Here is a 72,089-nt window from a genome sequence, read left to right on the forward strand (position 1 = left end):
AGGATTGGGAATTAAGATTATTAAGAATTAAATTTATTTATGAGGTGAACAATTGAATATGTAATTTATTGACAGAAATCTTGAGTTTGATTGGAAATTGAAAGCCTTAATGATGTAAGAAGCCAAAATTGATGATATAAATAAGTTTAATTTGATATTTGGAGCTTCTTAAAAAATTGATTAAAAATCTGGAATGGAATGTCCATTCTAATTTTGCATTCTCTTTCCCTTTGTTTGGTATGCCTTAACAAAATGTGGGAATACCTGTTTTTTCTTCCAACCTAAGGAATAGCCATTTCATTCCATCATGGAATTACCATAATTATTTTTTTGTTGGCACTTTAAAAAAATTATTATTTAACTACTACCAACATTCTGTTCTCCTACCACCGTATCGCCGCTGCCATCTTATTGTTACCACAATCATCACTACCACCACCACCACGGTCACCGCCACAACCACCACACCACCATGCTACCATTACTATACCACCGATGTCGCCACTACTACTACCACCACTACAGTTGGCCGCCACAACCACCGTCGCCATCATCGTCACCGCAACCACAACACCACCTTACTACCATCACTAAGGCGCCAACAATCTACTACCGCTATCCTACTATCATTTCTATCACCACTACAGATGCCGTCACTATCGCCGCCGCTGATACCACCACCACTACTATGACTCACACCATCACTTTCACAACTATTAATATTATCATGATCTATATAAAATTTTAATTTATTTGTTACTAGCTTATTACAAAAATAAATAAATAAATATTTATTCCATTTCATGAGTTTAATAGGTATAACTAAACATGAGAATGAGAATTATCATCTTATTCATATGGCATTCCATGTTGGCAACCAAACAATCGAATGAGAATGGACATTCCATTCTATTCAACTTTATATTCCATTCCCACTTCATTTCATTCAATCGTACCAAACATGCTAAATTCTTAAATAGAATAGAGAAACCTCAAATACAGAGGGTCTTGGACTAAACTTGGGAATGCAAGCTCATTTATATTGCTCGAGATATAAATGGATGTGCAGATCAAATAGCTAAGGAGGTCATTCATGGAGACGAGCAGTTGAAAATAGTTAAGGTGCCGTCATATCGTCTGAAACAGTTCCTTGTTCAAGAGCCTCCTGATTGGAGAGTTTTTTATTTGTTCCTTGGCTTAGGCCTCTATCTTACATAAGTAGAAATATATATTATATAAATTCTTAAAGTAGGAAAAAAGAAATCTAAAAAAAAAAGGGAAAAATAATAGACTTGTTCACACTACAACATTACGTTGATACCATCCCTGAGATCGGAGCTCAAATAAATACTAGTCTTGCTATTACTGTGAAAAGCAAAATGAGCCCTATTTTGTCAAAAGTTCCAAATTTCTCAACATGAATATAATATAATTCTTTCTTCTTCTTTTTTTTTTTTTTTTTACTTATTTTTAGCAGCTCTATTTTTAAAAGAAGACCCATTTTGAAAAAAGGTTTCTATTAGCAATTTTATTTTTTTAGAAGGTTTACTTAAAAAAGGCTGCCATCCCACCCAAAAAAGGACATAGTAATAATTTTTTAATGATTGTTGTTTTCTAAAAATTTTAATTTATTTTTTATGACAAGTAATCTCGCCATGGCAAGACCATTGTACGGGGAGCAAATATTCCGGCGAGCTCGTACTCCTTTCTTCCAAGCTCCGTTTACGTCCGATCACCTGCGAGCAAATAACTGTGAGCTGCCCGGCGGTGTGTGGCCGGAAAAACCCTCCGACGATCAAGTTAGCACACACCTTAGGATAGGGAGAGAGAGAGGAGTGTTAGAGTGTAGGAGTTTTCTTACAAAGTGTTCATCCTTTTTGCGTATGGGGGGCGCAGACATGCTTATATACCTTCTACGCCCCAAATCTACTCCCAGTGACCTCTCAACACGTGGCACTGCTATCCCATCTGTCAGCATAAACCTTGCTGAGCACCACCTAACCCAACTGTCTGCCCATTCTCCTAGGAGCTCGGCAGCCGGGCAGTACCATCTCGGCCATCGTCTGCCATGTTGCGCTTCATGCCCAAGTACTCCAACAGCTAAGCTTAGATGAGGACCGGACTCGGCGGCATCTCGGCAAAGTCGAGCTCGGGACAACTCACACTTGTCTACAGTCGACCTACATACCGAGCAAGCAGGTACCTCGGTCCAACCTTGCCTTTCCTGGTGCTGGACCTTTCACCTGACCAGCTTCATAACCACGGATCCTTGCAGCTCGGTCAATCCACGCACTACCTTAACCGAGCAACTTCCTTCAAAGCCGGGCCACACAACTTGGCACAACACCTGTTCGGCCCAAATCTGTCTGGCCCAACTCTGTCCGGCCCAAATCTATCCGGCACAACTCTGTCCGGCCAAAATCTGTCCGGCCCAATCCAAATCATAAATTTCTCTCTCAATTGCCCCTTAATTCCGTCCGCTCAAGTGTGACTGGGATTACCTATCTGACCGGGGTAACTCTTCCTCGGTTCTTAGTCTGCAAGACGGTGACCGTACTAAGAAGGCGAGCAAGGTACGCTCCACGACTTCCTTCTTGGCGAGCAAGATCAGCTCGGCCAAGGAACTCCAAAGAAGGCGAGCAAGGTCCGCTTCGTGACTTCCTTCTTGGCGAGCAACATCAGCTCGGCAAGGAACTCCAAGGAAGGCGAGCAAGGTCCGCTCCGCGACTTCCTTCTTGGCGAGCAACATCAGCTCGGCAAGGAACTCCAAGGAAGGCGAGCAAGGTCCGCTCCGCGACTTCTTTCTCGGCGAGCAACATCAACTCGGCAAGGAACTTCCAAGGTCGGCGAGCAAGGTCCGCTCCGCGACTTGCTTCTTGGCGAGCAACATCAGCTCGGCAAGGAACTCCAAGGAATGCGAGCAAGGTCCGCTCCGCGACTTCCTTCTTGGCGAGCAACATCAGCTCGGCAAGGAACTCCAAGGAAGGCGAGCAAGGTCCGCTCCGCGACTTTCTTCTTGGCGAGCAACATCAGCTCGGCAAGGAACTTTCAAGGTCGGCGAGCAAGGTCCGCTCCGCGACTTCCTTCTTGGTGAGCAACATTAGCTCGGCAAGGAACTCCAAGGAAGGCAAGCAAGGTCCGCTCCGCGACTTCCTTCTCGGCGAGCAACATCAGCTCGGCAAAGAACTCTAAAGAAGGCGAGCAAGGTCCGCTCCGCGACTTCCTTCTTGGCGAGCAACATCAGCTCGGCAAGGAACTCCAAGGAAGGCGTGCAAGGTCCGCTCCGCGACTTCCTTCTCGGCGAGCAACATCAGCTCGGCAAGGAACTCCAAGGAAGGCGAGCAAGATCCGCTCCGCGACTTCCTTCTCGGCGAGCAACATCAGCTCGGCAAGGAACTCTAAAGAAGGCGAGCAAGGTCCGCTCCGCGACGTCCTTCATGGCGAGCAACATCAGCTCGGCAAGGAACTCCAAGGAAGGCGTGCAAGGTCCGCTTCGCGACTTCCTTCTCGGCGAGCAACATCAGCTCGGCTGAAACTTCAGAGTTAAACAAATTATCAACTCGCCAGCCGGAGTAAAACATCTCGGCTAGAACCTCGCAGTTGAGCAAATCATCAACTCTTCAGCCGGAGTAAAACATCTCGGCTGAAACCTCACAGTTGAGCAAATCATCAACTCTTCAGCCGGAGTAAAACATCTCGGCTGGAACCTCGGAGTTGAGCAAATCATCAACTCTTCAGCCGGAGTAAATCATCTCGGCTGGAACCTCGGAGTTGAACAAATCATCAACTCACCAGCCGGAATAAATCATCTCAGCTGGAACCTCACAGTTGAGCAAATCATCAACTCTTCAGCCGGAGTAAAACATCTCGGCTGGAACCTCGCAGTTGAGCAAATCATCAACCCGTCAGCCGGAGTAAATCATCAACTCTTCATCCGAAGTAAAACATCTCGGCTGGAACCTCGGAGTTGAACAAATCATCAACTCACCAACCGGAATAAATCATCTCGACTGGAACCTCGCAATTGAGCAAATCATCAACTCTTCAGCCGGAGTAAAACATCTCGGCTGGAACCTCGCAGTTGAGCAAATCATCAACCCGTCAGCCGGAGTAAATCATCAACTCTTCAGCCAGAGTAAAACATCTCGGCTGGAACCTCGGAGTTGAGCAAATCATCAACTCTTCAGCCGGAGTAAAACATCTCGGCTGGAACCTCGGAGTTGAGCAAATCATCAACTCTTCAGCCGGAGTAAATCATCTCGGCTGGAACCTCGGAGTTGAACAAATCATCAACTCACCAGCCGGAATAAATCATCTCGGCTGGAACCTCGCAGTTGAGCAAATCATCAACTCTTCAGCCGGAGTAAAACATCTCGGCTGGAACCTCGCAGTTGAGCAAATCATCAACCCGTCAGCCGGAGTAAATCATCAACTTTTCAGCCGGAGTAAAACATCTCGGCTAGAACCTCGGAGTTGAGCAAATCATCAACTCTTCAGCCGGAGTAAAACATCTCGGCTGGAACAGAAGAGTAGGCCCCTCATCCACTATTATTTCGGACACAACAAAGCTCTTCAGCAAAAGTAATTCACTTCTATTACATTGAGAAAAAGAGTATTTGCATTCAGAAGTGTAGGGGAAACAAGTCCCTCAAAAAATTACATAAGGCCGCATTCCATGGCCGGGGTACGCCTTTGCCATCCAAATCCTCTAAGTGGTATGCCCTCTTGCCCGGTTATCTTGTAAGGCTCTTCCTAGTTTGCCCCTAGCTTGCCTTCACCCGGCACTAGTGCGTTGCCCATGACCTTCCTTTAAAACCCAGTCGCCCACTTGCCCGTTGCCATCGAGGTTGTCTCCGCGGTGGACGTCGTTGCATCATCCTCTACTCGGATGTGCTCATTGATGCGCTGCATTAGGTGCCACATGGATGTCTGCAGGCTCATTGTAAGTGAATCCGTCAGCCTATGTCCGAGCGGGAGACCGCGCTTATATTGGGTAATTGCCAAGTTGACCGGGCAATCTAGGATCTCATTGAAGGTATCCCAGTACCTGGAGTTGTACGCCTTGAGAGTGTCGCTCGGTTTCATCCTGACACTGAGAAGGTGGTCAACTTCCTTTGGCATTTTGGTGTTGGTTTTGAAACGCGTCACAAAGGCTTCCGCCAACCGCTGCCACCTTTCTATGCTCCCCTCTGGCAACCTCTCAAACCATTTCAAGCCCAGCTCGCCCAAACTTGACGGGAAGATGAGGCACATGAGAGCGTCATTTCGCCTACGTCCGGCCATGACCTGTCGGAAGTGGCTTACATGCATATACGGATCGGTCTTTCCGTCATAAAGCGTGAACTTTGGCTGGTGGAAGCCCGCGGGAAGCGGTGTTGTTTCTATCTCCAGGGAGAAAGGGGTAGCGCTCAGTCTCGCCAAGTCTATATCTACACGGAGTGGTGCCGCTAGGCGGGGTGGGGGCATTCCGACCTCCTCGCTAGCATGAACCCTGTAGGATAGCCGCTGGAACGCCGGTACCCTTTGAGCCTCCCGCCGGCGAGCCCGTTCCTTCAAGACTGCCCGCAAGTCCTCTGAACGAGCGGAATAGGAATAGCTCGACGTCGTCACCGGACGTGAGGCCTGGTAAGTGCTATCTTGCGCGCTGGACTTCTCTGAACGGTGGGATGGGGTGCACTCTCTGTGGTCTACCACTCTATCTACACCCTTCCCCTTGACATGCCGCTTCAACTCCTCCATCTACGCCGCCATTCGCCGGATGACAGCGTCTTGGTCCCTCAACTTGTGTTCCAGACGTCGGGCATGTGATTCTCTCTGCCGCCGATGACCGCCTGGACTTCGTTAATGACCATAACTTCTTCTGCGCGTCTCCTGACTGTCCTCCAGTGAACCTATCCAAGTTTGCCATTGAAAGGATGGCAGGATGTCCTTCTCTCCGTCGGGTGAACTCCGGGGTAGCTCCATCGATGGCGGACAACGGAATCTCGTCGTTGTTCGCCATGGACGGCGATCAGATGAGCCTGGAAGACAAGGTTTTATCTGTCAAGCTTCCCACAGACGGCGCCAATTGTACGGGGAGCAAATATTCCGGCGAGCCCGTACTCCTTTCTTCTAAGCTCCGTTTACGTCCGATCACCTGCGAGCAAATAACTGTGAGCTGTCCGGCGGTGTGTGGCCGGAAAAACCCTCCGACGATCAAGTTAGCACACACCTTAGGATAGGGAGAGAGAGAGGAGTGTTAGAGTGTAGGAGTTTTCTTACAAAGTGTTCATCCTTTTTGCGTATGGGGGGCGCAGACGTGCTTATATACCTTCTGCGCCCCAAATCTACTCCCAGTGACCTCTCAACACGTGGCACTGCTATCCCATCTGTCAACATAAACCTTGCTGAGCACCACCTAACCCAACTGTCTGCCCATTCTCCTAGGAGCTCGGCAGCCGGGCAGTACCATCTCGGCCATCGTCTGCCATGTTGCGCTTCATGCCCAAGTACTCCAACAGCTAAGCTTAGATGAGGACCGGACTCGGTGGCATCTCGGCAAAGCTGAGCTCGGGACAACTCACGCTTGTCTGCGGTCGACCTACCTGCCGAGCAAACAGGTACCTCGGTCCAACCTTGCCTTTCCTGGCGCTGGACCTTTTACCTGACCGGCTTCGTAACCACGGATCCTTGCAGCTCGGTCAATCCATGCACTACCTTAACCGAGCCGCTTCCTTCAAGGCCGGGCCACACAACTTGGCCCAACACCTGTTCGGCCCAAATCTGTTTGGCACAACTCTGTCCGGCCCAAATCTGTCCGGCACAACTCTGTCCGGCCCAAATCTGTCCGGCCCAATTCCACGGCCCAATCCAGATCATAAATTTCCCTCTCAACCATGGTGAATCTAGAGTAAATCTTAAATATGCAAACAATATATATTGGTTAAGTCCCTAATGAGAATTGAACCCAAATTGTCTAGATTTAGGATCAGGAGTCACTGCTATGCGGTTTGCACATTAGTGACTATTGTGCGGCTCATGAGAATTATTTCGGATTTTATTTTCATCATCCGAACCTTTCAATTTTTAAAGAACATCGAGTAGAACATACTTGTCAAAAATCAAGTTGATCGAATATCAGTAGACTCTTTATCAATTCACATTTGTATTCATTTTAATGTTTTAAATCACAATTGTCATTTATTTTTGTATATACAAATGTGAGTGGATGGAAGGGTTAACGATATTTGATTAATTTGATTGTTTGCAGGTATGTTTTACTCAATGTATTTAAAATGTGAACGGCTCGGATCATCAAAATGAGCTCCAAAATGAGTCGATTTGATGTACAACAGTGGCTGCTATGCAAGGCGCACAGCAACCACCCCAAGTCCCTAGATTTACAGCTCATCCCAATCCAACTCCTTCACAGCTATGCTACCTGAAAAATCTAGAAATCCCCTAGATGTTGATTTGTGATTATGTATCAATTTTAAGCAGAATATAACAATCCCAATCAAACAATCAAGACAAAGAGACATAACGATTTTACGTGAAAAAAACCACAATTGGACACCTCCAACTGTGATAAAAAAACCATGGGCAACAGCCACAAAACAATCCACTAAGAAGATTTAAAGGAATTACACAGGTATACTCTCAATTACCTAGCGAATCCACGCCTAATTGAACCAACCTCTATGTGCCTCTTCCAACCCGTCTTCACCTCAGAATTGTCTTTACGATGAGCCACCCCGGAATCCACCAAAGCTTCAGGCTCGAATTCTTCAGAATCCACCGAAGAACAACTCTCTCTTTTGTAGAACTTGTAAACCAAACAAAACCTTTGATGTATACTCTTTAGAACATGAGTTGAATACACAATCAAAACATCAAAGAAAACTCACAAAGTATCCCCAGATATAAACCCTAGAATCCAAAAAGAAGATCTGGAGTAGTGATCCTAAAATCTGACCCAACACGCGAATTTATAGAATCTGTCCCGCGATCTCCGCTCGAGCGCCCAACATCCCGCTCGAGCGGCTTCAGCAAAATATGCGCGTGATAAAACAGAGGTCCGCTCGAGCGCTAGAGAACCCGCTCGAGTGCAAAATTACACATCTCAGTACTTTTACAGGCGACCAAAATTGCTGGAACCAGGAATTTTCCGCTCGAGCGCGGGTATGTCCGCTCGAGCGAACAGACAACTTGGAATGCATTTTTGCATTTTGCTTCGGGGGCGCTGCCCCTCGACCCCGCCGTGGCGCTGCCCCGGACCCGCCAAGGGGCGCTGCCCCCTCGACCCCCGCGAGCTGACCGGGCAGCTCGATCCCCGTCATAATCAGCGAAGTGGCAATCTTGAAAGCTTTGTCATCACAAACTTCTCTGAAAGGCACAATTCGGGTTGGATTCACATCTAAACACTCATAGCCTCACTGAAATAAAAGTGCGAAAATAAATACAACTGAAAGGAGTTTTGTCAAACGGGATTACCAAAAATAAAACCTAACACTACCTATGGACGTCAATAAATTTTATTTTTATTTATCGCAATCCAAAATGTTTCGCTTTAGACCTAAACGTTCAAGCATCAAGTCCAAACATCAGACTTTATAAGAAATGTGTCATCTACCAAATTAATCTTTGGTTTCAAAAACATGTGTTGTTTTTCTATTTTTTTTTATGTGGTTTGAAAATTTATATTTACTTAGATGGTGACTCCCAATTACTTAATTATAGTGGGTTGTGGCAAGGAGTTCAAATTTACGGATTTTGTTTTATGGTGCTTAAACATAAAAATGACTGATTTAGGGGTGTAGGGGCGGTCACATTTTTTAAATTTTAAAAAAATCTCATATTATATTGATAATTAGTAAGATAATTTTCATGGTTTTTTTTTTCAAAAATTTTAAGAGACACATTTTGCTTCTTTAAGAAGAATTAGCAAAGGTTATTTGTTCTCTCACCCAATAAATAAATAAATAAATAAATAAGGAAATAAAAAATAGCAATATGCATATGAACAGTTCATCCTGTAACCGAGGTAATGCATTGAGAAGAAACTTATAAAGATGCAATAAATATATTAAATAAAATTTCAATTTCAAAATAAATTTTCTGTTAAAATACTAAATAGCAGTTCGTGAAACACAAGATCAAATGTTTTAATTGAGAGTCCCTTAAATTAAAAGTACTATATAAGAGTCTCTCCTACTTCCCATACTAGCCAAGAGGGAAGAACAAAAAAAAACAAATCCAGAAATAGAGAATTGAAAATGGCATCGTTTTTTGGTAGTTGTTCCATGCTAGTTTCTCTTGTATTCATGTTCATGTTGATTGGTCCCTCCTTTGCTAAACAACATACTAAGCTCAAGCAAATATGTTCTAAGACTATTGATCAGCATGAGTGCATAAAGCTTATGAAATCTGATTGGCGTGCTTCAGTTGCTGATATTCGTGGCCTAACTGAGATTGCAATTGACTTAGCATCCTCTAAGGCTAGGGACATTCTTGGGGTTCTTAATTCTCGTTATGATAACAGATATGATGCATGGAAGGACAGATACAACTCATTCACAGACCGATATGGCTCGTGTTACAAAAATTATCAGGATGCCATTAGAGACCTTGAGCAAACCAAGAAACTCTTCTATGATGGTGACTATAAGCGCATAGCAGTTAAAGTAAATGATGTTAAGGAAGAAGTTCGTGATTGCAAAAATCAATTTGAAAATTCAGTAAATTACTCATCTGACCGCAGAAGATGGAATAAGGAATTTGAAATTCTTTGCGATGTAATCAAGGTTTCTTCTAAGTCATTATATGACGATTCATATTCTTCATTTACCCGGCTTCCATGAATCCAAGACTTGGCAATCCTAAAAGGAATCGAGTATGAACTTGGAGCTTGAAATCATGGCTGTAGGTGAAATGTTTTGCACCTTTAGCAGTGGAGGTTTTTTTTTTTTTTTTTCATTTGAGTTTGAAATGGATTTGAGAAGATTGAATCATATGGTACTAGTATTGAACTCAATTAATTAGGGTGTTGGCTATCATGATGAACTAATGAATCAAAGTTTTTATAAATATTAAATTATTAGATAACATTTTTTAATTAAAAGTTTAATTTAAAGACATTGCAAATATATAATTAGGTATACAAAATCACTCATGTAGTAGAACTTAAATTATATACGTGTTGAAAAATAACCTACTTAATGTTAGAGTGGGTTTCTTAAAATATAAAAAATTAATATTGTAACATGCTAAAATTCAATTTTGCTATGATTGAAATAGCATAATCTATTAGAGATGGTCTAATTTACCAATTTTCACACCGTATTAGGATTAAAAATTAAAGTGGAAATTTGATGAGAGAAAGAAAATGAAAGAGAAAAAAAAAAAATAAGCTTCTATTTTATTTCTTTTTTCTTTTTTCTTTTTTTTTTCTCCATAAATATTTTTTAAATCTTTAATTCAAACCTAACCTAATTTTGATTACTTTAGACCAGTATAGAAAGTGAGTTATAGCTCTCGTAAAAAAAAAAAAAAATTTGAAAAAGTGGGTTATAAAATTTGTTTTCTCTCTATTTCACTCCCCTCTAAACATATAATTAAGTAGAGAAGCTTATTACACTCCACCACTGTAACTATTGCCACCATCATCGTTGCTTTTACTTTTAAAAAAAAAAAAATGAATTTTTAATATGATAGACATATAGATTGGTATCTAAAAAATTAAAAAAAAAATACGTAAAATATTAAAAAAATTTACTAATTTACTAAAAAAAAAATTCAAAAATAAAAAACTCGATTTTCAAAAAATTAGAAAAAATTAGGTGATTATTTTCCCTAGGGTTCCCTTTGATTAGAAAGAAAATTTGGTTGAAAGTGAAAGTGAGAAAAAATGAAATTAAAAAAAAATAGAAAAGAAAATATATTTTCTTATAAATATTTGACTAAGATGAAAATTTTGTAAGAATAATATAGAAAAATTTAAGAGTTCAGTTATAGATAACTTACACATTCAATTTTTCTTAGGTTTTTTTTACAAGAAATTAAAAATTAATTATAATGTTAATATGAATTATATAAAAAATTAATCTTCTTTTATTTTTCACCACTTTCAAACTAAAGAAATTCATAATTGTATTTTATTTTTTTTCTCTTTCCCTTACTTTCTACCTATTTCATTCTATCATGTGTCAATAATTTTTTTTTTTCGGAAGTTTAAATTGAACGAGTAAAAATCCTAAACGATGAAGGAAAAGTTATAAGCTCATAAATTATAATTTTTTTATTTCATTCTATTATGTGCCAATAAACTCATAAAAAAAAATTTCCTATTGTGGTAAAAGAAAAGTTATGTTGTGCACTACTAAACGATGCATAATATATACACCTTATTACAAAATATGTAATTTTATTACAAAAATACATAATATCAATCATAAAATATGTAATCTGATCATAAATTGATAAATTTTTACAACTTAAACCATAAAATTTTGAACATTTTATTATATCAATTTGTGATAAGATTATGCATTTTATAATTAATGATACATAATTTTATGATAAAATTATAATTTTTTTATAATAGCATGAATATGGTATGCACCCGAAGGATCTCCCGTAACCAAAAAACCAAAAAGTTTGTGACATCACTCTCATTATTTTTTGTACGAAAAAATTGGTCATAAATCCAATTTATAGAAGGTATAAAACATTAGATCCAGTGAATATTTTTTATTAGTGAGAGGTTCATTCTTTGTGAAATAGTTTGGTAAGAAATCATTTTATTTGTTTTGAAAGAAATTTTGTTTCCAATTTTACCTCTTAATTTATTTGTTGACTTTTGTTGACTATTTGTTCAAATTTTTTCTTATCTGTTCAAAATTTTTCCTATCCATTCAAATTTGTTCCCTATCTGTTCAATTTGTCCCCTATCTGTTCAATTTTTTTAACTATCTGTTCAATTTTCCCTACTATTCAATTTTTTACTATTTGTTGAATTTTACTACTTGATCTGATGAATTTTTACAACTATCTTGTAACGCCCTCAAAAAAGTACATAAATCAATCATTCACAAGATCTATAGACATAATAGAAATGTTATATTTTCATTCATCAAAGTTAAATATTGCAAGAGATATTACATGCATTACACTTTCACAAATGATCATCCTGAAGCTATAGCATGTAACTCTGAAGGTTAACAACAGAATAAGTACCCTACGGGGTTACATCTTTCTAAGATTTTACTTGGTTACAACAAAAGAAGAGTCCTAACTCTATTCATATAAAGCCCTTGGCTTGAATAAACATTCAGCACAAAAACAAAATCACAAAAGTGGAGCCTTCAGCCCCTAAGCCTCCCAAGCTATGCCTTTGGAGGCAGCATGTCACCTGTACTTGAAAATGGTTTCCCAAGTAGGGTGAGTCAAAGCCCAGTAGAGATATACTAAACAATATATGAGAATTAACTAAAATATCAGCATCAGATAAATGTACAACATTCTTAACCAATACATATTCTTTTCAAGGTCATTCAACATAGATAGCCAATATCTCAATTCATTTCTATTCTTCCATTCCGGGTAAATCAATTAACCAAATTCATTATTATCAAAGCAACCAATAGAAGATTACAACTCAGTGATTCACAATTCATTACATCCATCAATCCAACACTTCTATTTCTTGCCATTTTGCGGAACCACGTCCGAGGGAATCGGCACCCATAAATATATAAGATTTCGGGATTTTCACCCTGGACATTCCGACCAACTTAATTATCAATAGAGTCCATCCCCTATCTCATTCCAAACAATGGAGTACATCCCCTATCTCCTCACAAACAAAGATATATATACAACGTATTTAAACACTTTATCATATACACTGACCAATCAAAACACATATTTAATGGTTTAATCAAACCGTCATATTCAATGACATAATTCAATTGATTAGTTTCAATCATCCTAATCCTCATACAGTTTCTACAACAATCATAGCTATCCTCCACCGATAGTCCAAAATAGATATATCTAAACAAATAAAAAAATCTATCAATAGATAATTTATCAAATTCCATAGGTGTGTGATTTATCAAACCAAACTACACCATTCAATCACATTTTCCCCAATTTCATAATTCCCAAACTAATTTTATTATTTACATAAATAGTTATTTCAACTCAACTTAGGGAAAAATTTTCCCTTTTTCCAAAATATCAACCCATAGGTCCAAATCTCACCAGTTCAACAATAAAGAACCTCATACACAAACCCCCAAGGTTACTTTGTAAATCAACATGAAAAATCCCCTTTAGTTTAGAACCCAAACCTTAACTTTTACCAAAATCTTCCCAAACCTCACAATTTATACAAAATGACAAATATCTAGGTTAAAGCTCATATTAAAGAGTAGAATATCCCTACCTCAAGCTTAGATAAGAGAGAAGAGAGAAAGGTCAAAATTTGATGGTGACAAAACCATGTTTTGCCCTGATCAAAACGAAGCTCTTCACAAGCTCTACACTTTATCTCAAATGAGCAAGGTGAAAAGATCAATCTAGGTGAGTAGATCTAGAGATTTAAGTGAAAAAGTTTGGGTTTTAGAGAGAAAAGAGAGAGATCACGGTTTAAGAGGAAAAAGGGAAGGAAAATCATGGGAGAAAAAAATGGTTTGGGCCTATTTATAGAAGTGAGGAAAAGCCCTAAGGTCAAATAAAATAATAGGCCCAAAAACCCCCTTAGATAGGGTCCATTCGGACCTCAAAAATCTAAAAAAAAACACACAGGGGTCGACCCTTCAGGCATGGGGATCGACCCTTTAGGTAGAAAAGATAATCTGCATAAGCAAGGGGGGTCGACCCTTAAACAGGATAGGGTCGACCCTATTTTCCAGCAACTAACACATAGACATAAGAGGGTTGACCCCCTCAAGTTTGGTGTCTACCCTATTTTCCAGCAACTAACACACAAACATAAGAGGGTCGACCCTCTCCAATTTGGTGTCTACCCTATTTTCCAGTAACACTTCCCGAAACTTCACCAATAGGTAAGGGTCGACCCTTAGAAAGGCTGGTGTCGACCTTAGAATAGAATTTCTAAGTCTCCAAGGAACTTTTGATAAGAATAAGTGTGAACAACCAAACCCAACAAGTTTAAATCAGATTATACTCCTCTAAAACTAACGTACAACAACACCAAAGATTTTCAAAACAAAAATAAAGGATTCGAATACACTTCCCCAAAAGCTTTGAAAGATACAAGTGCTACATATCTATTCAAAAAAATTTCTATACAAATTTTCTACCTAAACTTTTTAACTATTAATTTCTTTTTATTTTTTTTATTTTTTTTTTCGTTTGTCTGCTGAAATTCTTATTTATCCAATTTTTTAAATATTTTTTCTTATTTTTTTTTTATTTTTTTACTGTATGTTCAATTTATCAAACATATTTTTTTTTATTTCAACATATCTATTCAATTTTTTGAATATATCAGAACATTTTATCTATTAAAATATCAGATCAATTTTAAACAAATCAGAGCCACATGAGGTCCCTTATATGTTTAAATCTAACTGTTATAATCCCTATCTGGTGCAATTTGTTTGTCATTATCATCAACAACAACAATAATAATAATAATCAACAACTAAAAAAAATTGGTATCTGTTCACCAGATCTACCATAACAACAACAACAATAATAATCAACAAAAAAAGAAAAAAAAAAAAAAAAGAGATCTAGAAGAGAAAGAGAGAGAGAGAGAGAGAGAGAGAGAGAGAGAGAGAGAGAAGAGATCATTGTGACGACCCTAGAACGTATAATATCTAGTATTTAATTAATTAAGGAGATTTGAATTTTAATTACCCATTATTCTTGATTTAATTTGGGGTTTATAAGAATTATTCAATCTAATTTGTATATGATTTGGTTGATGATTTATTTTGGAATTAAAAATTGTGTTAGGTTTTTATTCTTGGCAACCCCGTTTGACAAAACTCCTTTAAGTTGTATTTGTTTTTGCACTTTTTATTTCAGTGAGGCTATGAGTGTTTAGATGAGAATCCAACCCGAATTGTGCCTTGCAGAGAAGTTTGTGATGTTAATATTTTCAAGATTGCCACTTCGCTGATTATGACGGGGATCGAGCTGCCCGGTCAGCTCACGGGGGTCCAGGGGGCAGCACCCTCGAAGCAAAATATAAAAATGCATTCAAAGTTGCCTGTCTGCTCGAGCGGAGAATGCTGGATTTCAGAAGTTTGTTCGCCTGCAAAAATACTGGATGTTGTTTTTTCCCGCTCAAGCGAAACTTTCCGCGCTCGAGCGTAGGTCTGCTCGAGCGGCCAATCCAACGCTCGAGCGAAGATCGCGAGATAGTTTTCTATAAATACGTGTTTCAATCCAAATCTAGGATTACTTCTCCAGATCTTCTTTTTGGGTTCTAGGGTTCATATTTGGGAATATTTTGCTAGCTTTCTTTGATGTTTTGATTGAGTATTCAACTCATGGTTTAAAGAGTATACATCAAAGGATTATTTGTTTGTTCTACACAAAAGAAAGAGTTGTTCTTCGGTGGATTTTGAAGGATTCGAGCCTAAAGCTTTGGTGGATTCCGGAGTGGCTCATCGTCAAGACAATTCCGAGGTGAAGACGGGGTTGGAAGAGGCACATAGAGGTTGGTTCAATTCGGGCGTGGATTCTCTAGGTAATTGAGAGTATACCTGTGTAACTCCTTTATATCTTCTTAGTGGATTGTTTTGTGGTTGTTGCCGTGATTTTTTATCACAATTGGAGGTGTCCAATTGTGGTTTTTCCACGTAAAATTGTTGTGTCGATCTGTCTTGATTGTTTGATTGGGATTGTTATATACTGCTTAAAATTGATACATAATCACAAATCAACATCTAGGGAATTTCTAGATTTTTCAAATTGAAACTCTAAATGGCGTAAGAAAGTATAATTTGTGAATTGAATTATTTTAATTCGAGTATCAGACCATATAGGAGTTTAATAGATACTCTATTCAGATTTATAAAATTGAGATTTGATTAATTATGTCTGAATTGGAGTTAATTAAGTTATGAGGATTGAGAATTAAGATTATTAAGAATTAAATTTATTTATGAGATGTTCAATTGAATATGTAATTTATTGACAGAAATCTTGAGTTGATCTGAAATTGAAGGCCTTAATGATATGAGAAGCCAAAATTGATGATGAAAATAAGTTTAATTTCATATTTGGAGCCTTCTGAAAGTTTGATTAAAAATCTAGAATAGAATGCCCATTCTAGCTTTGCATTCTCTTTCCCTTGTTTGGTATGCCTTAACAAAATGTGGGAATACTTGTTTTTTCTTCCAACCTAAGGAATAATCATTCCATTTCATCATGGAATTACCATAATTATTTTTTTGTCGGCACTTAAAAAAAATTATTATTTAGGTACTACCAACATTCTGTTCTCCTACCACCGTATCGCCATTGCCACTGCCATTATATTGCTACCATAACCATCACTACCACCACCACCACCACCACCATAGTCATAGCCACAACCACCACACCACCATATTACCATTACTATACTACCGATGTCGCCACTACTACTATCACCACTACAGTTGGCCGCTACAACCGTCGTCACCGTCACCGTCACCACTACCGCCACTACCACCACCATCGCAACGACAACACCACCTTACTACCATCACTAAGGCCACAACAATCTACTACCGCTATCCTACTATCATTTCTATCACCACTACAGATGCCATCACTATTGCCATCGCTGCTACCACCACCACTACTATAACTCACACCATCACTTTCACAACTATTAATATTATCATGATCTATATAAAATTTTAATTTATTTGTTACTAGCTTATTACAAAAATAAATAAATAAATATTTATTCCATTTCATGAGTTTAATAGGTATAACCAACACATGAGAATGAGAATTATCATCTTATTCATATGTCATTCCATATTGGCAACCAACCAATCTAATGAGAATGGACATTCCATTCCATTCAACCTTATATTCCATTTTTACTTTTATTCCATTCCCACTTCATTTCATTCTATCGTACCAAACATGCTAATTCTTAAAGTAGAAAAGAGAAACCTCAAATACGGAGGGTCTTGGACAGAACTTATGCAAGCTCATTTATATTGCTCGAGATATAAATGGATGTGCAGATCAAATAGCTAAGTAGGTCATTCAATGAGACGCGCAGCTAAAAATAGTTAAGGTGTCGTCATCTCATTTGAAACAACTCCTTGTTCAAGAGCCTCCAGATTGGAGAGTTTTTTAGTTCTTCCTTAGCTTAGGCCTCTATCTTACATAAGAAGAAATATATATATATATATATATTATATAAATTCTTAAAGTAGAAAACAAAATCTAAAAAAAAGGGGAAAAATAATAGACTTGTCCTATTCACACTACAACATTATGTTGATACCATCCCTGAGATCAGAGCTCAAATAAATACTAGACTTGCTATTACTGTGAAAAGCAAAATGAGCCCTATTTTGTCCAAAGTTCCAAATTTCTCAACATGAACATAATATAATTCTTTCTTATTCTTCTTTTTTTTTTTTCTTTTTTGTTAGCAGCTCTATTTTTAAAAGTAGTCCCATTTTGAAAAAAGGTTCCAAACTCTCAAAATATTAGCATAATATAATTCTTTTCTATTAGCAATTTTATTTTTTTAGAAGGTTTACTTAAAAAAGGCTCCCATCCCACCCAAAAAAGGACATAGTAATAATTTTTTAATGATTGTTGTTTTGTAAAAATTTTAATTTATTTTTTACGACAAGTAATCTCGCCAGGGCAAGACCACGGTGAATCTAAAGTAAATCTTAAATACCTATAATCACTCGCAAACAATATATACTGGTTAAGTCCCTAATGAGAATTGAATCCAAATTGTCCAGATTTAGGATCAGGAGTCACTGCTGTGCGGTTTGTAGGGGTGAGCATGGTCCGGATTGGACCGGATTGGGATAAAACTAAGACCAATCCGTTATCTACAGTTCTTGAAAAATTGGAACCAATCCAATCCGTTTAAATCATGGAACCAATCCGAACCAATCCATTTAAATACGGATTGGATCGGTTTAGGACCACGAATTCACATAATTAAATAACAAAAAAATATATATAACACTTTAATTTCATAAAAATATAAACATAGCGCTATATTAGTTCCACAATAGCAACATATATTTCTATAATAGTGACATATTGTTCTAGAATTTAAACAACCATAAGAAAACTAGTTTCACCATAAATATTTAGACCATTACAAATTAAAATTAAAAACTAACAAACAAAAGTAATAAAAGAAGATGTTATACGGTTTTAGGTTTGAGTTTAGATTTTATATAGAATAAGAGAATATACTATGGGGGAGGATATATAATAAAAATATATACTATTTGTATACAGTCCGGATCGGTTCAAATCCGAAACCATGGGGTTCAATCCGGAACCAATCCGTGTACTACGGATTTTTAAATCTTCAATCCGGAACCGAACCGCGGATTCAAAAAATCAATCCAAACCTATCGGATTGGACTGGACTGGATCGGATTACGGATTTCACGGATTCCTTGCTCACCCCTAGCGGTTTGCACATCAGTGACTATTGTGCGGCTCATGGGAATTATTTCGGATTTTATTTTTATCATTTGAACCGTACAATTTTTATAGAACATTGAGTAGAACATACCTGTCAAAAATAAAGTTGATCGGATATTGATAGCCCTTCATCAATTCACATTTGTATTTATTTTAATACTTTAAATCACAATTGTTATTTATTTTTATATATACAAATGTGAGTGAATGAAAAGGTTAACAATATCCGATTAATTTGATTGTTTGGAGGTATGTTCTACTCGATGTACTTTAAAATGTGAACGATTCGGATCATCAAAATAAGCCCCAAAATGAGCCCATTTGACTGCACAACAATGGCTGCTATGCAAGGGGCACAGCAGCCACCGCAAGTCCCTAGATTTATAGTTCATCCCAATCCAACTCCTTCACAACTATGCTACCTATGGAAGTCAATAAATTTTATTTTTATGTATCGCAATCCAAAATATTTCGCTTTAGACCTAAATGTTCAAGCATCAAGTTCAAACATCAGACTTTATAAGAAATGTGTCATCTACCAAATTAATCTTTGGTTGAAAAAACATGTGTTTTTCTATTTTTTTTATATGCACTACTACAAAAATAGTTACAGATCACACTTTGAAAAAAATATATATCTCACCTTTATTGGAAGTGTGATAAAAAAAAATTAGATTGATATTTTTATCACTTAATTTGATTGAGTGTGATAATATTTATTTTTTATTTCACTTTTCAATTAAGTATGATTATATATATATATATATATATATATATTTTAATCACACTTTCTAATTAAAATGTAATTATATATACACTACTACTTTTCAATCACACTTTTTAAATAAGTGTGATTATAAATATATTTTTTAATCACACATTTTAATTAAAGTGTGATCATTGATATATTTTTTAATCACACATTCTAATTAAAGTGTAATTATATATACACTACTACTTTTTAATCACACTTTTTAAATGAGTGTGATTATATATATATTTTTTAATCACACATTCTAATTAAAATGTGATTATTTATATATTTTTTAATCACACGTTCTAATTAAAGTGTGATTATATATATATTACTACTTTTTAATCACACTCCCTAAATAGGTGTGATTGTATAAAATATTTCAATTTGATTTTTATATAAAATATACAATTCCCAAATTCACGCCTCTATTCTACACCTATGAAGGACAGAGGACGACTCTTTCTATTCCCAACAAGATTGAATTTTACAAACACACGGGTCTCTTCTCCTCACTACAACAAAATTGGGTTTTCACGGATTCACATTAACGACATATAGTAAATGCAAGCCGTGGTAAAAGAAAATATCTCACTTTTAATGTAAGTGTGATAAAAAAAAATTGATTGATATTTTAATCACACTTGATTTGATTGAGTGTGATAACATTTTTTTTAATGTCACTTTTTAATTAAGTATGATTATATATCTATTTTTTAATCATACCTTTTAATTATCATGTGATTATATTTATTTTTATATCACTTCCAATTAAGTGTCATTATATATAATATTTATTTTTAATCATACTTTTTAAATCAGTGTGATTATATATATTTTAATCGCATTCCCTAAATAGGTGTGATTGTATAAAATATATCGATTTCATTTTATTTTAATCACACTTTTTAGATAAGTGTGATTATATATATATTTTAATCACACTCTCTAAATAGGTGTGATTGTATAAAATATTTCAATTTCATTTTTATATAAAATCCGATTCCCAAGTTGGCGCCTATTCTGTACCACTATTGAGAGCAAATGACTCTCGCCTTTCCCAACAAGATTGAATCTCTTCTCCTTGCTAAAACGAAGCCCTTCATTTTCTTCATCACAGCTCCGAACCACCATTGAAGTTACTCACTCAAACCACCATTGAAGTTTGTCTTTTGACATAAAAAATCTCTTGAAATTTCTGGTGAGTCCTCTATTTTTTATGCCCCTTTTGTGTGTATTTCTATTGGTATAGTAGAATCACAAATTTTGCAAATTTTTCTTCACTGTATGTGTATTTATCCTCTTGTGGTATTGGATATGGATGTGTATTGTATTTGATTGGCCTTTTAACTTCTTGGGTGTATATTCTGTCATTGTATTTGTATGTATGCTAAGGATGTGCATTTGGTTGGCCTTCTATCTATTTTGGAATTTTCTTTTCTGTTCTGCAAGATGGTATTTTGTTCCCATCGGTTCTTAATTATAGAAACTTGCTATGCTTGGATCATTTGAAAGTTGTTATCCTTTCCTTCTTGAACCATACGAATGATGATTGTCACTCTCTGCAACCAGTGGTTGAGTGCCAAAATAGTGAAACTCATTACTCTATTGGCCTCTGTTAAGTGTCATTATATATATTTATTTTATAAATTTTCCTTTTCACCAAAGTAAAATTAAAATAAAAAAGGTTTGTTGTATCAACTTATCCATGTCATTTGTATCAGTGGGTGTCCTGTGTCCAAACACATGCAGCATTGCATTTAACATTGAAGTTCCAGATTAGCTGGTCAGACTAGTGAACCAGAAATTCCCATTCAAATTGGATGTGTTTTACATGGCTAAAAAGGGTAGACAGAGTCATGTTTTTCTTTCTCTATTTTTTTCTAGTTTGGAAGGTAATAAGTTCTGAATGTTAATTTTTGCAAACACGACCAATATCACTACTCCTAGTACTAGCAGAACAGGGCTTAGTTGAGTTAAGTAAGTTATGCTACTACTATTTTTATTCATCAGCACTAAAAATGTAAAAAAGACAACCATTCATAAAGGCCATGACAGAAAATAAATAAATAAATAAATAAATAAAAACTTAGGAAACTCATAAAAATAAGAGTATGGTACAATAAATGCATCTTCCAATGTGATCTTAAGCTAGATATTGCACAAGATAGGGAGCTCACTTTGTATAAATAGAATGCAATTCCCAGAAACACAACATAGGGAGCTCACTTGTCAAAGTGAGAATTGCATTATGGACCAAAGCATCATACACAGGATTGCCCTTCTCAATGAATGACATTATGTAAAATATTGATGTATATTATTGATTGATTTATTGATTGATGATTTATATTACAATGATTCATGATTCCTATATATAGAAGAGGGTGAGTGTGTAGTAGGTGAGGAGTAGGTGGAGAGTAGGTGAAGTAGGTGAGTGTGTAGTAGGTGGTAGTGGTAGGTGTGTAGTAGGTGAATTTTAACAGCCCCCCGCAAACTCAAGGGGGATAGGAACGAACCAACTTGAGTTTGGAGAGAGTTACAAAACAAGAAAATACATAAAAATAAAAGAGGATAGGTGACACTGTATGGGCGTGTCAGACCATTGGTGAAGACACTGGATGGTGGTGTCATAACGTTGTAGAGGACATTGTATGGGGGTGTCATAACGTTGTAGAGGACACTGTATGGGGGTGTCATAACGGTGTAGAGGACACTGGATGGCAGTGTCAGACCGATGTAGAAGACAGTTTATGGGGTCATGTCAGATCGTTGTAGCAGACAATGTTGTGACAGTTGTTGTGACAGTTTACGGAGTCTTGCTGGACCCTTGTAGAAACTAACCAGAATCAATGTCGGGACAGTTTACAGAGTCTTGTCGGACCCATGAAGGAGCTAACCGGAATCAATGTCGGGACAGTTTACAGAGTCTTGTCAGACCCATGAAGGAGCTAACCGGAATCAATGTCGGGACAGTTTACAGAGTCTTGTCGGACCCCTAAAAAGTCGCACCCTCAAAAGGTGTGCCCAATCTTTCAAAAGGCGTACCATCAAAAGGCGTGCCCAATCCATAAAAAGGCGTGCCAGATATGATGACGAGGCACGTGAGTGCCTTGGCTGGCGCGCCCGTTTGTCGTCTGGCGTCAAGTGGCGCGCGATACGCGTGGCTGCCTCGGCTATTTAACCAAGACGGAGGCTGAGGCTGAGGCAGAAGCTGAGACAGAAAAACGGAGAGAAACCTCTGAAAAGTTCTTCGTTTTGCTGAGAAAGATACTCTGTAACACTCTGTTGCCCAGAAAAATGGCTTCTTCGTCCCGTAGTCTGCTCACTCTCTTTCCAGACCTCAACGAGTCCACAAGAGAAATAACTGGTGCGGTGGCCCCTGAACCTCAACCAAGCGCCCCAGGGTTTGCTCCGTTGAACTTTCCGATGCGGTCTGTGGAGCAAAAAATGGCAGGGCAAACAGATATTGAAGCCAATCAATAGACACTGAAGTCATGTGTGGAGACCATGACTGCGGTCACAAACTTGTCGCACCGGCTGCAGAGTAGGACAAATGAGGTGCAGCATTTAAACGCCCAACTGGCTCTGCTCCAACGCATGTATAAGGATGCGCGAGCAGAGATAAGTGTGCTAGAGGCGGAAAACAAGGAGCTGAAGCGGAAGGCCACTGTGATGTTTCGATTTGGAGGTCCGCTATATGCTGCAGTGGAGGAGCAGGGAGGAGGCAACGTGCTTGGTGGTCTAGGAAACACAGAGGCAACACCGTCAAGGGCCGTCCAAGACGGAGGCAAGAAGAAGAGACCGGCAGCAGAGTAGAGAAGAAAAAATGCCACTGTTGTGGTTGGTTGTTGTGGTGTGTTTTTTTTTTTTTTTTTTTGTGTAAAATTATGCTCGGGGTGATCCCTGAGATGAATAAAATATTGGTTGTTGTGCAAATTTGAAATGTTTGAGGTTTTTTTTTTGTTTTTTTTTTGGTGGGAAGAATAATAAGAATAATAAAAAAATAATAATAAGAAAAAGGTATTAATGGAAAAGCATGCGCTGGTGGGTGGAATAAAAAAAAATGGGTGGAATAAGGAATCATAAAGTGCATGTGGGGCGGTGGGTTGGAAATTATTTAAAAAAAAAAAAAAGGAGAGAGAAAGTTGGGGACAAAAGTGGATGTAAATAGTAAAAGAAAAAGAAAGGAAAGAAGCAAAAGGCAGCAATGGAGTATCTGGAGAAGAGAGAATGCGAGTATGATCTCAAGACTTCTGTAGACTTTTACAAGGAAGGGAGAGAGAGACAATGCCCGAGAGAGAGAGAGAGAGATGGGTTGAGAGAGAGAGAGATTCGGACGGCGCCACCATGGAGGAGCACGATCACAGGTTCTCGATCTTCAAGTCTAACCTACACCGGGCTCACCGCCACCAGCAGCTCGACCCCACGGCGGTCCACGGCGTCACTCAGTTCTCCGATCTGTCTCCGGCGGAGTTTCGCCAACAACACCTCGGCTTGAGGAGGCGCCTCAAGCTTCCATCCGACGCTAACAAGGCTCCGATCCTTCCGACAAATGATCTCCCGACAGATTTCGATTGGAGAGATCACGGAGCCGTCGTGCCCGTAAAGAATCAGGGTTCTTGTGGATCATGCTGGTCGTTTAGTGCCACTGGGGCCTTGGAGGGTGCGAATTTCCTTGCAACAAGGAAGCTTGTGAGCCTTAGCGAGCAACAACTTGTGGATTGTGACCATGAGTGTGATCCAGAGGAAGCTGATTCTTGCGACTCTGGTTGCAATGGTGGGCTGATGAATAGTGCCTTTGAGTACACACTCAAAGCTGGTGGACTTATGCGAGAAGAGGACTCTCCTTACACCGGTACTGATCGTGGAACCTGCAAATTTGACAAGACCAAGATTGCTGCTTCAGTAGCTAACTTTAGTGTCATGGATACAAAGATCTGAACACACAGAGGATCTTGTTGGAAGATACAGCGGAGTGAAGGTATGTGTAGAGGTCCGGCGGGCGGCCAAGGCGAGACTGCCGCCCGCCGGTGAAGTAGAATGACTAGGTTGTTAACCTCGCTCTGATACCATGTAAAATATTGATGTATATTATTGATTGATTTATTGATTGATGATTTATATTACAATGATTCATGATTCCTATATATAGAAGAGGGTGAGTGTGTAGTAGGTGAGGAGTAGGTGGAGAGTAGATGAAGTAGGTGAGTGTGTAGTAGGTGGTAGTGGTAGGTGTGTAGTAGGTGAATTTTAACAATCTATAATTTATATCAGGTCAGTTTCTGTTCCAGGTGACTCTCAATTCTGGTTTGGTCCTGATGCAAGGGTTCTTTTTCTTTCTCTTTTCCTTTTTTTGATCTGTGTTGGAGTTTAAGTTGTTGGAGTTGGTAGTTGATTGAGGTGGTTGAGTTGTCAGTTTTGGTTACTGGTTTGGCTCTATGGCTGCTGCTGCTATTTATCAATTTGATTCTGTGGTTGTTGCTGCTACTATTTTTGGAAGTTTTAGTTTGCTTTCTTGTTTCTTTGGGGTATCAATTCAGAACAAAAATCAATCACACATCTTATAACTAACAAAACCAAAATTGCTATATGTACAACAACCTAGCCAAAACTATAAAATGCCATAACTACAGAAAACCTTCAGCAAGTAGCAAAGAAAGCACCATAAGCAAGACATCAAATGAATATATATATATATTTACACCTTCAAATCATTGATCCCCTCTCTTATGAATTGGTAAGTAGCTTAGACATTTTGTGTGGGTTTCTGTGACTTCTTTGAAACTATTGCATTCACACTCAAAGCGTTATTGCGCATCTCATGCAATTCTATCTTCCCTCCTATCGTTCTCTTCTTCCAACAACTTTTCATTTCCTCCCTGCACTTTTTTCAAAAGGATATCTGCTTCACAGCATGCCTCATCCATTGCTTTTCTCCTAAATCTTACTTCTATGACCCTCGTTCTAGCAATGAGGATTTAATGAGAGAGAATATTCATGTTTTAGGAGTGTGCAACCTTTACTTGAGCCTATGCAGGGAACATTGTTCATGCAACTTGCACAAGACCTCAACAACTGAATCTTTGTTATGAACTTCAGCATTGTGCATCATCACTGGTACAAACATGTGGCCCTCTGCATGCTAGTACTCATTTGGTTGCTATGTCAACGATGCAAAGCCTGCTACAAGAAAGGCATACCAGTTTTTGACACAGAAAACCATCAGCATATTGTAAAGTTCTATCCTATATATCATTGGAATGCTTGTTATTACCTCATAATATTTTGTTAGTGTGTTTTACGTGGGTCTATCGTTATTTAGAGGAGTTATTATTTTTATGGAGATTTTAACCTTGGCAAATGGTGTTTCGCCAAGTACTATACTTCCTTTTGAGATTGGTTGTGGAGATGTGTTGATGCAACTCCAAGTAATCATTGAGTTGTGGGTTTTAGGTTATCATGGTTGTCTACCTGTAGAACTACTGTGCATCAATTTTTTTTATTTTTTATATATTGTGTGACTAAAGACACTAGTGGTGCATTGATGGTTGGATTCAATTTGGTTCCCCTATAAACCAAATCATGACAGCAAAAAAGAAAATGGCATTGGGTTCCCTAAAACAGAACCAAAATGAATCCAGACATTTTTGGTTGTGCAATATATGAGAATGAAGGATATATTTTGTGTCTGACAAGCGAAACACTGTCATAAACTAAACCTACAGTTCCGGGAAAGTGGTTTTGACATCGTTGTCAACCTTCTCTTGTTTAGATTTTCACTCCTTACAGCTCCAATACCAAAAACTACAAATGCAAAGTGAGTAGTTAAAACCAAAACATTATGTATTTCAATCAAGAATTAGAGTAGAAATAAGTGGAAAGAAATCAAAAGGAAAGACAAAAGTGAAATTTCTTCTTCTTTTTTTTTTCCCCTCTTAAATCTTTTGATAAAAACAAAATCTCAGAGATTTTTTTTGCAAAATCAGTTTGTATGCATATGCAAAACAAGTAGATAGTCTTCATTGAATGAGAAGGAATATTGATACACAAATAGAATACTAATCAACAATTTGCCTGCTAATTTGGCTCCTAGACTAGTATATCTAGTGTGTATGGTCTAATATAATCTGTGGAATGCTACTGGTGTGTTTGGTGTGTATCTGATAGATCTGCTAGAATCTGAGGGCTGTTATGTGGTGAATATCTGATGGGGTCTGGTCTGTAGTGGTTGCTGGTTTAGTATTTTGGGTGGATTTAAAGTGACCTGGGCTGCTATTAGCATAAGTTTTCCCTGCTGTTTTGGTATTTTTGTTGCTATCTGTTGCTATCTGCTGTCTTTGTGTATCTGCTGTATTTTGTTGCTATCTGCTGTCTTTGTGTATCTGTTGTAGTATTTTAAGCTCTGTTGCAGTTTGTATATGTTGGTCTCTTACCAACAGGTGCTTGGGTTGATGCTACCATGTGATTGTGCAAGTTGCTTAGAGCCAACCACGTTGGGATTGGGTTGTCTCGTTACCCCCCCCCCCTTTGTTGATGTTTTTTTTCCTTACATGTAAGGTCTCTATCATCAATAAAGTTTTCTTCGTTGTTGATCCCAAAAAAAAAAAAGATAAAATATAAGGGTGGAAATTTTCGATATGTTTTGACAACACAACTCGAACCATACCCGAAGTTTTATAATTATTTCAAGATAATTATAATGATTTTTTTTTTAAATTATTTCTGTCAATTTGATTATGTGGCTACTATTGCTACTATGTTTGGGAGTTTTAGTTTGCTTTCTTGTTTCTTTGGGCTTGTTAGAACATGGGACACAACCTGCCAATAGACCGAAGACATAAACAATCATCAAAATATATTATGTCTTATATATAACATACAAAGCTGTTATCTTGATATATAACCATCTGTGTATGTAGGTCATAGGCAAAACACCAAATACACTGTGTACATGCTTTGACTGGAGTAAGTTACACCAAAATTTATTGGTGCCTTGACTAGTCTAATCTCAAGTTGCTGTATTAAGGGATGAAAATGGAAATCAGATATGAAAATGTACATATTGTATGCTGGCTAATGATACTAGTGAAAAAGTGGGGGAAGCTGGTCAATACCCAAACACACCAGACACTACCCAAGCACATTGCGGCTACTGCTACTACTGTTGCTGTCCAGAACCAAGCACACTGCTGCTGCTGCTCTCCAGAACAATGCTGCAGTTGGTAACTCAGACACCTTCTAACCTTAGTGGTTACACCTAGTAAACAAACCACACCAGCAACAAAAACACAACAACACCCTTCACCTCGGCAGGTGCAGCATCTGATTCAAATTGATCACAAAATCATGAACTGAGTACTACACACCTGTAATACTACTCTTTGCCCAAAAAGCTATCATTGACTTCACAATATCCACCAAATCAGCAAAATTGGGATGACCCCCATTGAACACCATTTCATTCCTCAACTTCCAAACTAACCACAACATCACTAGTGGCACCATATTCCAAATTTTTCTCTCCTTCATCTTAAGCTTCACCCCATCCCACCATTGTAGCAAGGCTTCAATGGAACTAGGGACTACCCAACAACTACATGAATATCCTAATAAACCAAACACGAGGATTAATAGATCCAATATTACAAATTGGGTAATCTGAAAAAGACCTTTTAGTTAAATATCTAATAAACTCACATGGTATAATTAACACAGTACAATATAAGTTACTCCAACTTGATTAGTGTTCATCAAAAATACTTTCAATATCAATTGGTAACAAGTTAAATTCAATCCATTACTCAACGTAAGCATTATTAAAAATAAAAAGTACTCAACTAAAACCTGTTAGCTATCATCTTAAAATGTGTTTAATAAACTTGTACACTACACTACAAAGAAATCAATCAACCAAATTTAAACAAACTCTACAGCCCTACCTCCCTACCTATAATCTAAAATTTAAGATGGCAAGCACACAAAGATTGCAAAAAAGGTTTCATTTTTCAAGGTTAATTAAGAATTCTCATGGATGATGTGCGATCTTCCTGAACTGAATTTGCTGCTTACTCTTTCCCTTACACTGCTGGCCTCATCTTCACTTGCTCTGAGAACAAAATCTGTGAGCTTCTCTTTTAATGTAAGAAATGTTGATTTCGGGGGATTGTGGATCGATGAATACTGATGTGCCTTAAGTTTTGGATTACCAAATCATTTGGTTCCACCTTTTCTAAGAAAATAAAATCTTTAAACATTTACTTCGTCGATTCATTGTTTTCCTTTTATGATCTCTTGGTTTGCTCTCGTTAAATATGTGTTTATTTCTTCAATTGAAACTATAGTTTCTGGTTTACTTTCCGATTGTTTACTAGCTTAATTCAATCTATTAATATAGAGATCATGTCTTGCGTATAAAAAAACATAGCCACAAATTTATTATGTGAAAAATATCTAACCATTTAGATTTATTGAACTTTATGAAAATTCTTTAAACCTTGTTTGTTCTATTCCATAACTGCGAAAAATATCTAACCATTCAGATTTATTAAACTTTTTGAAGATTCTTAAAACCCTGTTTGTTTTATTCCATAACTCAATATGCTGGTTTCTTTTCTTTACAATTAATGTTGAAAACTTTAAGAAGTTAGCTTCTACGGCGTCGTTGTTTAATTTATTATTAATTTATTCTAGATGTAACTTGCAAAATTTATAATTAAATGTAGGCATACTCTACAATTTAGCTCAAACATATGAATAATTGCTCAATCAAAACTTGACAATGCCTATCTGAAGAACAAGAAGGTATGCTACATAAATAGAGCGCATCACTTTGCCTTACCAATACCTACACAAATAATCGGTTGATATTTCCCAGCTCATAAGTGTGAACAAAATTGCCAATAGCGTGCATAGTATTCAAGACTAACAAGTGAACAAAAGCAACAATTACTGCAACAACAAAGGGAAAATTATCAGAGAGCAAAAGAACAACAGCTATGTAATACAATCTCAAACAATGATAAAGGTATAGAATATGTTGTCGGACGCAATAGGATAGACAAACCTACAAACCTATTGTCTGGGCAATAGGATAGACAAACCTACAAACCTATTGTTGGTAACCTAGACACCTTCTAACCTCAGCGGTTACACCCAGTAAACAAACCACACCAGTAACACAATAGCAACAAAATCACAGTAACACCCTTCACCTCAGCGGTTGCAGCACCTGATTCAAATTGATCACAAAATCATGAACTGAATACTGCACACCTGCAATACTGCTCTTTGCCCAAAAAGCTATCCTTGACTTCACAATATCCACCAAATCAACAAAATTGGGATGACCCCCATTGAACACCATTTCATTCTTCAACTTCTAAACTAACCACAGCATCACTAGGGGCACCATATTCCAAAATTTTCTCTCATTCATCTTGAGCTTCACCCCATCCCACCACTATAGCAAGGCTTCAATGGAACCAGGGACTACCAATGGGCAATGGAGTAAAACATGGCTAACAAATTCTACTTCAATTCTAACCTTCACTACTTCACCCAACTTAACACAAGAAAGTTGCCCATTATTAAGTACACAATCTTTCCTCACTAAGATCTTGTATTTTTTTTTAAAAAAAAAAATTTGTTGCAAGTTTGTTTGAGACATTTAATTTTCTATCAAAGAAATTGTGCCAATGACATTCCTTTAAGGTTATCAACTGTGTAGCCTCTATCCTTGCAAGTTTATTGTTTTATATTCTAATTTCTTTGTTCATATAGGTTTTCAAAAATGCATTTCAAATGGACAAATCTGGGATGTTCAAGGATAGAAGATCAAAAGACTATGAGAATGGAGTTGAACAATTTCTTAATTTTGCTATGATCCATGCAAGTGTTCTTCAATCCATACATTGTCCTTGTAGAGTCTGTGGAAACTTGAGAAGCCAACCTATTTGAGAGATTAGAAATCATCTCTTTTTCAAAGGTATTGATCAAAGTTATACCACATGGATATGGCATAGAGAAGCAGTCACTAGTGGGGCATCACCATGTTTAAATGAACAAGATTTTTCCCAACAACAATTTGACATGTCTCCCATAGACAATGTAGCTGAAACAATAGAAATGGTTCAAGATGCATATGATCATTACACGGCTGATCCTGAAGTGTTTAAGAAATTACTTGAGGATGCGAAAAAACCATTGTATCCGAGTTGCACAAAGTTTACCAAGTTATCTGCATTGGTTAAACTGTATAACTTCAAAACTACACATAGCCTATCTCACGCTGGGTTTTCAGATCTACTGCCGTTGTTGGGTGATATGCTGCCATTGAACAATGAAATACCATCATCCATGTATAAGGATGGGAAGACGTTTGCTGCATTGGGAATGGGATATGAGAAAATACATGCATCTCCATATGATTGCATACTTTATAGAAAGGAGTACAAATATGCAACTTTATGTCCTGAATGTGGTACATCAAGATGAAAGTTGAAGAAGAATTCCACTGAAATAAGAAAAGATGTGCCTGCAAAAGTTTTATGGTATTTTCCACCTATCCCAAGGTTTCGAAGGATGTTCCAATCAGCAAAAATAGCGAAGGATTTGACATGGCATGCTCACGAAAGAGATTATGATGGCACAATGTGTCACCCTGCGGATTCTCCATCATGGAAGTTAGTAGACCACAAGTGGCCAGATTTCGTTACAGAGCCAAGAAACCTTCGATTAACTATTTCTATAGATGGAATAAATCCACACAATTCCCTTAGTAGTAGGTATAGTTGTTGGCCAGTTATAATGATTACCTATAATCTTCCACCGTGGTTATGTATGAAGAGGAAATTTATGATGTTATCATTGTTAATATCAGGTCCACAACAACCTGGTAATGACATTGATGTTTACATGGAACCACTAATTAATGATTTGAAAATGTTGTGGGAGGTAGGTGTTGAAACTTATGACGCATATAAAGAAGAACACTTCAGGCTAAACGCTATGTTGTTGTAGACAATTAACGACTTTCCAGCATTAGGCAATTTAAGCGGTTGTACTGGAAAGGGATATTATGCATATCCAATTTGTAGTGAAGGAACATGTTCTCACAGATTAAAATATGGTAAGAAGAACACATATGTTGGCCACAAAAAATTTCTTCCATGCTACCATCCATATCGGAGGCAAAAAAAGGCTTTTAATGGTGAGCAAGAGTTTGGATTAGCTCCAATACCATTAACTGGGGAGGAGATATTAAATAAGGTTGAAGGGCTTGTAACCATATGGGGAAAGAAAAATAAAAAAGCATTAGATGTTGGTGGTACAAAATGTTGGAAGAAGAAATCATTATTCTTTGATCTTGAATATTGGAAGTACTTACATGTTCGACATAATTTGGATGTTATGCATATTGAGAAGAATGTGCGTGAGAGCCTCATTGGTACGTTACTTAATATTCCAAAAAAAACAAAGGATGGAATAAATTCTCGCCTTGATCTTGTAGAAATGGGTTTGCGTGAAAAATTGGCACCACAAATTGGGAAGAAACGAACATACTTGCCTCCAGCATGTTACACATTGTCTAAGGAGCAAAAAAGAAGAGTATGTACAACATTATTGGAATTGAAAGTTCCAGAAGGATACTCTTCAAATTTGGGAAGTCGTGTATCAATACAAGATTTGAAACTTTATGGTCTAAAATCACATGATTGCCATGTATTGATGCAACAGTTACTACATGTGGCAATACGATCTATGTTACCTAAGCATGTGAGACATGCTATTATCAAGTTATGTTTCTTTTTCAATTTTGTAGCAAAGTGGTCGATGTGGAAAAATTAGATGAGATTCAAAAAGATCCTGTGGCCACATTATGTTTGCTTGAAAAGTACTTGCCACCTTCGTTCGTTGATATCATGGTGCATTTGACAGTGCATCTTGTTAGAGAAGTTCAACTTTGTGGACCAATTCACTTTAGATGGATATACCAATTTGAGAGGTTCATGAAGATCTTAAAGGGTTATGTTCGTAATTGTAATTGTCCTGAAAGTTGCATTGTTGAAAGTTATATTGTAGAAGAAGTTGTTGAGTTTTGTGCAGAGTACTTATCTGGATTGGATGCAATTAAGATTCCTTCTAATACGAACATGATAGTTGATGATGATATAGAAATTGGAAGGCCTTTATCAAGTGGTTATGTTGTTACTGTTGATCGTAATGAATGGGAGCAAGCACATCGTTGTTAGAAAATACAAGTGACATTCAACCATACATTGAGTAAGAATATTTCATGTACATTTTTTTTACAATTGTATTCTCACAAGTTATTTATCTCATAATATATTGCTTTATTAATGATTTGATAGAGAGCATATGGCTTGGTTGAAGCTAAAATATCATCGTCAATCACAAAGTCAAAAATGGCTACAAATTGAGCATAATAAAACATTTATGTATTGGCTTCGTGAAAAGGTATTGGGGTAATTCAATATTTATCTTTTTCTATTACCGAATATTGTTAAGAAAAAATTAGCTAACTATTCAACCATATACAGGTCTCAAAGAAATTAAATGGCCAAAATAATATCTCAAATAACCTGAAGTGGATAGCATAAGGACCTCGATTGGATGTTACAAAATTCCCTGGCTATATCATCAATGGTTGTCATTATCACACAAAAGATCGGGATAACTCACGAGTCAGCCAAAATAGTGGAGTTAGTTTAGTGGCAACAACAATGCAAGTGACAGGTTACAAGGATAAGAACCCAGTGTTTACGGATATGAGTTACTATGGAGTTATTACTGAGATACGACAACTTGACTACAATATGTTCAAGATTCCAGTATTTAAGTGTGATTGGGTTGACAACACAAAGGGAATTATAGTGGATGAGTTGGGTTTCACATTAGTTGAGTTAGGGAGGATAGGCCATAAAGACGATCCCTTCATTTTGGCTTCCCAAGCTAAGCAAGTTTTTATGTACAAGATCAACTTGATCTGAGATGGTCAGTTGTGCTAGAACCTCCTCAAAAACAATATTCTTGTGAAAAGGATGATGAGTTCAATGATTTTTGTATAGAGCATCATGGCTTTACAAAAGTTTTTCCAGAAGTTGAATCATTAGATATGGTTGATGATTCTTTGTCATCTTACATGCGAGGAGATTGTAAGGGAACTTGGCTCGGTAATCCATGATGGAAAAAAAATATTTCTTTGTAAGAATGTATGTCTAAGTGTTGTATTTTCATGTTAAAATGTTTAACTTATATTCATTTTCTTTATGTCTTTATATTTAATTGTCTAACCGTTTGACCTTTTTTCTTAAATTTCTTTTTATTTTATTCATAGGATGGGTATTTCTCATGTCTTGCCTACTGATGGAGAGGATGCATGGTTACCAGCAATATAACCAAAATCTAATAAAAGAAAAGGCAGAGGTTCGACAACATTACCAGATGTCATAAAGGATAGGAGTTCTGGTGCACGAAAAACCATTGACTATAACGAGAATGGTCAATTGATTGGAAACAATTCAATCAAATGTTCAAGCTATCATGGGGTGTTGGCTCACACAATGGTTCCAATATGCTATAAAGAATGGCTTGAGGTGCCCGGTGAACTGAAAGAAAAATTATGGAGTTGTGTGGAGGTAATTAAGACACTTAAACTTGTATTTAAGTGCAATCAAAATTTGAATTTTATAACATTATATTTTTTCACTACTCAGTTAACATACAAAGTGGATGAAAGAAGTAAGAAAAAAGTGTTATCTTCAATTTGTTCAAAATGGAGGGCATTCAAGAAAGAACTTACCAAGTACATACGTGAAAATAAGTCCAATCCTGAGATCATATCAAACCTACCAGCAATTTATGGATTCGTTGAACAAAGACATTGGGACTCATTTCTTGAAGGGCGACTATCAGAAGAGTTTGAGGTAAAAATAATCGAACTTTAGTTATTTAAAATGTCAGTATTAAATGCTAGATCCATCAAACTTTGTATAGTTCTGTAATAACAGTGGCATGCCCCTTGTAATCTTGTAAATTTTCTGTTTTATTTTATAACTTTCACCCAAAAAAAAATATTAAATGCTATACATTTGGATTAACTTTGTGTGTTACATTTTTAAAGATTTTGAGCCAGGATCATAAATAGATACAAAGTCAAAATAAGTATAACCATAGAATCAGTCAAAGGGGCTATGCTCGCTTTCAAGAAGACTATGTAAGTGGTTATAAATTTTATAATTTAATAACAATTTTAATATGATTATTTTAAAAAATTGATGTATGTTTGATAGATAGAAATGTATGACCGGATCTACTGAAGATTTGGACAAAAGCATTCTATGGAAAAAAGCTCGTCAAAATAAAAATGGAGAATATGATGACAAGACAATTATGGAACAAGTTGCTAGAATTGTAAGATATTTGTGTGTACTGTTTGCATTTATTTTGTACTACCTCAACTGTTTATCTTTCTTATATAGTAATGTAATATTGTAGGATGAGTTGACCAAACGAAAAAGTGATGGGAGTTTAAAGACTGAAGGATGCAATGACATTCTTACTATGGCATTGGGTACTCCTAAATCTTCTAGTCGAGTAAGGGGTGTAGGAAATTCTGTCACACCTAGCACCTACTTTCACTTGCCTAGACGTGGGAATCAGTCACATTAGGAGAAGAAATGTAATGATCTTGAGGCAGTGGTGGTACAATTACAAGCTAGGCTTAGTGCAGTGGAACAACAAATACCACATACACCAGAATCTGAACATGTTAGTTCAAACACCTTGAGAAGTGGTTATGAAGGAAATTTTCAGCGTGATTTTCTCTCAACAGAAAACATAGTGAGAACTAAGAATGACATTCCACCCCAAGCTCTTACCCAGAAGATTATAAAGGTGTGTAGCATTTAGAACACCTAAAGTTATATTTTCTAATACTGTTAGTGATTTTATTAGTGCTTTTGTTGTTATCTGTGTGTTTATTATAGAGCAAATGTTCAAACACGTTGAAAAGTGGTGGTAGAGGCAATTTTCAACATGATTCTATCTTCGCAGAAAATAGAGTGAGAACTAAGGACGACATTCCACCTTAAGATCCTAAACAAAATAAAAGAAAGGTGTGTAGTTTTTATATATTGATGTTATAATTTCTAATGCCGTTAGTGATATTCTTAGAAGTTCCATTGTTAACTTTGTGTGTTATAGGGCAAACCGTGTAAACTCGCGGTAGGTTCCATTGAAAATATTGTTGCTCATGGTACGGTGTATGAGAGAATTGAACCCAATGAAGCCATTCATACCGTGCCATTAGGAGAATCCAATGTATGTGTGTCTATTGAAGTTGTTATTCAAAAAGATGCCCCTCTTCCTATACCTATCCCAGATGAGATGCTTATTGTTGGAGAAGCATTGGGATTTTTTGTTGCTTGGCGCAAAAATCTTGTATTGGTTGGTGATGAGGTAAAATATTCAAACTTAGAAACTTTATTACAGTTTCTTAAAATTAAAGTTTGACTTCTATTTGTTTATTTTGAATATTTTGAACTTAGGGAGCTTCAATTAATATTGAATGTGGAAAATATTAAGAGTCCATTCAATCTTTTGTTTCATTAGTTGAGCATATCAAGTATGATGAAGCCATAGACATTCCATTAGAAAAAGACATATTTGGGGAGGAGATCAATATCCAACTTCAAAGAGTAGACATAGAGTACATATGTCATGTAAAAGAATTATCTGTTACATGTATCATATTATACATAAGGTAAGGAAAATTTGCTACATCAATAGTTATTTCTGCAGATTTTATGAATTACGAATTTAATTAAAATTTGTTTATTTTATTAGTCATCTCCATCAGGTGTTGAAGGCTTCCAATTGGAGGAAACAATTTGTATTTGTTAACCCTTGTGTCATTAGTGGAAAACCTATAGCTGGGAAGAAATCAAAATCAGTGTTGCTTGCAAGAAGATTAGAGGAGGCTATGCTAGAACAATTGATTTTAATTCCTTATAATATTGGGTAATTATCTAAAACTATTTATTTCATGTGTTCAAATGATAATAAACTTATCAAGCTTATACTTGTGACTTGTTCAATTGTAGGTACCATTGGATATTGTTAGTCATTGATCTAACATTGATGATTGTGTACTTGCTTGATCCGATTAATTCTAAACAAAAATGTCTAAGACCCCCTTTTTTTCCCATCCCCTCTGACCCCCTCTCTTTCTCATTGGTTGGATTTTCTTTTTCTTTTTTTTTTGTTTCCCTTGTCCTCCAATCACCATCTACCACATGTGTGTGAAGGTGGCGGGGGTGGTGATTGAAGGGGGTCTCCATCACTCCTCTAATTCTAAAATAAACACAAGCTTTGAAATTGTAATAAACACGTAAGTTTGGTTGGTTCGTACATTTTTAAGCAATTTGAGTTACCCTAAAAATATTTTGACTTTTGGAATTTTTTTTGTAAAGTGCTTTGAAAATTTATGAAACTACCCAAAGGAGGAGGAGGACCAATCCAATTTGGAAAGTAATTCAGGTAATCAATATCATTTTCTCTAATTTTATCATACTTATATTTATGCTAATGATTGTTCAGCTTGATCATAACACTTTTTATGTAGTTTCTAATAATAATAAAAATGCTTTCATGTAGTCCCCGCAACAACCTACAAACGTGGAATGTGGGTTTTATGTAATGCGGTATATGAAAGACCTCATTAGAGATCAAAGCATCCTAAGAAAAAAAAATGTGAGATAAATTATAAACTTTTATTACTATTATATTCATGATACTTGTGCATCTTCTTCATTATCTAATTGTTTGTAAATAACCTCTTGCAGTTCAATGGAAAAAGGACTTACACGAAAACCGAACTTGATGAAGTGAGTTGAATGGATTAATTTCGTACTAAAGAATATGAGTTGAAATCCAATATAAGTATGATATAACTTTTGTTCTTTAAATTGCTAATAAATAATTTCTTTAGAATATCTGGTCATACATTGAAGATTTTCATTTTGGATTTATTGATTCTATGTATATGTCATATTTATATATGGTAATCCAAAAATTTTATACTAGTAACTGTACGAGCACGAAATAATCTTCTCGTATAATCTTGTTGATCAAGTTTTCATTCCTCCAAACATTGTCGCTTTGCCACCTGAAAACACAAACGTGAGCTAACCGGCGGGTGTGTGCCGGAAACCCCTCTGATGCCTAAGTCAGCAACTAGACAATAGACAATAAGCTCTGTGTATTCTAGAGTAAGAATTGAGATACCTGTACATAGGTCTGGTCATGAGCTTTTATAGACTTGGCCTGGCCTAATCCTAGTAGGATTCCAACTCTCCTCATAAGAGTCCTTCTAGGAATCACACACCTTACTCACTACCAACCAAATGAGATGATTTGCACAATCCTAGTAGGACTTTACTCTCTTTAGCAGAGTCCTCCTAGGAGTCACACTCCTACTCACTACCAACCAAGTGAGATGGTTTTACATAATCCTAGTAAGACTCTACTCTCTTTAGTAGAGTTCTCCTAGGAGTCTCAAGCCCATGGATAATGATTATTCCTAAAACACCCTCATCACTGCAAGCCAAGTGAGATGGTTGAACCCTTACCTCGGCTGACATTGCGGTCAACTGTGCTCACACATCTCAATGATACTTTAAGCACCACTGTCCGTCTTAACTCTGAGATAACGCCCTGCAGAGCTATCATTTAGTTCGGTTCTCCCTCCACTGATACCTCGGTCCAGGATAGCTAGGTCAGGTCACTGGTAGCCCATCTCTGACCGACCCAATGTTTAGATGATCAAGGACCGTGCTACATAAATAATTACCTCGGCCCATAGTTCGGCCCAAACCCGAAATATGAGGGGCTTGTTTGGTTTGTTTTTGGGAGAGTTGTTTTTGAAAAAAAAAATTGGAAAGAGAGTTTAGAAATTTTTTTGGTTTGTTTGGTTGTATATTTTGGAAGAATTGTTTTTTTGGGAGTTTGGGATGATTTGATATTTTGGGAGAATTTGAGTAGTTGTGTGTGAGAGAAAAAGTGATTGTGAAGGAGAGAGGAGAGAGAAAAAGTGATTGATTGATGTGTAAGAGAGAGAAAGTGATTTTGAAATTTTTTTGAGAAAAACTCAAATCAAACAATTTTTTAGAAATTTTTTTCTAAAACTCAACTCTCAAATGCAAACCAAACATACCCATGATGTCTTCTTGGTCTAAGACCGAGCTACACCAGCCCTTATCTCGGCCCATTACGCGGTCCAACTCCCAAAGAAGACTCTTCCTAGCTCGGCCTAATTTGTTTACAAATTACCCTCTCAATTGCCCCTTAATTCCATCTGCGTAGCATGATTGGGATTATTTTTCCTCCAGTCGAGCTAAGAACGCCCCACTCTGCCGAGCTAAAAAGTTGTTCGGTTTCATAGCTCGTTCGGCCCCAATAAGCCTTGTCAGTTGCTCAACATGTTCTTCTACTAATCTGGCACGACATCATTCTCAAAATACGTGGAGTGCCCCTATTATCCTCATTCTCTTGTTACAACCGTTATGTACCTTTTGTAATCATCTTCCAATTAATGAAAAATTTCAATCTCTTTGCTTGGTTACTGTGTTTCTTTTTCAATGTTTTGCATCATTTTGACCGCATGCCTAGCCAAACTAATTAACTTGGCCTTATCTGATCCTGCCAACCTTCTTTGGCCGAGATACGCATCTCGGCTGAAGAATCCAAAAAACTTGTTGGTCAAACCTGCCAACCTGCTTTGGCCGAGGTAACTGTCATCTCGGTCAAAGAGTTCAAAAAAATTTTGTTGGTCAAACCTGCTAGCCTCCTTTGCCCCCTAGTTGTACAAGAAGTCTAAAAATTGTTGTTGGTCAAACCTGCCAACCGCCTTTAGCCTAGATCCTGATCTCGGCTGAAAGGTGCAAAAAAGTTTTGTTGGTCATACCTGCCGACTTCCTACAGCCTAGATCCTTATCTCGACTTAGGAGAGCTAAATGTTGGTTATTCCTACCAACCTTTTTCAGTCTAGATCCTTATCTCGGCTGAAGAGAGCTAAATGTTGGCCATACTTGCCAACTTCCTGTAGCCTAGATCCTTATCTCGGCTTAGGAAAAAAAGTGTTCGTCAAACCTACCAACCTTTTTTGTTGCCCCCCAGTCGGGCAAAGACTTATTTAGAAAGAGTTGGTCAAACCCGCCAACCCACTTTGCCCCCAGTTGGGCAAAGACTTTTGCGCGGTCAGTCCTACTTGTCAATCGTGTTAACTCTCGCCAAAGGCTTTTTGTCTGGTATCACTGTTGTGCCAGACTCTTCCTTGGTACGTGCGCCATCTTCCTCTACCCAAATGTGTTGATGCACTCTCTTCATCAAGGCTTCCATAGTAAGAGGTGGCGTCATTGTCATTGAATCCCTCAACTTATTGCCAGCCGACAAAGCTCGTTTGTACTGTGTGATAGCTAGGTTTGTAGGGAAATCTCCAATCTTATTAAAAATCTCCCAATACCGGTTATTATAAGACCTCAATGTTTCTTTCTCGCCCATGTCTATGGAGAGAAGTTGGTCAATCTCCACTGGTGTCTTGGTGTTTGTTCTGAATCTGGTCACAAATGCCTCTGCTAGTTGCGCCCACGAAGCTATGTTACCTTCTGGCAACCTTTCAAACCACGTTAAACCCAGGTCACTATGGCTCGAAGGAAACATGATACACATTAGAGCCTCGTTTTGCCGATACACAGCCATAACCTGGTAAAAGTGGCTCAAGTGTATGTAGGGGTCCAACTTCCCCTCATAAGTAGTGAATTTGGGCTAGTGGAAGCCTGAGGGTAATGGTGCGTTCTCTATTGTCGAAATGAACGGTGAGCTCTACAACCTTGCTAACGCTTTGTCTGTTGGTTCATAAGCAAGGCGTGGCTTTGGAATTCCAACCTCGACACTCCCATGTTTTCTAGGAGCCAATCGTTGTAGTGCGGAGACTCTGCGGGGGTAGCGAACCTGAGTGTCTTCTCTCATTCGAGCCCTTTCAGTCCTCATTCTCTCAGGCTTGGAGTAGCATGTCCTGGAAGTCTTTGATTGTGTATCGCCCGACTTGAGGTTTCTACTTTCAGTTTGTGATGGTGTGATTTGTCTGCCACGATCTTCTGAGTGGCAAGAGTGTGTGTTGCCTTTGCACCTCTCTTTTGCTGCCACCCCTTTGCCTTTTATCTGGCTCTTCATAGACTCTATGTCAGCCGCCATTCTTCTTATTACTTCGTCTTGCTCCCTTACGCGATCTTCTAGAACTTGGGGATCCATCTTCCGCCTCTGTCTTTCAGGACTTTGAAAGCGACGGGGGCTGCCAGCCCGCCTCCCCCTTGCATCCCTTCGGGGGTTCTGCTGCTGGGCTTCTAAATCTGCCATGTGAAGGATAGAAGGCAATCCTTCGTGCCTCCCACCCCCCTCCGGGGTTTGCCCATCAATGGCAGAGTGTGGTAAGTCTTCATTGTGCGCCAATTGTTTCCAGTTTGGAGAGGAAAACTAGATCAAGAGGTTTTGTTCTTTTTAGAATTCCCACAGACAGCGCCAATTGTGCGAGCACGAAATAATCTTCTCGTATAATCCTGTTGATCAAGTTTTCATTCCTCCAAACATTGTCGCTTTGCCACCTGAAAACACAAACGTGAGCTAACCGGTGGATGTGTGCCGGAAACCCCTCTGATGCCTAAATCAGCAACTAGACAATAGACAATAAGCTCTGTGTATTTTAGAGTAAGAATTGAGATACATGTACATAGGTCTAGTCATAAGCTTTTATAGACTTGGCCTGGCCCAATCCTAGTAGGATTTCAACTCTCCTTATAAGAGCCCTTCTAGGAATCACACACCATACTCACTACCAACCAAGTGAGATGGTTTGCACAATCCTAGTAGGACTTTACTCTCCTTAGCAGAGTCCTCCTAGGAGTCACACTCCTACTCACTACCAACCAAGTGAGATGGTTTTGCATAATTCTAGTAGGACTCTACTCTCTTTAGTAGAGTTCTTCTAGGAGTCTCAAGCCCAAGGATAATGATTATCCCTAAAACACCCTCATCACTGCAAGCCAAATGAGATGGATGAACCCTTACCTCGGCTGACATTGCGATCAACCGTGCTCACACAGCTCGGTGATACTTTAAGCACCATTGTTAGTCTTGACTCTGATATAACGCCCTACAGTGCTATCCTTTAGCTCGGTTCTCTCTCCACTGATACCTTGGTCCAGGATAGCTAGGTCAGGTCACAGGTAGCCCATCTTTGACCGACCCGATGTTTAGATGATCGAGGACCATGCTACATAAATAATTACCTCGGCCCATAGTTCGGTCCAAACTCGAAATATGAGATGTCTTCTTAACCTAAGACCGAGCTACACCAGCCCTTATCTCGGCCCATTACGCGGCCCAACTCCCAAAGAAGACTCTTCCTAACTCGGTCCAATTTGTTTACAAATTACCCTCTCAGTTAGGGATGGCAATCTGAAACCGACCTGACGGTGACTCGACCCCCCGACCCCGAATTCAGTGGTTATTCACCGAAAAATATCCCCTACGGGCCGGGGATGGTATTCAAAAATTCATTCCCGATGATATCTGGGCCGGGGATGGGGATAGGTGTTTCAGACCCGAACCCGACCCGGCCCCACCCTGCTTAGTCCCCGAGCTAAAATTACAGTTTTGTCCCTGGATATATATATGCTTGATTTTTGTTTAGGTTTGACACAGACACACACATTCAACCTCCCATACACGGCGCTCCTCCCTCTCTCTCACACTCGCCGCTGGTCTCTCCCTCTCTCTTTCATCTGTCACCGCCGCGCCTCCCTCCTCACCGACGGCGATCCTCCGTCACCACCGAGCCTCCCTTACCGCCTCACCTCTGTCGTTTACCGTTTTGCCTCCCATCTCTCTCTCTCTCTCTCTCTCTCTCTCTCTCTCTCTCACACACACACACACACACACACACACACACACAACGACAGGGCTATTGCTCTCTCCCTCACCGCGGATCCTCCCTCACCGCCGCTCCTCTCCTCCGTCGCTGCTCTCTCTGTTTAGGTATCTCTCTCTCTCTCTCTAGGGATTTCGATCTAGGGTTTATATATATGTCTATATTATATATATATATATATATATACATCTGAGTGTATATAGGGTTTCGATTAAGGGTTTCGATCTGAGTGTATATATATATATATTTTGATCTAGGGTTTCGATCTAGGGTTTTCTTTAAACTCTGTTTTTTTTTCCTCTAAATTTATTTATTATATACATATATATATAAATATATCTGTTTATATATTTTTATTTTGGATCTGTTTATTTTTAGATCTATTTATAAAAAAAATTTATTTATTTTAGATCTGTTTATTTTTAGATCTATTTATAAAAAAATTTATTTATTTTAGATCTGTTTATTTTATATATTATTGAAGATGATGATGTTGATGATGTTATTCTGTGTGTAGAAATTAGGTTCAGTTGGTTTGCTCACTACTGACATTTGGTTTGCTCATCCAGGTATTTTCTCTTTATTGATTGATGTTATTTTCTCTTTATTGATGATATATTATTGAAGATGATGTTATGTTCTCTTTATTGATGTTATTCTGTGTGAAGATATCTGTTTGTAGTTGAATTGTTAATTTGATAATTTGTGTCCAGATATCTGTTTGTAGTTGAAATTATGTGAAGTTGATGATGCTGATTGATGTTTAGTTAATTTGTTTAGTTAACAATTGATTTGTTAATACAAATTTGTATTTTGTTAGTGAGAATTTTAATGCCATTAGATAATTGAGTTAAACATAATTATAATTTTATAGTACAAATTCTTATAACAAATTACAAAGTTTGTAATTAAATGTCCTTAGCACACACTGCAGTCATTAACATAATCTTACCAATTTTTAAGATGAAAGGAAGGCAAGTTTTAAAATTATTTGAGTGATATTAATTTGCCAATGAATCAAATTGGTTGACTTTGGTTCATAATTATACTTCGTTTCATAATTAAAAATGAAACCAGCTTCTCATGTAAGTCTTTGGTAATAGAGCATAAAAACAAAATTATAGCTTTAATTAATTGCAGTTGTTAATTGCACTGTGTTTGTATGAAGGATAATTATTTACAAGTACTTCAAATTAATTATAAAACAAAAAGTTTTATGAGTGAGTCATATTAACTCACTTGTAACGCCCTCAAATAATAACAATAAACCCATCAGATAAGACATGCATTTACATATAAACTAACCACATTCTTTTATTCATTAGAGTTCCATTACATAAGTATTACATGTTAACCTCATAACAAAATGCCCTACGGGCTTACAGCTTTCCCAAGTTAACACTTGGTTACAACAAAGAGTTCTAACTCGTTTACACATTAAGCCATTGGCTTGAAGTTACATGTAATACATCAAAAGTAAAACGACAAAACTATGCCGCCACTTGCCTCCCAGCTATGTCCTTGGAGGTGGCATGCTTCCTGCACCTGAAAATGATATTCCCATATAGGGTGAGCCACAGCCCAGTAGAAATACACTAAACCAACCATGGACAATGACTAAAATATTAGCAATTGATAGATGGCCAACACTGATACAATCACATAAATCACAAATTTATGTCATACAACTTATAAGTCTAAGTTACCTTTCATTTTCCCTTTTTCAACAGATAAGCATGCTAGCTCTATCATCATTTCCACAGATATGTACAAAAACTATATCTCACATTCAGATAAGCATAAAAGCTATATCCACATTCTCAACAGATATGTATAACAACAATATCCACAGATAAGCATATAAGCTGTATCCACATTCTACAACAGATATGTATATCAACAATATCCACAGATAAGCATACAAGCTGTATCCACACTTCACAAAGATAAGCATATGAGCTCTATCTTCACTTCTCTAGACAAGCATATGAGCTATGTCTACGGAGTTCATCCCCTATCTCCTCCCAATACCTATCCGGTTTAGAGGTACATCCCCTATCTTCCCCTAAACCGCGGAGTACATCCCCTATCTCCTCCTCTACACATAACGTATATAAACACATTGGTTCTATATACAATCACCTAATACATACAGTTAATGTATTTTATCAACCGTCAAGTTTCATGACACATTTCATTGATTAGTTTCAGTTTACCTAATCATCATGCATTGTCTACAACAATCACGACTATCCTCCACCGATAGCCCAAAGCAGTTATTTCTAAACAGAAAATAAATGCACAATGGATATTCAATCAACATTTAATTTCTTCATTTTTCTCAATTAATTAAACAATGTAATTAGGTCAATTCCCATAATTAACATTTCAACCCTTAGGTTCCATTTTCATCAATGATTCAACAATCATTCCATTTTTTTTATGCCAAACATGCATCTAGGTTTATTATGAATAAAACCCCAACTTTTGTAAAATTACACAAAAGCCCCAAACTTTCACAAAATTACCAAACCAAGCCCAACATCTCAAAATACCAAAATTTAAAGACAAAACCCATAGAGAGGAGTAGGTTATCCCTACCTTGAAGTTTTAGCCACAAAGGAGATGAAGACTCGAAGATCAACGTGCTCCAAATCCAAACTTTTTCAAATTAAATCGAAGCTCTCAACGCCCTCTATCTTTTTAATAAAGGCCCTAGGCTAGATTCACACCCTAGGGAGATCAAACCTTAGAGAGAGTGCAAGTTTAGAGAGAGAGAGGCTCGGATTAAGGGTTTTAGATCAAAAAGAGAGTGAAAAAGTGATGTTTTAGACGCTGCTGTCCGCTGATATAAAACACGCTCGCTCGAGCGAAGGCTTGGTCGCTCGAGCGACCAGACACAGAAAACTCTCGCTCGAGCCAAGAAGTTCTCGATCGAGCGAAGAAAAATCCAGACTGCTCGAGCGAAGGAAGCTCGCTCGAGCCAAGAAAGACAGCTCTCAGGTCCAGAACCGGTGCAACACTACTCTCGCTCGAGCGACAAACTCCTCGCTCGAGCGAAGGACCAAAAATCTGGGCAGCAACACTAGGCTCCCAAACACAACCAACCTGTAACAAACCTGCCCAACACATCCCATAATTCAATATACAAAGTACAAAGGATGCAAACACGATAATAATCAACTACCAACATCCACGGACACACGTCCGGATCACTGTACAACAAGGGTAAAGCCGGGATCGCTATAACCTCCCCCCTTAAAGAATTTCGCCCCCGAAATTAAGCACAAGTTTTCAAAAACAGGTTTTCCTCCATTTTAAACAATGTTACACTTTAACATTTAACAATTTGACCCATTGCCGGTCATCCCATCCCTTTAACAAGAGACATATCACAATATGTAAACAACATATGTATTATTAACATGCACCAACATTATGCACTAACTTTCCAATTTCAACAATATATTCAACATATATAGTGTTACATTCAACTTCCATATGAGGCAAGTTCCAAACATACTTCCAATAACCAAAACATTTTCAATGTTTCACAACTTAAGACATATATAAAAGCTCTTAAGTTCAACAAATTGTAAAATTTAAATACAAGATCACACATCAACAAACAAGTCCGGATATTTCTCACGGACTCCCAACTCACGTTCCCAAGTGGCTTCCTCCACTCCGTGATGTTTCCACAAGACTTTCACCAAAGGAATGGTCTTGCCACGCAGGACCTGATCCCGCCTATCCAAGACCCGAACCGGTCTCTTCTCATACGAGGCATCCTCATCTACCTCTAAATCAGTCCAATCCAACACATGTGATGGATCTGGCTCATACTTCCGAAGCATACTCACATGAAACACGTCATGCACTCCGGATAACTGCGGCGGTAAGGCTAACCGATAAGCAACCTCACCTATCCTCTCAAGGATCTCAAAAGGGCCAATAAACCGAGGGGATAACTTCCCACTCTTCCCAAATCTCATCAAGCCTCGTCTAGGTGATATCTTCAGAAAGACATGATCACCTACCTCAAACGCCAAAGGTCTCCTCCTACGGTCGGCATAACTCTTTTGTCGACTCTGGGCTGTAACAAGCCTCCTACGGATAAGCTCAACTTTCTCCGTCGTCTCCCTAACCAACTCCGGACCCAACAAAGGTGCATCACCCACCTCGGCCCAACACATTGGAGACCTACACGGTCGGCCATACAAAGCCTCAAACGGTGCCATACCGATGCTAGACTGAAAACTGTTGTTGTAGGCAAACTCTACCAATGGCAAGTGCCTCTCCCACGTCCCACTGAAATCCAGGACACAACCCCGAAGCATATCCTCGAGGATCTGAATAGTACGCTCGGACTGCCCGTCAGTCTGAGGATGATAAGCCGTACTAAAGGTCAACTTAGTGCCCAAGGCACTCTGCAAACTCTGCCACAACCTAGCAGTAAAACGAGGATCTCTATCTGAGACGATCGTCACTGGGACCCCGTGCAATCTCACTACGTCCCGAATATACAAGTCGGCAAGATGATCTACCGAATCTCTCACGCGCATAGGAATAAAGTGCGCCGACTTAGTCAACCGGTCTACAACCACCCAAATAGCATCACTACCCCGCTGAGTCCTCGGAAGACCTACAACGAAGTCCATAGTGACATGCTCCCACTTCCACTCGGCAATAGGCAAGGGTTGCAACAAACCTGCTGGCCTCTGATGCTCGGCCTTCACTTGCTGGCAAGTAAGGCATTTCGATACGAAAACAACCACATCTCTCTTCATACCCCGCCACCAAAACTGGCGACCCAAATCCTGATACATCTTAGTACCTCCCGGATGCACCGCAAGGCGCGAATGGTGAAACTCTCGGAGTACTTCCTCTCGGCAAGACTCCGGTACAAACAAACGGTTTCGGTATCTCACACTCAGGTCGGGATACACCGTCAAGCCCTTCTCAACATTCCCACTGGAGATCTTCTCTCGGAGGGATTCTACCTCAAGGTCACCTCTCTGTGCCTCTAACACTCTAATCACAGGTGTAGGTTGCGCAACAACAGAAAACAAAGCCGCAGCCTCAACAGATTCGCCCAGTAGCAAATCAAACTCGCCAAGCACTCCCAACATCCCCCATTCCCGGATGGCTATACAAGCTACATCACTAATGGTCTTCCTACTAAGGGCATCGGCCACAACATTGGCCTTTCCTGGATGATAGTGCAACTCAAAATCATAATCCTCAATGAACTCCATCCATCTCCTCTGCCTCAAATTCAAGTCTCTCTGTGTAAACAGATACTTCAAACTCTTATGATCCGAGAATACCTCGAACCTCTCACCACAAAGGTAGTGCCTCCAGATTTTCAAGGCAAAGATCACAGCTGCTAACTCTAGGTCGTGTGTGGGGTAATTTTTCTCGTGTATTTTCAACTGACGTGAACCATAAGCTACCACTTTCCCCTCTTGCATCAACACACAACCCAAACCCTCTCGCGAGGCATCACAATAAACCGCATAACCCAACCCTCTCTCCGGAATAATCAACACCGGAGCGGTGGTCAATCTAACTTTCAACTCTTGGAACGACTTTTCACAAGTCTCACTCCACACAAACCTGACTCCCTTCCGAGTCAGTCTAGTCAACGGTGACGCTAACCTGGAGAAATCTTTCACAAACCGACGGTAATACCCAGCTAATCCCAGAAAACTGCGGATCTCAAACACACTCTTAGGCTGTGCCCAATCTTGCACTGCCTCAACCTTGGATGTATTAACAGACACCCCTTTCCCGGATACCACGTGGCCTAAGAATTTGACTTCCCTCAGCCAGAACTCACAGTTCCCAAACTTGGCATACAGCCTATGGGCTCTAAGTAACTCAAGCACCACTCTCAAGTGTGCCTCGTGCTCCTCCTCAGAAGACGAATAGATAAGGATGTCGTCCACGAAGACAACCATAAATCGGTCTAAGAACTCCCGGAAAATCCGGTTCATCAAGTCCATAAAGACTGCCGGTGCATTGGTAAGCCCGAATGGCATCACCAGAAACTCGTACTGGCCATACCGCGTACGGAATGCCGTCTTAGGAATATCTTCCTCCCTGACCCTCAACTGATGGTAACCCGATCTCAAGTCTATCTTAGAGAAACAACGGGAACCCTTCAACTGGTCAAACAAATCATCTATACGGGGCATAGGGTACTTATTCTTAACCGTAGCCCGATTCAACTTCCGGTAGTCAATACACAATCTCAAGGCACCATCTTTCTTTTTAACAAAGAGTGCCGGTGCTCCCCACGGTGAAACACTAGGGCGAACAAAGCCCTTATCGAGCAATTCCTGGAGCTGAACTTTCAACTCAACCAACTCTGCTGGAGCAAAACGATAAGGTGCCATAGAAATCGGCGCCGTACCAGGCACTAAATCAATAGAGAACTCTATCTCTCGGTGAGGTGGCAAACTAACAAGATCTTCGGGAAAGACATCCGAATACTCATAAACCACCCTTGGCAATACATGCTGGGTCTCACCACACTCACTACTCTCAAAGCTAGCAAGTAAACCACTAAGCTCACTTCGCCCTCGCGAATCATACCCCGGTGGCAAAACACTACCAACCCGGTCTCCCAAGAAATGGAACCACTCCCCGCTCAAGGTACATAACGTGACCCTCTGGCGGTAGCAATCAATAACAGCCCGGTATGACGATAACCAGTCCATACCCAAAATAACATCAAAACCCTTCATGGGCATGACAACACACGGAAAAGGAAGCCTATAGTCGGCGACCTCAATATCACATCCTCTAACACCCTGTTTCAGAATCAACTCACCACCCAAAGGCGATACCACACAAATAGGAGATGCTAACTGTGCTAACTCCAATTCCAAAACAGATGCAAATGCAGCAGATACAAAAGAATGAGATGCACCCGTGTCTATCAACACATTAGCAACCAAGTTGCAAAACAGAAAAGTACCTCTCACTACTGATGGAGCCGGTACTAAATCCTGCGCGGTAACAGCATACACGCGCCCCGTAGGCCCCTGGTCTACCTGCTCACCTCTCGGAGCAAAAGACTGCTGCACAGACTGGGATGACGAAACTCCCAGATTGGCCCTCGAGGCCTGCACAGACTGAGCTGGCTGAAAACCCTGCGTCTGCCTAGAACCAGACGCTCCTGAAGTGGCACTCAACTGTGGGCAAAACCTCTTCAGGTGCCCAGGCTGTCCATACTGATAACAAGTCAAGGGCTGCCCCCTGCCCAAACTCTGACTCTGCGATTTAGCTGAAGAAGAAGCAGCTTTCTGACCCCCACCCTTCTGCGGGCAAACTGAAACCTTGTGACCCAGTTGGCCACACTTGTAACAAGTGAATTCCCCCTGACTGCCTCTCCCCGAGCCTCCACTCGGCACTGGAAAGGTCGATCTAGAGACTGCACCCTGAGACTGCTGAGGGTTATAACCCCTCTGCCTCCTGCCATCACTCTGACTATCCTGGCTCCTCTTGGAGCCCCTCTGTCCCTCATCCTCCTCCTGCATCATAAGCTCCATATGAGCTGCAGCATCTACCAGGTGTCTATACTCTCGGATGTAAGACCCACCAACTCTCAACTTGAGGCCCCGCCTCAATTTCCGCTCAAACTCATAGCAACGGCGTTCCTCAGACGCCACCAGTTCCGGTGCAAACCTGGACAGACTGGTAAAAGTAGCCTCAAACTCGGCCACTGACAAGCCCTGCTGATTAAGCCGGCTAAACTGATCCCTCAGCTTCTCCCTAGCTGCTGCAGACAAAAACCTCTCCAGAAAAGCATTTATAAACGCCTCCCAAGTACCACCAACACGAGCCTTCTCGTACTGCCACAACTGACCCGCATCTCCCTTCAGTTGGAAGGATGCCAAGGTCACTTTCAGTGCTCCGTCCTCGATGCCAAGCATCTCGAACGTCTTACTCAACGCCTCTAGCCACTCATCAGCCTTCAATGGCTCCTTCGGATCCCCGATAAACTCGTCCGGATTAGACCGGAAGAACTCCCTCTTCAAGAAAGAAGGCCCTGTCTCAGCTACCTGATTCCCAGCTCTAAGAATACCCAAAGCTCCTGCTATCTCTCTGGCCAAGGCACCCATAGCCTGCTGACCCACTGGCTCGGCCACAGTGGCCTGCCCAACTCCCTCCTGCACTGCCGGAATCTCACCCGGTAACGGTACTTCCTGCCTCGCAGGTCTACCACGCCTAGCTCCTCTTCCTCGTCCTGACATCCTAATAAAGGCAACACAGAACGTTAGCACATTCATAAATGTGCCTGTAGACACCCCATTTTTGACCGTCCTCAAGACTTGGACGTCACCGTTTGAACACTCGGTGATCATCCATGATTGTGTTCGTTTGGAGTTCCCGGAGGTCTCGGCTCGCGCGCCTTGCCTCAGGATCCCCGAACTCGGCTGTTTAGTGTCTGGTTTTGCACTAAACACTTTTGTTTTGCCTTAGAGGGGCAGGGAATGCCTTGTGAGACATCCCCATACACCACCGGCAGTGGCTGGAGGCCACCGGCTGGTCTTTTTCTTCCATCGGCAATTTTGTTTGCCGGTCGGCACACTGTATTGCCGGTCGGCATAATATGTTGCCGGTCGGCACTGTTTTTTGCCGGAATAGCTTTTTTGGGCAGCCGACCACTGTTCCTCCACTTTTTGGAGATATTTTGTGCCAGCTGTGATAGCTGGCACCAACTCCTTTCCCCTCCATACACGTGTATGGAGGGATTTCCCTCTAGCCAAGCTTGTTGAATAAGCTTTGCAAGAGGGATCCTTATAAGAGGGAGGCTTTCCTCTTGGTTCTAGGTTAGAAAAACAGAAGCAAAAACCAGCCTTTGAAGATATAGATACATATTATATCTATACCTCTCTCCCTCTCCCTTCTTGTGTGTGTTTCTTGGCCCAAAAGGTGTGTTTTACCTTACTTTTGCACCATTACACACACTATTACACCTTAGTTCGAGATTGAGGGACTTGGGGGAGTTGTTTCTTGAGTTTTGGACTGGTTTTGATCCAAAGAAGGAGGTTAGGCCATTTGTTCTTCAAGGGTTCTTCAAGGGTGAGCATCTTCCCTTTTATTCCCCAAACTTGCTTTGTTTTTCTACCTATTTTGTTTATTGTTTTGGCTCTTGTGTATAACATAAAAAAGACTCATATTTTCTTGCTCTAACACTTTCCTTAAGGTCACTTTGTGGTTAGATTGCAAACTCACCCTCTTAGGCCTTGTTTAGCCTATTTTGGTGCCATTTTGATAAGGTTTTGTTCACTTCAGCATTTTGATCTTTTGATCACCAAAAATCAGTGTATTTTAGTGTCAAAAAAGTTGGTTTGAAGTCTTGCATAGGGGAGGGACACCCCTCTCCCCTTATGGTTTTGTTTCTTTGCTTTTTGGGCTCAAGAGGGTAGCATGTGTGCTTGATGTTTCTTGGCTTCATTCCAGCACTTTTTTAGGCATCTTAGGTCATGTTTAATCTCTGTTTTTGGTCAAACTTGTGCCTCCTTGCATGCTTGTAATACTTGCTTTGTATTGCTCTATTTTGCTTGGAATTGTATTTCATGATTAGGCCATGATTCTCGTGTGTGTTGGCTTGGTTCTATGAAGCATTTAGCATTGTTTTTCCATGCTTAACATCTGTTGGTTATCAACTTGGTCATGTTTGGCATGCTTGTTAGAGTTGCTTTGTATTTTGGCTTGGAAGCTTTGAGCATTTTGGCCTCTAGCATGCATGGCTGTGATTACCCTCTTGATTTGGCATCATCTAGGGTCATATTTTAGTCCAAGAATCATGCTTGTATGTGTGCATGCATGGCCTCTTTCATGCCTTGAAGATGTGTCCTCTTATGCCTAAGAATGAGCCTTAGTATATTTGCTTCATGGGGGATATCTTAGTTGCCATATTAGGAGCTTCTTGGGGTCCTATCTTGCATGCATAAATTCTGTTTTTTTGCTTGTTTTGATCATGCCATGAGTGGTCATGATAATGGGGGTGAGTTGTCTCCTTTTGTGTCTTAACTTTGGGACCATGAATTTGCTTGTTAACATGAGTTGATTGCCTATCATTTTAAGCACTTTTGGTCACTGTTTTGAGAAGGGTAAGGGCCTGCCCCTTCGCCACTTCAAGCCCTCTTGCATGCTTGATCCATGTTTGTTGCATGTTTGTTCCATTAAGCTTTGTGTAGCACATCAATTCCATGGTCAATTTGCTTCATGTTTGCATCATGTTTGTATCTTGTGTGCTTGGTATCATACATTTTGTCATGATAGTTGCATATTGCTTGTTGTGTTTTACATCTTGGTGGTATGACACATTTGAGGCTTGTGAGCATTGCATGCATTGCATTTACTTGGTTTGGGGTGTCAAACCAAGTGCGGGAGTCAAGGACCATTCATACTTCAAGTGACGTAATGTGCCTTGATCCCCGGTCATCGGGACCTTTGACTCCAATTTGATAAGGCCCCGGTTTTCACGTTATTTGTTGCATGCATTTTCATATCAAATAGCAAATTTGATCCATTGAGTCATCATGCACCTTGGATGGCTCAAAGGTCGAAGGTCATGCTTCTTTGAGTTCGAAATATGATAAGAAGTAGGACCATGCTTACATGTGTCCAAGAACCCCATGCCATGCACTGTCTGTTCTCTGTTTTGCTGTCAAATTGTCTGCTGCAGGAAGTTTCTGCCGACCGGCAGAATTTAGTGCCGACCGGCACTATCTGGAGTGCCGATGAATCTGGTAAAGTGCCGACGGGAATTGTGAAGTGCCGGCGGAAACTCTGTCTGGCCGGTGGTGCTCTGCAGAATGCAAGGAACTTGCTCCAGCACTTTGGTAATTTTCAGAAAGACAAGACAGTACAAACAGAGGCGACAAGAGTGTAGCACGGGTTTTCCGGGCAGGACGGATTCGAGCATGCATCATCTGCGCGCCCCGAGGCAGAGGCTGTGGCCACCCTCTTTATTCTTTTGCTTCCTCTTTTTTTAATTAATTAGGAAATTTTGTAATAATTTTATTTGTTCATTATTTTGGGACTGTAATATTAATTCGAGCCCTCTGAGCGAGGGTAAACATGTAATAAGTGTGGGTGAGTGTGTGTATGTCTTCCAATCCCCATTTCTTTCTTCCCTTTTATTTACCAGCTTATGATGGTAGATTAGGGCATTGTGAAATTAGCATACCTTATGATATGCATGCGTGCATTCATGCATCTGTTAACATGCACCGGGCTCGGTACATCATGCTAAACGCATTCGTATTTTCAAATTCCAAAATTGAATACATGAATTAGTTGGTTGCATATCGTATGCCATATCTAGGTTAACCGAGCCTAACTAAAATTGCACCTTGTATGTGTTGCATTAGGGAAAATAACATGAACTAGGACATGCATGTTTGCTAACTAGTTTACTGTTTTGGCACGGAGTACAATGTAAGTATTTTTGCTTTAGCATCCAGCATGCGTGTGAATGTTGCCATAATAGTATGCCTGCCATGCGGCTAAGTGCTTACATGAGATAAACTGCTTGAATGCCTGTGGGTGGAGGTCAAATTGCTTAAATTGGGATAATGCGTTAAAACTGTGAATTTTAAGCCCACTAGATAGTGGCAAAACCATCTTTTCCAAAAGCCCACTTGAGGGTGGCAAAATCTGCATTTTAGCCTACTTGCGAGTAGCAAACCATTTTTAAACAAACATGAAATGTTTTGTTCCAATTTGGGCGATTTGGTCTATACTTGTTTGTTGCGCGCATAACATAGTAATTCCAGGCTAATAATTGGTATAAGAACACGTAAAGTTTTCAAAAACGGATATCACGGTTAGTAGAGGCCGGTCTTCGGACCGGGCGAAAGGGGGTGCTCATAGCTGACCTTCCCCGATCGTACCCAAGCTCCCGAGCCGAGACAACTCCGGTGATGACGGACATGTGGCCTTCGGCACCGAGTCAGGGTTTCCTAAATTCTCCCATAAAAAAATATTTAGGTGGCGACTCTGTATCTGGCAAAGCAGTCCATGTTTGGCACTACTTTTTCAAAAATCTGTTTCTCAAAACGATTTGCCAGATTTGGACTCTTTGGTTCAGATTAAGAACCGTGACACAAATCGAGTCCGAACTGTAGCACGAGGTCCCACGCGGGCGCGTCTACAGTTTCTGGCGACTCTGCTGGGGAGTTTAGAGAGCTTGACTTGAACTCGTGATATCCTGTTTTGATCTCATTTATGTGTTTCTTTGCATTGCATGTGCATTGGTGCGCCTAGGAACACAGTGTTTGCCATCTGCCATTCCTGAACGGTTTGCCGGAGGCTTGTCTTGTCAAGGCATGTCCATAAGGCTGACCGGCTATGGGCTCTGACAGTATGGGAACACAAACCCCGGTTTTACCGGGGCACCCTTTTTGACCATTCGACCTAGTGCATATTCGGAATCCGTAGTGACCATTCCAAACTAGGACAGGTTGCTTACCCGATGTTGGGTTGTTTGAAACCGCTGCGTGCGTAGTGAAACCCTAGTTCCTGACAAAATAGGACAGGGAAACCCTACCCCAACATAGGGGTGTTTTGGCTCTCTTTACTTGCTATGTGCTGTTAGAATGTATTTCTGCAGGGAAATGAACACACCAGTTTGTAAGTCTGGGCATCAGGCCTGAGGGCATCAGTATCAGCTTTAAGAGAATCAGTTATCTGAGGGTATCAGGGTTCAGTATTGGGAATAGAGATTTTGAGAACAGTGGTCGGTATCGGGGAACCGTGTGCTCGGCTTATCGACTATGCGTTTTGAAAATCCAACTGTATATTATTTGTTTATTTTATGCTGTTGTGCTGTCCGGTTGTTGGTTTATTTATTGCTTTATTTATCTTTTTGCTAGGGTAGTTTAGCATCATTGCGTCTAACCCAGTAGACATTCCCCAAGCACTCTGGATCAGAGGTCGCCGGCTCCATCGATCTGAGGATCTGATAGAAGGACAACCAGTGTACCATTCTCTACCCCCGGTTACTAAACGGAAAGCAACTAGGCAGAGGATATCGGTTCAGCAATCGATACAAAGGGCTTCGTCTACCCCACCTGTGTACAGTAGGGATCAGGATCCCGTTTCACCCACAGAGAGGGAACGCATACCAGCAATTCAACCAGAGCAGAACAATATGGCTAACTTAGAGGAGATGGTGCGCCAACTTCAGGAAAGCATGAAAATGATGCAGCAAGATGCTGCCCGACAGGCAGAATTTGCCAGGCAACAGGCTACAGTGATGAGTGAGCAAGCGGATTTAATTGGGAGGTTGCAACAGCAAACCGGGGCATCACCTTCGCAGCAAATCCCTCCTCCATTAAGGGTTTCAATACCCGAAGAAACACCAAACGTCCGGAATGTCCAAGAAGATACAGACATCCCAACGGGGCCGGCTCCACCCCCGATTCCGCCTCAACAATCCAAGGCAACCACTCCCATTAACGTATCGGATTCTCCCTTTGAGTCTGAGATAGACCCCATGACTTTAAAAATGCACAAGCTTGAAAAGCTGTTCAAGAAATCTCAAGGTGCGAAGTCCATTCCGGACATTGGAGATGGGTACATCAACACAGCCGTGACGCTGCCAGATCGATTTAAGATGCCCCAAATCGATTGTTTTGACGGGTCTGAGGATCCCATGGTACACCTGCGACTATTCTCAGATGTCTTAAGGCCAATGGGCCTCACCAGATTGCAGAAACTATCTTTGTTCGGCCGGACCTTGTCGGGTGTGGCGTCCGCATGGTATGCCAAGTTGGGGGACGACGTCAAGAGAAACTGGGACGAGATGGCTGAGGCCTTTATCCTGCAGTACTCGTATAACACACAAATCGAGATCACGACCCGGGATCTCGAGACAACAAGGCAAGAACCCAAGGAAAGCTTCTCAGAGTTTGTAACTAGATGGCGGGCTAAAGCTTCAATGATGACCTTGAGACCCACAGACAAAGACCAGATTCGGATGATTGTGCGCAATCTTCAGCCGAAGCTAATGCAAAAGATGATTGTAGTCCCCTTTCCCACCTTTGCTGATTTACACGAAATGGGGGTGCAGATCGAGGACGCCTTGAGACAAGGTTGGATTGATAATGATCGGGACCAACCCCGCAGAAATTTCAATCGTAGTACTAATACAGGCCCGAGTGGCGCTGCGACTGCCAGGACCTCCGAAGTAAGTATGGTCACCACTAACCCTTCCCCGAGAAATACAGCAGCCACACCATTCTCCGGCGCGTCCGGAAGCAATTCGCAAACAGCCAAATACCCTCCCAGAAACACCAGAACCTTTGCTCCACTTTATATGCCCCTATCCAAAGCTCTGGGGGTTTTGATCAGGAAAGGGCATCTGAAGCCCCTAGAGCCGCGGCCCTTGCCAGAAAGACTACCCGCCACCCACAACCCAGCCAAATATTGTGCGTTCCACCAGCAGCATGGTCATGACACTGACCTACGCTTTCGTTTACGTCATGAGATTCAAGATCTCATTGATAATGGGGTGATTCTTCCCCCTGAGAAACCTAATGTTACCACAAATCCTCTCCCCGCACATAACCAAGTTCCACCACCCAAAAGAGTCAACTTCATCCACACTGGGGTTGCATCCTACGATCCCAGTATCTACATCACACCCTCCTACCTACCTAAACCTAAAGTTTTCCTCCCCGATTGCACCGATTTGTGCATGACGGACATCTCCATAACCCAACCCAAGCCAGTGGTGGTGACCATCGAGAACAGGAAAGGGGTTGTCAAACCAGGGTTCGTGGAGCCTGAGAATGATGTTGGGAACGCTTACAATCCGAATGACTACATTTCACCCGTGAGCCAGAATAGACCAAATGTCGAATTTCCAGTCGGGAGAGAGCTGTGTGTAATCCGAGGGGACAATTCAGGACAGGAAATGGATGATTTGACAGCCGTGGAAAAGGATGTTGTCAAGTCCCAATTTCATGATGACCAAGACTTAGCCATCAACTGGTATGATAATGAAGAATCAGCAGAGGCCACGGGGTGGTTAGACGATCAGCCGGATGTAATAGGGGAGTTCCAATCAGAACAAGGCCCGGCAGGGGCAGGAATGTCAACAACGGCCGGGAGTGTCGAAGAGCAGAATGCATCGCCGGAGAGCGCCGGCGTCGAGAGTTTCGCACGGGAATGGAGCATTTTAAGTACAGGGATCAGTGAGCAATCTACTGCATTGACAAAGTCAGAACGAGAAAGATTCGAGGATTCTGAGAGGATTAGAAAAGCAAAAGGCCACGTAGGGGTCGAAACCGCCGCAAGTACGGAAATGGAGGATGCCGTGAACATAGGGATAAAAGGTACTGTGAGTATCGAAACAGTTGTGCCAGAACCAGACGGATGCTTGTCAGTCGCAGATGGTATGTGGTGGGAAGACGACGATCTATGTCTTGCCCACACGGACGAGGATTGGAAAGGTAACCAACCAGATGATACCTGGTATATCGGCGAAGTCGATCACATGACTAGGAGTGGACGGTATTTCAAGCCTCCACACCTAGATCAACCAGAGGCGTCTGGGAAAGATAATGAAGCAGAGAAACAAAAGGAGAAGCAACTCGAAGATGAGGCCGTATTGAGACAATTGAAAAAGATACAAGCAGACATCTCCATCTGGGGACTGCTTATGGCTTCTCGAGTACATAGACAAGCTGTCCTTACAGCCATGGACAAGGCCAAGCTGTCCATAGACACCACGCCCGAGCAGCTGGTGGGATTAGTCTTTTCAGGAGGGAATTCCCCAGCATTGAATTTTTCTGACAAAGAGCTACCACCCGAAGGTGCAAACCATAACAAGCCGCTCTACATCTCTGTCGAGTGCAGAGATAAATGGATACCTGTGGTACTTGTCGACACGGGATCCGCTATCAATGTCTGCCCGGCAAGGACAGCTTATGCGATTGGTTTGAAAGTCGCGGATTTTATACCAACGGCCCAGGTGATTCGGGCGTATGATAACACAAGCCGGGAGGTAATGGGGACAGTTAAGATTCAAACAAAGGTTGGGCCAGGACAGCACGAGATAGATTTCCATGTCTTGGAGGTTCCTGCAACGTTCAACTTGCTTTTGGGACGGTCGTGGCTGCATCAGGTAAAAGCGGTCTCCTCTACCTTACATCAAGTGGTAAAATACCCCTATGGGAAGGGAGTAGCCATTGTCTTTGGAAATTCATCAATTCATCCACCACCAGAGGTGTCTACACCTGTTCTAGAAATTGAGCATGGTATAGAAGATGTGTTCATATCAGGTTTTACCTTGGCCGAGGCTCGGGTTGTACAGAACATCATGGCAGCTAACGAAGGGGTGTATGTCAGCGCCCAAGCAGTTTATCTCATGAACAAACTCCAGCACATCCCCGGGATGGGATTAGGCAAGAGCGGTAGGAAAGGTGCCGCAGCATCGACAGAGGTGCCACATAACCCCCATACCTTTGGTTTGGGCTACCTACCCACCAAAGAGGATTGGGTAAGGAAAGGAAAGGAAATGGCCGGAAGGGCCAGGGCGAAACAGATGGGGAAGCCCTTTGACTTGATGCACCAGCCCATTCGGGGGACCCTGAACGGACGTTTCGTCCGGGAGGGGGAGGACTTTCCGTTCTGTGGCTTCCCGGAGCCGTGGCTCAATGCGGAGATGAAGCGCGTACCGGGATTTGAAATTTTCTTTGATTTACAGTTACCTGAGGATGACATCGCCGAAGGGCAGGCAGATCTACCGGCTGAGGCCGAGCAAAGTAAGGAGGTACGGTCCGAGGACGCTGAAAATGAAATGGGGGCAGCGCTGGCGTGTCTGCTGTCAGATCCTCCGATCGAACAGAGGTGCTTGGGGGATAGCTCCTCGGTATGTGTGATTGGTAATGAAGCGGCTGCGGGCCTACCATCAGCTATTTTGGATGCATCCATCGCACCTTCTCTCATCTGGCAATATGAAGAAGGCTTTTTATCAAGCAGCACCGGGTCAGGTAGTGAGCCGGAATCTGATTCTACCGAATCTTGTACGTCGGAATCAGATTCCAGCTCAACTGAGTCTGAGTCCGGTATTCCCGGGGGTGATAACCCGGATACCACAGTCCTGTCTAGATCATCTTTTTCGTTTTCTTTTGAGTCTGTTGTAATGGAAGAATCTGACGGCTCGGAAGTATTTAATGAGAACGACGTGGATGTGGTTTCGGAGTATTTTTCTGTGCCTTTGATTTATTGCTTAAATCAGGATTTTCAAAATTTTGATGAAAACGACGAGGAAGAAATTCCTCCGGTTTTGCAACGGTTAATTGATCAAGAGCAGGAAAGATTTGTTAAACCTTTAATGGATGAAATCACTACTGTGAATGTTGGTACTGAGAAGGACCCGCGGCTGGTCCAGATCGGGTCCACGTTGTCTTCTGAGGAACGCGAGCGCTTAGTCGCTTTGTTAAAAGATTTCAAAGATGTTTTCGCGTGGTCCTACGAAGACATGCCTGGAATCGATCTTGAGATTGTACAGCACCGGATCCCTCTTGATCCCGAGGCCCGACCTGTCAAACAGAAGCTCAGGAGGATCCGCCCTGATTGGGCCATTAAGATCAAGGAAGAGGTCACCAAGCAGATTGACGCAGGCTTCCTGTTGGTGTCTGAGTATCCGACTTGGTTAGCCAACATTGTTCCGGTGCCGAAGAAAGACGACAGAATTCGGGTCTGTGTAGACTTCAGAGATTTGAACAGGGCCAGTCCGAAGGACGACTTTCCCTTGCCACACATCGATGAACTGGTATATTTCACGGCAGGACATGCCTTGCTTTCGTTTATGGATGGTTTCTCAGGCTATAATCAGATAGTAATGGCGCCCGAGGACCGGGAGAAGACTGCATTCACTACCCCGTGGGGTACATATTGTTATCGAGTGATGCCATTTGGGCTGAAAAACGCAGGAGCTACCTATCAGCGGGCAGCAACTACGATATTTCATGATATGATCCATAAAGAGGTCGAGGTGTATGTGGACGACATGATTGTCAAGTCCAAAGAAAGAGAGGGCCACTACACCGCCTTACAAAAGTTTTTTCAAAGGATCAGAGAATTTCGGCTGCGGCTAAATCCCCAGAAGTGTACTTTTGGTGTTACAGCAGGAAAGATGCTAGGGTTTCTGATAACGCAAAGGGGCATCGAGGTCGACCCTTCCAAAATCAAGGCCATCTTAGAAATGCCACCACCAAGGACTGAAAAGGAGGTGCGAGGCTTTCTAGGTAAAGTGCAATTCATAAGGCGGTTCATCTCTAAACTAACCGTGACTTGTGAACCACTGTTTGGCCTCCTGAAGAAAGGAAAGAAATTCCAATGGGACGGCCGATGTCAAGCAGCTTTTGAGCAGATCAAAGAATATTTACAGAACCCGCCTGTGTTGTCACCGCCAGAACCGGGGAGACCGTTGATATTGTATCTTTCGGTAACTGAGACCACCATGGGCTGCATGCTCGCACAGGAGTCAGAAGACAAAGTGGAAAGGGCCATCTACTATCTGAGCAAAAAGATGCTGGATTACGAGACCCGCTACACTCCGCTCGAGAAGGCTTGCTTGGCCTTGGTATGGGCTACCCGGAAGCTGCGGCACTACCTGTTAGCTCACTCTGTAATGTTGGTTTCACGTTTGGATCCCATCAAATATCTTTTCGAGAAACCAGCACTTACAGGTAGGCTAGCTCGTTGGTTGCTATTGCTTTCCGAATTTGACTTGAAGTATGTAACACGCAAGTCAGTGAAAGGAAGAGCGGTAGCGGAGTTCCTTGCCGACCATCCGGTTGAGGGGGATGAAGCGGTTGAGTACCTATTCCCAGATGAAGCGATTCTGCATATCGAGGATGAAACTTGGACGATGTACTTTGACGGAGCGTCAAACCAGTATGGGTATGGGATAGGAGTGTTGCTGATAGCGCCTGACGATTCCCGCATCCCTTTGGCATTCAAGCTCCAGTTCAGAGTCTCGAACAATGAGGCAGAGTATGAGGCATGTATTGCTGGTCTGGAAGCAGCCCTAGAGCTAGGGGTAAGACGGTTGGACGTCATTGGGGACTCGAATCTTGTTGTGTCTCAAGCGAAAGGAGACTGGAAAGTCAAGGAGGAAAGGATGATAATTTACCACCAAACCTTGGATTTGTTAATTCCTCGGTTCGAGAAACTAAATTTCACCCACCTCGTAAGAGAGAACAATAGGTTTGCAGATTCGTTAGCAACTCTATCTTCCATGATAGACATCCCGTCGGGAGTCCGGATGCGTCCAGTCATCATTGATCAGAAGTTTGCGCCAGCATACGAGTCAATTTCCGCCATAGATGAAGCCCAAGACGGCAACCCCTGGTATTACGATATTTGGAACTTCTTGGAAAAGGAGACGTATCCGATAGGGGCAAGCACCAAGGATAAAAGGGCCATTAGAAGAATGGCTATTCAGTTCATCATCTGCGGAGGTAAACTGTACAAAAGAGGTCATCTGGGAATGCATAAGCTCTGTGTAGAAGCTGAAGAGTCGAAGCGCCTAATGGAGGCCATCCATGGAGGAGAATGCGGTGCACACATGAATGGAGTAATGTTGGCCAGAAAAATCCTTAGACAGGGCTATTATTGGTCGACCATGGAAGAGGATTGTATCGGCTTTGTTCGGCGATGCCACAAATGCCAGATCCATGCAAACCGTATGAACATCCCACCATCCAAATTGTACAATATGACTTCCCCGTGGCCGTTTTCCGTGTGGGGGATCGATGTAATCGGAGCTGTTACCCCGAAGGGATCGAACGGACATGAGTATATCCTCGTAGCGATAGATTATTTCACAAAGTGGGTCGAGGCCCAATCATACGCGGTGTTGAAAGCGTCGCACGTCGCAAAGTTCATCAGAAACAACATCATTTGTCGCTACGGGGTGCCAAATGAGATCATCTCGGACAATGGATCCCACTTTAAGAAAGAAGTGGTCGACTTGTTGGAAAAGTATAACGTGGCTTTTCATAAGTCATCTACGTATCGGCCGCAAACCAATGGAGCAGTTGAGGCCGCCAACAAGAACATCAAGCATATACTGCGGAAATTGTTAGAGACCTATCGAGATTGGCCAGATAAGTTGCCGTTTGCTCTGTGGGGCTACAGAACTTCGATTAGAACTTCTACCGGAGCAACTCCGTATTCGTTAGTTTATGGAATGGAGGCTGTTCTACCTATTGAAATTGAAGTTCCGTCTTTACGGGTATTGGCCGAGTGTCAGATAGCTGAGGCAGATTGGCAGCAAAGCAGGTTCGAGGAACTAATGCTCTTTGATGAAAGGAGACTGAAAGCACTGTACCACGTTCAGAGTTATCAGCGCAGGATTGCTCGGGCTTTTAACAAGAAGGTTAAGTCCAGAAATCTAAAGGAAGGGGATTTGGTACTCAAAGACAACCGAGCTCCCATCCACGACCCGAGGGGCAAGTTCAGACCCAATTGGACTGGTCCCTACATCATCAAAACCATCTGGTCAGGCGGAGCTGTGGTTCTAATGGACTTAGATGGCTTAGAATTCTCTCAACCGATCAATATGGACAAGTTGAAGAAATACTACCCTTGAGAGGCTCGCTAGGCCGAAAACCCGAAAGGGCGACCTAGGCAAAAGTTAGAGCACAAAAAAATTAGAAAATATAAAAACTGAGCTCGCAAGGCTGAAAACCCGCAAAGGGCGGCCTTGGCAAAAGTTAGAGCGCAAAAGGAGAGTGAAAATACTCGAGCGAACCTAAGCCGGAACTACGTAAGGCTTGATTCCCATGTTTGGGATACGTAGGAAGCTTCATCCTGAAGTTCAGCCATGACACTTCCCCGATCAACTTTGTCCATTTGATCATCTCAGCCATCTTAGTCCATCAGCATTCGTTGGAATCTCCGGTGCAGTGCCACTCAGACTAGGGGCAACTTTCCGTTGCTATGCAGTGCTGCGGCGTTCTTCAGACTAGGGGCAACTTTCCAGTTGCAGGAATCTGGGGTTTGTACATCTCAGTGACAGATCTCAGGCGTGTCCAGTTCTGATCCATGTCGAAAATATCTTTGAAAAGTTTTAATATAAGCTGACTTCGTTCAAATAATCTTTTTACAACTTCGACTATTTTCGGACCAAAGTGGAAAATTCTTAGTACCAGAACTTTCAATTTCATTGATTTCAAAACAGAGTCTTCCTGCTCTTACAAACAATTGAAATTGCCTTTTATTACATTCATGAAAGAAAACTTGAAAATACTAATAAAGCAATAAATCTAGGGCATGGTCAAGTCAGGTGTTCCTGCGCCCCCTCCCAGAGCTGGTCGAAGCCTCTGATGCCAAGCTGGGCCCGATCTGTGCTTCTTCATTAAGCCAATCTATGCACTCGTCAGATAAAGTGCAACTGAAAGTAGGAGCGGGGGCCAGGAGTTCTCTCATCCTCCACGCAGTGGCCTGCCAAGCAAGCTGCGCGCCTCGGGTTGGAAATGCAGCAGGATACTCTATCCCCTCTGGCGGGCAGGTCTGATCATGGCCAAATTGGCGTCGAATCCGAAATGGGAAGTAGAATACATAATGAGTGAGACCAACCAGTTGAATCCCAGTCTGTCGAGGCATGTTGTAACTCATTGCCGGAAGGTTCAACCAAGGACACTGCCAAGCAATACGGTCTGCGGACAAGTGGCACATCCAAGCGAACCACCATTCCTCATCCAAGGCATTGACTAGATGATGCCGGAAGAAGTAGCCGCGAGCTGAATATGCGGAACAGGAGTCCACAACCTGCAGTTTATCCATCAGCCATACCTGGGGAGGGATCGAAAAATGAGAGATTAAATAATAGAGAGATGTATGAGGAGAGAAGAGTGAGAATGGGGTTTTGTGAGAAAAGACTGAGCTCGAGGGCCGAGTGATGTGAGCAAAACAGAAATGCGAGATTGGGTGGAAAACATTACCTGTAGTAGTAGTGGACTCCCCGCCAATCTAGACGTCTCATGACGGTAAAAGGCGTCTAAGCCCATTAGTGTCTCGGCCAGAACCATGGCAATACAGCTCTTGCCCTCTCTCAAGCCTTGGGCAACCTCAATCAGCCGGACACTAGCCCCTCCAGAGCCCGAAATGAACAGGAAATGAGACAGCATGCACAAGCAGAGCGCATGTCGCCGGAAGCCTTGCCAGTAATGGTTGCTGCGATCACCAGCATCAGAAAATCGATTGGCCAAACTCGGAATATCTAACATCCCGTCGCCCATCAGAGACCGAGCATCGCGCATGCTGAGTCCGCACATGCGCCCTAAGGATTGGGCATGACCAAAATTTAGTTGGGGCAGGAGCTCCTCGTCGCGCTCGGACTCCATTAGAGCTCGGAAATCTTCAAAGGTAGGACACATCTCTTGCCCGGCAAAGCTAAAGACATGTGTCACCGAATTCCAAAATCTTGCCGCGGCGTGAAGAAACGGGAGATGCAACGGGGTACGACCCAGAGTGAATAGTGCATTTATGCCGAAACCCCGGAAATTCACCTTTTCCGAGCCATCCAAGCTAGCAATCCAAGCTGTGAGATTTTGAGCAAGAAACTCTTCCATTGGAGCAAATCAGTGTGAAAATGAGGAAAACTACGAAGCTGAGATCTTTTGTAGGAGATAAGGTTGAGTGGGGAGACAGGTGTCAACATTCTGGTGGTTCCCCTCGTTTAGTGCCGACCGGCATCAAAATATGCCGACCGGCCATTCCAGTTTGCCGACAAAACAAATATGCGGCCGGTACCCACTCCTTCCAGCCGGTGGCCCCTACACTATGCCGGTGGACTTCCTTCTGGTTTTCTGAGCCGTTTATGCTAAGAATTGGGGAACTTAACCACCTCCAACCCCTCCCCGGCGATCGACTCTTGCGGAGCCACGCCTGTCTGCTTGTCGAGTTTTGAACATTTGCTTATCGAGTTGTATTTCGCTCTCTTTGAGCTCTTGACTTGTTTATCGAGTTGTATTCACACTTGTTTGGCTGTGTCATGTCCTTGTTTTGCTTATCGAGTTGTAAGTCGGTTCACTACCTGATTATTACGATGGCAAATTTCCAAAATGGGTTCAATTTCGTTCACATTGTGGTGTGAAACCCTGCGATACGATGCACAGAAGATCCACAATTGCAACATCTTTTGAACAAAATGATTCGTTTCATTTCCATCACATGTTTTGTAAAGTGCATGAATTTTGAGAAAGAAAATAAACCTGCCTGAGGCAGTGCAATGTGCTTAAACTACTAGTAAAAAGGTAAATAAAACGTAGAATGGCAGGGTAGCCAAGTATCAGAATTGATACCGATGAAACTCCCCTTGTGGTTAACGCACCTTCCGTGTCTTTGTTCGGGTCAGCCGCGTTGTCGGACGCCCTCACATTACGGGAAATCGCACCTTTGAAACGTGAACCTTTGAGTTGACCTCAGGCCACAACTTCTGCAAGCAACGCTCGATGCGCGCAAAGAATGTCCCGCCCCGTATCCTTTTCATGCTTTGTGAGCCCCGCAAATTGTTTCGATTATGCTGTGTAATAGTACGTTCCTTTACCTGCGTAGACCGCATGTTTTGATTGCGTAGATCGCATGTTTAATCCCATTACCTGCGTAGACCGCATGTTTTGATTGCATAGATCGCATGTTTAATCCCATTACCTGCGTAGACCGCATGTTTTGATTGCGTAGATCGCATGTTTAATCCCATTACCTGCGTAGACCGCATGTTTTGATTGCGTAGATCGCATGTTTAATCCCATTACCTGCGTAGACCGCATGTTTTGATTGCGTAGATCGCATGTTTAATCCCATTACCTGCGTAGACCGCATGTTTTGATTGCGTAGATCGCATGTTTAATCCCATTACCTGCGTAGACCGCATGTTTTGATTGCGTAGATCGCATGTTTAATCCCATTACCTGCGTAGACCGCATGTTTTGATTGCGTAAATCACATGTTTAATTCCATTACCTGCGTAGACCGCATGTTTTAATTGCGTAGATCGCATGTTTAATTCCATTACCTGCGTAGACCGCATGTTTTGATTGCGTAGATCGCATGTTTAATTCCATTACCTGCGTAGACCGCATGTTTTGATTGCGTAGATCGCATGTTTAATTCCATTACTTGCGTAGACCGCATGTTTAACTCCGTCACCAGCATCGACCGCATGTGTTAATTACGTAGACCGCTTGTTTAGTTTCATCGCCTGCGTAGACCGCGTGCTTGTGATCAATTTCGTCGACTGCGTAGACCGCTTGCTCCGCTTGCCTAGTTGTATTTCAATATGCATTGTCATGCTCTCTATTTACTTCGCGCTGTCACGCATTTCGAGTACACCACTATTCTTGCATTGTCATGCATGTCGCTAACCATATTGTACCTGTTAAGTTTGTTTTCTTTGCAGGCACGATATTGTATGTACGGTTCATTTAAAGCTGGTGCAACTAGACGAGCCGCACAGGTATTTTATCTCCGAGTGAGACGTATTGAGAATTCCATAATTCTCTTACATCCTTTCTGCATTATAGTGTAATTTGGTATGCTAGCTTAAAACTGTCGCATGTATGCTTCGTTACAGCTTTCTTAGCATGATCATAAGTTATGCTCGGCTCTCTGCATTGTCTTGCATTTCGCCCCTGCCTTCGGGCGCATATCTTATTTGTCTTGTATGTTTGTCTGAGTCTTCGGCCTTGTCAAAAATGGGTCGTCTCTGGGCTTTGACATTCACTCCCGTCATTGTTATGACTTTCGAGTTCTGTCAAAGAGGGGCAACTGTAGACACCCCATTTTTGACCGTCCTCAAGACTTGGACGTCACCGTTTGAACACTCGGTGATCATCCATGATTGTGTTCGTTTGGAGTTCCCGGAGGTCTCGGCTCGCGCGCCTTGCCTCAGGATCCCCGAACTCGGCTGTTTAGTGTCTGGTTTTGCACCAAACACTTTTGTTTTGCCTTAGAGGGGCAGGGAATGCCTTGTGAGACATCCCCATACACCACCGGCAGTGGCTGGAGGCCACCGGCTGGTCTTTTTCTTCCATCGGCAATTTTGTTTGCCGGTCGGCACACTGTATTGCCGGTCGGCATAATATGTTGCCGGTCGGCACTGTTTTTTGCCGGAATAGCTTTTTTGGGCAGCCGACCACTGTTCCTCCACTTTTTGGAGATATTTTGTGCCAGCTGTGATAGCTGGCACCAACTCCTTTCCCCTCCATACACGTGTATGGAGGGATTTCCCTCTAGCCAAGCTTGTTGAATAAGCTTTGCAAGAGGGATCCTTATAAGAGGGAGGCTTTCCTCTTGGTTCTAGGTTAGAAAAACAGAAGCAAAAACCAGCCTTTGAAGATATAGATACATATTATATCTATACCTCTCTCCCTCTCCCTTCTTGTGTGTGTTTCTTGGCCCAAAAGGTGTGTTTTACCTTACTTTTGCACCATTACACACACTATTACACCTTAGTCCGAGATTGAGGGACTTGGGGGAGTTGTTTCTTGAGTTTTGGACTGGTTTTGATCCAAAGAAGGAGGTTAGGCCATTTGTTCTTCAAGGGTTCTTCAAGGGTGAGCATCTTCCCTTTTATTCCCCAAACTTGCTTTGTTTTTCTACCTATTTTGTTTATTGTTTTGGCTCTTGTGTATAACATAAAAAAGACTCATATTTTCCTGCTCTAACACTTTCCTTAAGGTCACTTTGTGGTTAGATTGCAAACTCACCCTCTTAGGCCTTGTTTAGCCTATTTTGGTGCCATTTTGATAAGGTTTTGTTCACTTCAGCATTTTGATCTTTTGATCACCAAAAATCAGTGTATTTTAGTGTCAAAAAAGTTGGTTTGAAGTCTTTCATAGGGGAGGGACACCCCTCTCCCCTTATGGTTTTGTTTCTTTGCTTTTTGGGCTCAAGAGGGTAGCATGTGTGCTTGATGTTTCTTGGCTTCATTCCAGCACTTTTTTAGGCATCTTAGGTCATATTTAATCTCTGTTTTTGGTCAAACTTGTGCCTCCTTGCATGCTTGTAATACTTGCTTTGTATTGCTCTATTTTGCTTGGAATTGTATTTCATGATTAGGCCATGATTCTCGTGTGTGTTGGCTTGGTTCTATGAAGCATTTAGCATTGTTTTCCCATGCTTAACATTTGTTGGTTATCAACTTGGTCATGTTTGGCATGCTTGTTAGAGTTGCTTTGTATTTTGGCTTGGAAGCTTTGAGCATTTTGGCCTCTAGCATGCATGGCTGTGATTACCCTCTTGATTTGGCATCATCTAGGGTCATATTTTAGTCCAAGAATCATGCTTGTATGTGTGCATGCATGGCCTCTTTCATGCCTTGAAGATGTGTCCTCTTATGCCTAAGAATGAGCCTTAGTATATTTGCTTCATGGGGGATATCTTAGTTGCCATATTAGGAGCTTCTTGGGGTCCTATCTTGCATGCATAAATTCTGTTTTTTTGCTTGTTTTGATCATGCCATGAGTGGTCATGATAATGGGGGTGAGTTGTCTCCTTTTGTGTCTTAACTTTGGGACCATGAATTTGCTTGTTAACATGAGTTGATTGCCTATCATTTTAAGCACTTTTGGTCACTGTTTTGAGAAGGGTAAGGGCCTGCCCCTTCGCCACTTCAAGCCCTCTTGCATGCTTGATCCATGTTTGTTGCATGTTTGTTCCATTAAGCTTTGTGTAGCACATCAATTCCATGGTCAATTTGCTTCATGTTTGCATCATGTTTGTATCTTGTGTGCTTGGTATCATACATTTTGTCATGATAGTTGCATATTGCTTGTTGTGTTTTACATCTTGGTGGTATGACACATTTGAGGCTTGTGAGCATTGCATGCATTGCATTTACTTGGTTTGGGGTGTCAAACCAAGTGCGGGAGTCAAGGACCATTCATACTTCAAGTGACGTAATGTGCCTTGATCCCCGGTCATCGGGACCTTTGACTCCAATTTGATAAGGCCCCGGTTTTCACGTTATTTGTTGCATGCATTTTCATATCAAATAGCAAATTTGATCCATTGAGTCATCATGCACCTTGGATGGCTCAAAGGTCGAAGGTCATGCTTCTTTGAGTTCGAAATATGATAAGAAGTAGGACCATGCTTACATGTGTCCAAGAACCCCATGCCATGCACTGTCTGTTCTCTGTTTTGCTGTCAAATTGTCTGCTGCAGGAAGTTTCTGCCGACCGGCAGAATTTAGTGCCGACCGGCACTATCTGGAGTGCCGATGAATCTGGTAAAGTGCCGACGGGAATTGTGAAGTGCCGGCGGAAACTCTGTCTGGCCGGTGGTGCTCTGCAGAATGCAAGGAACTTGCTCCAGCACTTTGGTAATTTTCAGAAAGACAAGACAGTACAAACAGAGGCGACAAGAGTGTAGCACGGGTTTTCCGGGCAGGACGGATTCGAGCATGCATCATCTGCGCGCCCCGAGGCAGAGGCTGTGGCCACCCTCTTTATTCTTTTGCTTCCTCTTTTTTTAATTAATTAGGAAATTTTGTAATAATTTTATTTGTTCATTATTTTGGGACTGTAATATTAATTCGAGCCCTCTGAGCGAGGGTAAACATGTAATAAGTGTGGGTGAGTGTGTGTATGTCTTCCAATCCCCATTTCTTTCTTCCCTTTTATTTACCAGCTTATGATGGTAGATTAGGGCATTGTGAAATTAGCATACCTTATGATATGCATGCGTGCATTCATGCATCTGTTAACATGCACCGGGCTCGGTACATCATGCTAAACGCATTCGTATTTTCAAATTCCAAAATTGAATACATGAATTAGTTGGTTGCATATCGTATGCCATATCTAGGTTAACCGAGCCTAACTAAAATTGCACCTTGTATGTGTTGCATTAGGGAAAATAACATGAACTAGGACATGCATGTTTGCTAACTAGTTTACTGTTTTGGCACGGAGTACAATGTAAGTATTTTTGCTTTAGCATCCAGCATGCGTGTGAATGTTGCCATAATAGTATGCCTGCCATGCGGCTAAGTGCTTACATGAGATAAACTGCTTGAATGCCTGTGGGTGGAGGTCAAATTGCTTAAATTGGGATAATGCGTTAAAACTGTGAATTTTAAGCCCACTAGATAGTGGCAAAACCATCTTTTCCAAAAGCCCACTTGAGGGTGGCAAAATCTGCATTTTAGCCTACTTGCGAGTAGCAAACCATTTTTAAACAAACATGAAATGTTTTGTTCCAATTTGGGCGATTTGGTCTATACTTGTTTGTTGCGCGCATAACATAGTAATTCCAGGCTAATAATTGGTATAAGAACACGTAAAGTTTTCAAAAACGGATATCACGGTTAGTAGAGGCCGGTCTTCGGACCGGGCGAAAGGGGGTGCTCATAGCTGACCTTCCCCGATCGTACCCAAGCTCCCGAGCCGAGACAACTCCGGTGATGACGGACATGTGGCCTTCGGCACCGAGTCAGGGTTTCCTAAATTCTCCCATAAAAAATATTTAGGTGGCGACTCTGTATCTGGCAAAGCAGTCCATGTTTGGCACTACTTTTTCAAAAATCTGTTTCTCAAAACGATTTGCCAGATTTGGACTCTTTGGTTCAGATTAAGAACCGTGACACAAATCGAGTCCGAACTGTAGCACGAGGTCCCACGCGGGCGCGTCTACAGTGCCGAAACTAAACACTCACGTCCTAATGCATGGACAACTGTAATTCACTCCACATAAACACATAAACACATAAGCACTTACGAATTTCATTTCCGGATAATGATAGTCCTGAGGCGTTACTAGAGTTCCGGTTAGAAACAGCATTGATCAAGTGCTTTTCCAACAAGACTCCCAGAAACTCAAGGATCCAATCAACATCCCAGAAATTAAATCCCATACCCACATAGTCACATAAGCATGTTATCAATTAAGCACATAGCATATGATACTACATCTAAGTCTCTATCAAGCGAGACAAACCCATTGTGATACTAATCACTTCCCACGTACCCAAAGTATTCGAACCCGGTACGCTCTGATACCAAGTTGTAACGCCCTCAAATAATAACAATAAACCCATCAGATAAGACATGCATTTACATATAAACTAACCACATTCTTTTATTCATTAGAGTTCCATTACATAAGTATTACATGTTAACCTCATAACAAAATGCCCTACGGGCTTACAGCTTTCCCAAGTTAACACTTGGTTACAACAAAGAGTTCTAACTCGTTTACACATTAAGCCCTTGGCTTGAAGTTACATGTAATACATCAAAAGTAAAACGACAAAACTATGCCGCCACTTGCCTCCCAGCTATGTCCTTGGAGGTGGCATGCTTCCTGCACCTGAAAATGATATTCCCATATAGGGTGAGCCACAGCCCAGTAGAAATACACTAAACCAACCATGGACAATGACTAAAATATTAGCAATTGATAGATGGCCAACACTGATACAATCACATAAATCACAAATTTATGTCATACAACTTATAAGTCTAAGTTACCTTTCATTTTCCCTTTTTCAACAGATAAGCATGCTAGCTCTATCATCATTTCCACAGATATGTACAAAAACTATATCTCACATTCAGATAAGCGTAAAAGCTATATCCACATTCTCAACAGATATGTATAACAACAATATCCACAGATAAGCAT

The 72,089-nt window shown here is 40.9% G+C and overlaps 2 protein-coding genes and 2 pseudogenes across 2 annotated transcripts; 3 read left to right on the forward strand and 1 right to left on the reverse strand.

The window, feature by feature from the left end:
• The first annotated feature begins 9,254 nt into the window (after nt 1-9,254).
• Nucleotides 9,255-9,839, forward strand: LOC145802695 (pectinesterase inhibitor-like). The gene has a single exon (XM_082895460.1). It carries the CDS (start codon nt 9,255-9,257, stop codon nt 9,837-9,839), a length of 585 nt encoding a protein of 194 aa, XP_082751586.1.
• Nucleotides 9,840-23,680: 13,841 nt separating this feature from the next.
• LOC145802919 (cysteine protease RD19A pseudogene) lies at nt 23,681-24,518 on the forward strand (annotated as a pseudogene).
• A 5,690-nt stretch (nt 24,519-30,208) lies between these two features.
• On the forward strand, nt 30,209-36,012 carry LOC145802696 (uncharacterized; annotated as a pseudogene).
• Nucleotides 36,013-39,691: 3,679 nt separating this feature from the next.
• On the reverse strand, nt 39,692-40,186 carry LOC145802697 (uncharacterized). The gene has a single exon (XM_082895462.1). The coding sequence runs from the start codon at nt 40,184-40,186 to the stop codon at nt 39,692-39,694; it is 495 nt and encodes a 164-aa protein (XP_082751588.1).
• Between the last annotated feature and the right edge of the window lie 31,903 nt (nt 40,187-72,089).

The sequence above is a fragment of the Camellia sinensis genome, chromosome 11 (assembly GCF_055761805.1).
Source record: "Camellia sinensis isolate YWXY chromosome 11, ASM5576180v1, whole genome shotgun sequence".
NCBI classification, from domain to species: Eukaryota; Viridiplantae; Streptophyta; class Magnoliopsida; order Ericales; family Theaceae; genus Camellia; species Camellia sinensis.

Excerpts from the sequence above, each read along its gene's own strand:
- LOC145802695 (XM_082895460.1), top strand. The coding sequence starts at position 9,255 with ATGGCATCGTTTTTTGGTAGTTGTTCCATGCTAGTTTCTCTTGTATTC.
- LOC145802697 (XM_082895462.1), bottom strand. The coding sequence starts at position 40,186 with ATGGCTGTGTATCGGCAAAACGAGGCTCTAATGTGTATCATGTTTCCT.